Below are 71615 nucleotides of genomic sequence, written 5' to 3' on the forward strand. Positions count from 1 at the left end.
GCCTTCGTCCTGCAGTGGACATAAATATAGGCTGATTATGATGATGATGATGTTTAATGATGATGACGACGATTATGACGATGATGATGATGATTGCATATGTAAAATCGGCCCGACTCTTGGCTAATCCCCGTGAGTGGGTATGTGTCAAAGATGTCAAGGTTCTCATCATCATCAAGTTATCTTTCTAATTCGTCCGATTCTTGGCCAATTTCCCCGTAGTGGGCATGAGCCTTAAATAGAGGCGATCCAGCAATGCCGCCAGACATATTCAACGGGATAAAATTGTAAAATAATTCCTGCGGTATGCGGCTTCGTTGCCGCCATAGGCGAGCCGCTGCTGCTTATGCGTGCACGTCATTAAGAGTGCATTTGGGCCCAGCTCTTTGGCTGACGGATATTGGAGAACATGCGTCGCGCTGGGTTTGAAGTAGATGCACGCGTAGATTTAGAGCCTAGATCTTAGTGGCACATGCCTACATTAGGGGCGGGCAACACAATATTTGTGGCAGTGGGCATCAGTATTGTGCGACAGTCGCTAATAAGCTACACGAAACTATTATTCAATCAATCAATAAATTATTCAGTCAGTCAATTAACCCGTCACTCAATGAATGATTCAATCAATCATTAAATGAAATAATCAAATTATTAATTAATTTTGTTCATCTGTATAGAGCACGACAGGCATATAAAACAGAACCCCCGAACCTTAATGTTGTAGGAGGTGTCGCTGTAGTAAACATAAAAATATATATTTTATGAGCTCAAATTTTAAAAAGCACATCGTTCAGGAAAAATGCAAGATAACGCTTGCGTAGAACACGTTGTCGGAAACATACAGCGGTTAATAAAAGTGAAAAAAGTGAACATGGCCCGCGTTGATTGATTTTTGTGCACCAGGCACATCTTAAGATGAGTTATATGATTTTAAAGGCCTAATTTCTAGAGTTAAGCTATTCCAGAGTGGCGTGGTAATAGGTATGTGACTATGAAAGCCAATCGTAACTTTTTTTATATATTTGAGGCTGCTAATGATGAAGATTATATGGATCCTATAGAGTAAGCTTTAATTTGATGCGGTATTTGTATCGATAGATATTCTGTAATGCGGCGGATAAATGGTAAAAGTAGCCATATTACGAGGTAAATGTTACAAAGGACTAGTTGACGTATATTAAACAAGTAACAGGTGTATCTTGCAGACTCTTCTTTGTGAAGAAAAAGTATGCAGTTGAGGCGCAGTGTTTTGGGCAACTTCAAGGGGGAAAATTAAGTCAAAGCAGGTAGATTACCAAGTCAAAGCTTTTGTTAAGCAAGTAGACAAACCATCGTGAGTAATGTTTGTTCTATGCTGTGCTTTGTATAGAGTTTCATAGAGTAATTATTGTGGAAACTATGTGGTTTAACAAGGCAAAGGCTTTTGTTAAGTTAGTAAACGCTCCATCATGAGTAATGTTTGTTCTATGTTTTGCTTTGTCGTTTCAACGATATTCAGCAGATCTAGTTCAGTCAACTTACTTCTCAAGTAATCTGTTTTTGTTTTTGTTTTTGTTTTTTTTCGCTAACCGCACATACTATTTTCTTTTACAATAATTGCAACTTTCCCACGTTTTATGCATTATTTATTGCAGTAGATGGGCGGAATCTGCAACTAACATGCAAATGATAACCAGGGAGGTTGAAGAGGAGGAGGAATAAACTTTTATTGCGAAACCAGCACTTTAAGATAGCCGGGCCTAAGCCTCCCGTGAGGGGACGTCAAGGGCTTGCCTCGCCGTCGCCTCACGGGCGTGCTGGGTCGCCCAGGTTTGGTCGTCGAGGGCGAAGCTCCGCAGAGCCTCACGCAACCTCGACGAGAGGGTCGTGGTGTTAATGTGTGTGTACTGTGCTGGGCACTCCCACAGCATATGCGGAAGCGTAGCCGGGTGAGTGCCACAGCACCGGAAGTTGGGGGTATTTTAAACTTCAGGGAATATAAGGTGGAGGCGGGCGGGTGAAGGGTACGTGTTTGTTTGTAGCAGACGCAGGGTGGTAGCCTGCGCCCGGCTGAACTTGGGGTGAGGTGGGGGAAGGTTCGGCGACTAAGGTAAAATGCCTTAACGAGATCGTTATAAGAAGTCAGATTGTCCCTGGTGTCCAACTCGTCTCCAGTGTCTCCGGCGTGGTTGACTAGGCCTCGCGCAATGGAGTGGGTGACCTCGTTGAGGTTGGGGAGGTGTGGGTGGACAGTGCCCGCGTGGGCTGGGATCCATGTCAGGGAGATCATGCTTTCTTTAGAGTGTGGTGCCTGGCGGAGGATACGAAGAGCTTGAGGAGAAATACGGCCTTTGCTGAAGTTAGTGACGGCTGAGCGAGAGTCACACACGATGGTTGTGACAGGTGGGATCTAGAGTGGCTAGGGCGATGGCCACTTCTTCAACCGTTTCGGCAGTGGGGGTAGTGACGCTGGAGGCGTGGTGTAGGACTCCATCGCGTGTGGCATCAGCCGCAAATCGTGTGCCATGGGAATATTGGGCTGCATCAACAAATGCAACGCCAGGTACATGAGCAAGGGCTTTTATGATAGCTCCGGCCCGAGCTTGGCGCCGGGCCCTGTTATATTCAGGGTGCAAATTTTTAGGAATAGGGTCTATGTGGTTCCAGCTACGGATGTCAGTCGGGATCGATTGTTTGGGGTCATGTTGCTGATGGTAAGTAAAGCCAAGCGTAGATAGAATGAAGCGTCCCGTTTCAGTAGGGTGAGCCGTTCAAGCTGAGAGCGTTGTTGTGCTTCAATGAGTTCGGCAAGGGTGTTGTGAACTCCTAGTTGGTTGAAGAGTTCAGTACTGGTCTAATGCGGGAGGCCAAGTGCTTGCTTGTAGACCCCTTGTATGAGGGTGTCGAGCTTGTTTTGCTCAGCCCGGTACCAGCTGAAGTACGCAGCAACGTAGGTGATGTGGCATATGACAAAGGACTGCACGAGGCGGAGAAGGCTTTCTTCTTTGAGTCCCCCTCGTCGGTTGGAGATGCGTTTAAGAAGGCGTAGTGTGTTTTGAGATTGGGCGCAGATCTTGTTGAGAGCCAAGGCATTGGAGCCGTTGGTAGAGATGGTGAGACCGAGGACCCGGATACTAGGGACGTGTGGTATAGGACTGCCATCTTGAAGCCGTAAGGTGATAGAGTCACAGGGTCCGTGCTCTGATTTGTGTTTTGGAGGGCGTCCCCGCTGAATTGGCTTGTAGAGAAGAAGCTCCGATTTAGCCGGCGAACAGCGCAGTCCGGTCCCTTGGAGATAGGCTTCAACCGTGTCAATCGCCGTTTGGAGGGCTGACTCCACTTGACCATCGCTGCCTCGGTACGCCCAGATGGTGATGTCATCGGCGTAGATGGTATCATTGATATTGTCGACTCGTTGTAGTTGCTGGGCAAGGCCAATCATTACTAAGTTAAAAAAATTTGCCGCGTATCTGCGTGCTTCGCTGCAAATGTCGTCGAAAGACGATAGTCTTCTGCCGGCCGTACTACATGAGTGCTGGTCTGATCCGCGGCCACCCGTGATGCTGTTCTCGTACCATTTCCGTCCTGGCATGAAGGTTTGTTTGAAGAGATTTCATTTTACCGCATTATTTCATCAAGCGGCCATTTATGTTTTGCCCTGCCTCAGACAGCGCTTCCTTTATGTTGAATCGGCCGCATCTGGCTGGCATTGATAAAATTGAGGAGGCGCTGCGTGAGACATGGATGCCATCTGGCAATACATCGAGAAACATGAGCTTGTGCAGAGGGTTTCCTTCCTCCATGGCAGAGGGCGCTAGTCGGCGCGCAGTCGGGGAACGTCGTTCGTCAGCGCGCATAGCATGGCATTTTCAGCGCAGCTTAAGAAACTAGGGTCTTTAGAGTTACGTATCTATGTATTTTCTATTAAAGGAACACACGTACTAATACTTACCTAGTGATGTTGCGCCTCAGATATGCGTAATATTTACTTTGTGATCGATAACGTACACAAGTATGAACAGCCGTACCAGTTTAAGTAGTGTGGGCGGTAAGCAAGTGGTCCAACTTTGGCCGGATGGCTGAATTGGGTGACAGACAGACAAACAAACAAACAAACAGACAGACAGACAGACAGACAGACAGACAGACAGACAGACAGACAGACAGACAGACCAAATTTTCAGCGTTTAAGTTCCCCAAGAAAGACTATCGTCTTTAAAAGCATGGGAGAGATAACTGAACCTTGCGGGGTGCCTTTGCTGCCAAGGGGAAGCTGGTCTGATCGTAAATCCCCGGCCGAGAGGGTGGCCGTGCGATTGCAGAGGAAGTCACGGATGTAATTGTAGGATCCCTCTCCCAGATGGAGGTGGGAGACCTGGTCAAGGATAACTTCATGGGAGATGCTGTCAAAGGCTTGAGTGAGGTCGAGTCCGAGGATGGCTTTCGTGTTACGGGAACGGTCGTTTAGTACTTGATGTTTGAGCTGCAACATAGCGTCTTGAGTAGAAAGGTGAGGGCGAAATCCAGTGATGGTGTGGGGATAGATAGAGTTGTCTTCGAGGTGTGTGTTGATGCGTGCTAAGAAGGCGTGTTCCATCACTTTGCCTACGCATGAAGTGAGGGAGATGGGCCTTAGGTTGTTGAGGCTAGATGGTTTGCCAGGCTTTGGGATCAGGATAACGTTGGCAGTCTTCCAGGCAGCTGGGATAGCGCCATTGCACCAGCAATCGTTGATGTAGTCAGTTAGATAGGATACGGACTCGTCATCGAGATTACGAAGGGCTTTGTTAGTGACCCCGCCTGGGCCTGGAGCAGAACGACCGTTAAGCTTGCGAAGAGCAGCATGTATTTCAGATGCGCTGAAATCGGCGTCTAGTGTAGGGTTGGGATTACCGTTGTAATTTCTGTGTGGACTGACTTGTCTCCTGGAGATATATCTGGTGCAGAGGTAGTCAAGCACTCGTTGTGGACCTTGCTTAAGTGTCTCCGTATAAAGGAGTTTCTGCAGCCAATCCAGTTGGGCAGTTCGGGTGGTAGTATTGTCAAGCAGGTGTCTGAGGAGTTTCCATGGAGATGGGCGATGAAGTCGTCCATCCACCGTGTTACACAGCTCAGTCCACGGTTGCCGGCTGAGGGTTTGACAGTGCTCCTCGATGGCTGTATTGACTTTAGAGATCTTACTTCTGAGGCGATTTAGGTGCTGCCCCTTCCAGCGAGCTAGGATGGACGCCTTAGCCTCCAGAAGATGGGCGAGGCGGCTATCCATGCGTTCAACTGGAGCATCTGTAGTTACCACCCGAGTAGCCGTTTGAACGTCAGTGCGTAGCGCTTGCATCCAGGTGTCGATGTCGGCAATGCCTTCTGCTGAGGCAGCACCAATGCGTATCTTACGAAAAGCATCCCAGTCGGTAATGGCGAATTCTTTAGTGGGGGCAGGGATGGCAGCGAGTTGGGGTAAAAATATAGCAAGGATATAATGGTCGCTGCCCAGGTCTTGTTGTATATTGGTCCATTGTGCATTGTTGATACGTTTGATGAAGGTGAGGTCGGGGGTAGAGTCCCGGGTAGTGGAGGTACCGAGGCGTGTGGGAAAGGAGAGATCCGTGATAAGGGTGAGGCCTAAGTCGTGGTAATCTTGCCAGAGATTGCGAGCTGCAGCTTCCGTGCGAACGTAACCCCAGCTTGCATGGGCGAGGTTGAAATCGCCGCCGATGAGGAGGAGGTGCGTTCCAGCTACGTGAAGAGCCTTCTTAAAGAGGGTGAGGAAGCGACACTTTGCTTTGTCCTTCGGGCTATTGTAAATGTTCAGAAGGAAGATGCATTCTTTCCGTTTACGATTGGGAATTTATTCGAGGTATAGGTGTTCGATGTGAGGACTATGCAGATTATGTTGAATAACAGGGATACGACGCCGTACTAAGGTGGAGACCCGGCGAAGATGGTGGGTGGTATGAAAGGTTTGATAACCAGGGAGCGTGGTGGGGGCGTTATTGGTTTCTTGAAGTAGGATAGCATCCGGGCTCGGGTATGTTGGCGTAGGTATTGATTAAGTACCGGTTGTTTCTGGTGAAAGCCTCGGCAGTTCCACGGCCAAATGAGGGTGTCTTGATTAGTGTGAGCCATGATGAGAGATGGTGGATGTCTCCATCGGCGTCCCGGAAGGGTCGCAGACGGGGGCGGATTGGATAGGAGACGCGAGAATATGATTTTCCAGGTTTGTAACTCGTTGGACAATACCAATGAGTGCGTGCTGGATGGCGTCCAGTGCATGTTGGAAAGTGCTCACAGTTGTTTGAAGTGAGGTGAGCATGTCTTTAACTTCAGAGCGGACCTGGCCCGTGGCTCCATCTTGCAGGGCTCTCTTCTCGGGGGCGGGAGTTGTAGGGGCCTCTTGACTAGGGGCAGGGGCGTTCTGAGCGATAGGTGTAGGGGCTGGTGTTTGGGGTTGTTTGAGGTCTCTAAGCCTCCTGCGTGAGTTTAGTTAGGAGATCACGTAGGATGGCGTTCTCGCGCTTAAGGTGAGCTATTTCTGGGTTATCTGGTGAGGGAGGAGGGGATGGGGCATGTGTGTTGGTGATTTTACTACCCTCTCGTGAGGTGCCCTTGAGGGCCTCTGCGAAGCTCACCTTGTTCTTGTTGGTAGATGCGATGCGTGATGCCGATGCAGACCGAGATCTTGAGCGTTGTTGCCAGGATCGAGATGGAGTGCTCGAGCGGGAACGGCTCCCCCTTGACGGTGTTCTGGAGCGTGACCTGGTTCTGGTGTTGAGGGTGGAGGGGCCGGCTTGTTGATAGGTGACTGGGCTAGTTGCTCGTCGTTCCCTGATACGCTTGCGAATGACATACGGGGTTTTATAACGAGAGGTTTTATAACGGGAGGTTGAAAGAATTATATTTTTCCTGCGCTACCCACGTTTCAGACAATCTAACGAAGGGAATATGGTTATTTAAATGTCGGTCAAAAGTTAAGCTATGCATCTTAGAGAATGAAAAACGTCTTGTGTTAGGCGCAACAGCGACTGCTGTGATACAGCATGAGTTGATTAAAGTGGCACAATTCCTGAGGTTCAATCGACAGAACAAAAATAGGCGCTTTTTTTATGACGAGCATAGGCACGTGTCAATTTACAGGATGACGTGAAGGTCATCACTCATCGTTGTCTTGTTAACTAGATTGGTAGTTATCTTTTTAAAGTTAATTACACACTGTTCTGTTGTCCACAAAAAGTACCCCTGCTTGGCTTTTTATTTTAGTTTTACACCCATCGAGAAGGGCCACTTGTTACGTTGGCTTAGATGATAATTGAAGGACGCCTGGCTGGTATTCGCTGCCTCCTGCCGAGATATTTTGCAATTAGGCGTGCTTTTCTTTCTTGAAACTCGTGATTATTGTACCTCGAAGCGAAGCGACAATGTTACGGGCCCTTTAATTATTTAGGTTTGCTACCCTGTGTGCGGTATTAATATGTTTTCGCCCGTCGTCGCAGCCGGTCAGAGGCACCATTAGGCATTCCTTAAATTTCGACGCTATTCAAGCGGGAGTACTGTTCTAGCTGGGCAAGCTCTTTTGTTACATCAGACCTCGCAATGGGGTTCCCTCATTAGCAGTTTTCAAAGCCATGCTCCCTCTGAGTACACTGTTGGGCTCACCTTTGAGTCTGTCGTACTCCTGGCTTGGAAACACTAAGCTGGGCTTCACGCCTTCGAGACCACTTTTACATGAACACGTCCTGTTTTTGATGAGAGGTCAGCTCGGTTCGGAGTTCATCAGGTAATACAGATAATTGTTCCGTCATAGATGTTTGTTAGCAATTTAGTTTTTCTCTCAGCTTCACAAACGCAAAACGAGCATTCCGCAACAATTCGGAAGCAATGAAGCAAAAGTCAAGTGAAAAAGTAAATTCTCTGCGCACCTGGTAATAAACTAAATAACCTGTGAGTCTCTGGAGATAGTGGCAGCAGGCATAGGGAATGGTTCAAATGCTAGCTTCGGCTTCGGCGTTTCTTCTTTAATAATATATCCGGGACCGGATGGGACATAATACTCCTCCAGCAGCCCAGTTCCATTCGTCACCATTCGTTAGAAGTTCATTCCTTGCACGGCGTATTCCATGATAAGACCTCCGTTCGGCACGGCGATCGGTGAATAGGCGAAAGAGCGTATGAGCCCTTTGTGAAAAGGGGCAGCAGGCAGATCGCTCAAATGGTGAAACGATTGCTCAAATGATCGCTCAAATGCACATTAAATTCTTAATTAAGGACTGTTACGCACGTACGCAACGTAAACTGTTGAATTGAAGCCATTGAGTGATGAATGCGTGTTGACCTAGTAAGACTCCTGAGATATACCGCCAGATTTCAGGTATTTGCCTCCAAAATCGGCTACAATGCACACTGTTGTTCCACAAGCTGTTGTCCCGCATTGCGTCAGGCGGGCATTGTGGGAGAAGGTTGAACAGCAATGCCCTTGCGCCACATTTTCACTGGAGACAGGTGTATTACACATGTTCGTTCTGTCTCTCCATTTTAATGGGTATGCCGTACTGATATTTCAGTATTCTGTACAAACACCCACGCCCGCACACACAGACACAAAGGTTTGCAAGGCGCATCCACTTGAAATGAATTTCCAGGATGACACCAGTTTCGAGATATTATTTCCCAACGTGTGGGTCAAAATATATGGGCGTACCAGTTACTTTCGTGCTTCAATGTATAAAACAGCATTTTGGTAAAAAAGTAAGTGGAACAACAGTGCATTTTTACGGCGAGTTTGATGACGCATATATCCAAACTGGTGTCATTCTGGAAGTTCATTCCAAGTGGATACGCCTGAGAAGCTCACCGGTTACAATTCATAAATTGCAATATGTGTCGTAAAGTAATTAACTAAGAAGTTGGTCATTTTTTCTTAGTTAGTTGAATATGTGTTTCCATTTCTCGTGCTAGTGATGTGCGCCTCTTGGAATAACACAGCTCATCGATAAGAATTATGATACGTGCCACACGTGATTTTTTTTAAATTCCGTAAAGCTCAATTTTGAACACCCGGTATAATATCCACCGATAAAACACAAAAAACTTACGCCGAGTCTCAAAAAAAAAAAAGGGGGGAAGAACCCGGAACGCTTAATCGTAGTTATATAAGCAACCGCGATTTGCTATTGCCTCTTATTTTTTTCTTTTACAATCGGTCACTGAATGTGTTCCGCTCAAACCTTCAAGCAAGCCCACATATATGGTGGCTTTCTTTCTCAACAGTAACCTATAACGCTCGTTGTGACATCATAACACAGACAGATTCAGACACGCACCGACTGACACGCACCGTGTTGAGATAAATGTGTGTAGAAATGCTGCAGAGCTTACAACATTGAATATTTAGAGCAATGTAGGCACCAAGACTTTCCGTCTCAAACGGCAATCTGAGGTAGCAAGCGCAGGTCGAAGCAAATGAACTAGTAACGTGCTACGCAAAAAGCAAGAAGGCCGGATAACTAGTATAGGCGCCCTTGAATTTCGCGCGGTGCGTTACTTGTTCAGTAAGAACCAACTAGTACGCAAAAAAGTATAGATAGACCCATCTGCAGAACAAACGCTTAATGCGCTGAAGTCTACGACGTCTCAGGAATGTGGAAAACACCAACTGGTCCCGAGAGACAATAATAATGTCACTTGCTGGGGTATGCGTTTTATTAAATACGTATGTTTTATTTTATTCTTGCGGTGTGAATTATTTCCCGTCCGGCAAAACACACGGAGAAAAGCAACGCATAAACCTACACGTCTGTGGCCCTGGTTTCTAGTAACTGCACACATCTTATTATTTATTTATTTATTTTTCTCGAGAAGACTAGCGCTGACGAAGACATTTTGTTGTCTTCGCCATATATTAGTGACTAACTATGGGGTTGTTCGGTCCCAATTGGTTGGGTGGAACGTCACCATTTTTAACGCTTTTTTTCGGGCTGTATTCATAAAAGCAGCAGGTCGTGCTGGACGAGGCGTTGAGTCGTTCGAACTTGTTCCGTAGCTCCCTCTTCTCCTCCGGTGAAAGAAACGATGCCTCGATGGCGGCCCGGTTCTTGAAAGAAAAGAAAATGGCAACGAATAGGTCAAAGAGTATATGTCATTTGCACATCTCATTCTATCTTGAGCTACCCGATTCTTAGCCAATACCATGAACTGTGGCATGTGCCACTGTCTCGTAAGGGATCTACATCTACATCGACATGTGTCAACAGCGCGCAGCACTGTTTGCCTCGTCGGCACATCCCTGCAACGAGCAGATTTGAACACCTCAGCACAGAAGGAACCAAAACAGTCAGAGGCGCAGCTCCGCCCTTATATTTTGTGGGGTATCACAAGTGTCTTGGGACAAAGGAATGACACAGTAGTGCAAACAATCAAAAGGGCATTTATTGATCCTTTCATACACCAATGCACGCTAGTCGAATTACTACCCATAGAACATTCACATGTGCGCGCGAGAAAACGAGGAAGTCCGACTCACCGCGACCAGATAGCGAGCGAATATGTTCTCCCGCATGATAAACGCCAACGCCTAGTCGTTCACGTGCACGCAAACGGTGCCGTGTTCGAACGATCCGTGTTCATCCATATCCGCTGTCGTGCTCCTAAGCCTTCTCGGGACGGTCCCGCGAAGCGGGTCGGCGCACGCGCGAAGCGTTCGCGCTGCTCGCCGACCCCACGCCAAAGAAGGAAGACCCTGCTCCCTCGTGCGCCCGAGTAACCCCGTCGTTAGGTGGCGTTAGCAGCGCAACACCTCTCGTAACATCTACGCCGACGCTTAGCTATACGCGTGGAAGCCAGATTACAGGAGACGAGAGAGCCATGCGGGGAAAGCAACATCAGGGAACGCGTGAGAGTCGCGTATCGCCCCAATTTGAAAATTAAGACAATGGCAAAGTACCGCGAATAGCTTTTCATTTTATCTCGAACAACCCGTCATTGGTCCCCTTGTAGAGTGCGGCACGCGACACTGATTCAAAAGTATCTACCCATACAGAAGCATACGTCAGCAGCGTACTCGGTTTGACTGGTTTGTACAGAGGTCAAGACAGTGGCATAGCCAGGAGGAGGGGGGTAGTGCCCCCCCCCCCCCCCCCTGAAAGAAAATTCTGACTACACCACTGGAGTCAAAGAACTTCTCTAGAACGCGGGAAAAACGTGCTCCATACTACGGTGGCTAGAATTCTAGTTGCCCTATCCGTACAGCGCTGGCGACATCTATAGCGATAACACCTTTTGTGGATCCAGATGTATGCGAACATGTGCGGCTACATTAAACAAATGCCTTGTCTCCTCTCGCCCTGCTGGTCACCCTCTCGCCCTGCTGGTCACCCCATGCTCTGGTCGCTGCTTTGGCCGTCAGGAACGCGTTCTAGACAAGTGCCTTGACCTTTGTACATAATTCTAACGAGCAGCTTTTAACGGAGCGGCACAGAAGAAACAAAAGTCAGAGCTGCAACTGCACTATTATATTCGAAAACTGTAAAATAATAAGACAGCCCCACGAACAGCGCCCTTGTGAGGTATTTGAATCGTTCAACACCTTGCCACGTGGAGACGCATGCGTCAGGTCCCAGTCTCTTGGCAAAATAAATAAATTGTGTTTAATGCTGATCGATTAGCCTTTGTGTGTGACTCCCCCTTATGTTTATGTTCCATTTTCACAAATAAGGTATCTCGTTGGAGCGTTCTGTCGTTTCTGTTCCTTTTGTGTCACGTGTCGCGCTGTCGCCGTATTCACAAAGCGAGACTCGTTCGTTATCTTTGCGTTTGGCTGGTCGCCTCCACTGATAATATATCCAGCATCAAAACTGATTGGAATTAGTTCTTACGAACAATTTTAGCATGTGAACGTTTCGATAATACGGAAGGTCAAGTAATGAGTTTTACGAGTTTGTCGTTCATTATCCTATCTTATTGAAATGTGCACTATCGTATCCCCTCGCAGTAGTAATACCTATTAGGTATTCCCGCATTGATAGAAGCTTATATATGAAATGAAGGCCTTCAGATGAATCTTTGGTGAACATTTCTTGACTACAAAGTTGAAGAAATGCTGTTTTATCTCGTTATTTTTCTGTACTCGTATGTTTTTCTTCGTAATTTTGTTTCCGCTTTTGCTTCGTCGTTGTGTTTCTCGGCTAAATTTGCGAGATAACTGGCTTTTTCAGTGGCAAATATTCACATTGATCCGCAGCTAAAAAAGAAAAGGAAGGAATGTTGGTTATATAAGCATGAATACTAATTACTCAGCGATAAAGAGAGAGAGAGAGAGAGACCAATAGCCAAATTTAGTACGGTTAACGATTAGCCTATTGCGTGTAAGCCGTGTTCTCACTCTACTCAGAGTTCACAGTGTTCGCAGTCACCTTGACACACATTCTTGGGGTCACTGTTTGTTTAACTTACGTATGTATTGTTCCGGCCCAACAGTACGCCGCCATAAGTATAGTGTTAAAACCAATGCGACAAGTGGAACATAACATCTCATTTCTAGTGCATCGCATTTTTGTAAAAGGCGCTAATGCGCCAGAAAGTCAAATCGCATTAATGCGACAGGGGATCGTAGTTCCAAACGCGTGGAGTCATGTCCCACGGTGCATAAAAAGGGGGGCGTATCGCATCGAAGGATAAAGAAAAAAAGTGGCATGGCTGCCGGCGTGTGTCCTCCTCCCTTAGTGGCTAAATTCACTCGCCTTAAAAGGGTAATCACTTGTTTCGGGCGGAGGGAAAAGCGCCACATGATAACGTTGCCATATAGGATTACAGTGATGCACTAACAAATGCGATGCGCTATTCCGTCGAATTCATGTAAATGCAGCTATAATCAGCGCTCGTATTCACGATAAAGCGCAGGTGAAAGGGTGCATGAGAGCAGGCCCCGCTAATCGTCATGTTGGGCTTATTATTAGCGAAAATGGCCGTTCAATGGCAGTGGAAACCGAAGCGCTTTGTAAAATCGTCCCTCGGTTCTCATACTAAGCGGCTGTTTGCTTCAAGGTCGGAATACCCGGTACACACTTGCTACTGTGGTTCAACGGCCATGTTTTTTTACTGCTGAGCACGAGTTCGTTGCCAAGGCGACCGCAAGTTTGATCTCGGGACAAAGAACTGAATGCAAAAGCGCCCGCGTATTGATATCGTGGTAGGCGTAATACCGCTATATTGTTTGTTTTATAACTGAGCAGTATGTTTCTCGATTATTGATGTATACACCACACTGCGCGTCAAGAAAGCGCTGATTACTCCGACTGACATACACAAAAACCACAACTGCTACTCGTTCGCGTTCACCATTGGAAATCAGACCAGAGTAAAGTGTCATGCACCATTTCTTAACGGCGTAACACGGGAATGTAACCTGTGAGACCTTGGAGCCGTACCCTGTAAGCATTCTTTTCGTTCGTATATATTGAATTTCTTATCACTCGTCCAGCCGAGTGGCCGATCGCGTTGATAAAGCAGGCGCGACTTCGTGCGTTCCAATGACGAAAAGGGAAAAACAAAATGGAACAAGAAGCAGATCCAATGCACTTGGTAGAACCTATGTTAAGCGAATCTTTCTTGCAACGATTCAACTGAATACTGCAAAAAGAGGCGCGTGAAGCGTGTTATTTTTGTTTTATTTCCAACTACACGAAAGGCACTGTTCATCTTGATCTCCCATCGCATAAGTTTTGCTTTGTTAGGCTTCGGCTTTGGCATTTCTGGGGAAAACAGAAGAAAACGATGCACTCTCACCGACTCCAGGATGTCATCGGGCCGGAATCCCAGCTTCAACGCCAGTTGGTATTCGTCCGAGATTCTCGTGTGCGTGATGGTTGGGTCGTCCGTGTTCAGCGAGTAGCTAGCGCAGTGGTCCCGTAGACTGCACAGAATTAACAAGACAGACACAGGCGCATAAGCTTAAGTCGTTCGTGACGGGACCGCATGTAGAGAGAGGGGGCCGGTATATAATGTAGCGATTCATTTGGTATGATTCTATTCCTTTCTTGTCACTCACGGGTTGATTCCAGCGACGATGACGAAGCGCCATTCGGTGCACTGACGAAGGGTGAGAAGGAATCGAATTGGAATAGAATCGTTACAGTATCTCGGCCGTGGTCGCCGAAGCACTCAGCCCAATCGCAGATACAGGTGTTCGAGAAAGGCATGAAGCACGCACTGGGAAAGTTTCTGCTTCGACATTGCTAGACAATTCAAGAGCTTTTAAGGAACGAATAAGGTAGGATCATCCATCGCTCACGACCGGCTTGTCCTGATTATGAACGTAGGCGGAGCACCGCTCCGACGACTGACGAAGCGTAAAAAGGGAAAAAAATGGAAGAAAGTAATTATATTACCCCAGCCTTGTTCTCTCGGCCTCTTGAATAAACAGCACTGAGCACGTATACGCTTGAAGATGACAGCACGCGCGCTGTGTTGTCGTTTTGCCGTAGTCCCGTTGTCTGCGCTGTTTGTCCAGTATGTCGACGTTCAACCGACTATCCCCACTTACCAGCTCTTGCGCTGTTCTTTCTTTCATTTTCTTAAAAGCGCTGGAATTATACAATAATGCCAACTTCCCAACTAGCCCACCCTTATGCGTTAATAATACCTCGTTTTCTCAGTAACGTCCACTGTTTACTTCTACCTAAGTTCCTTAACCATTCTAAAGATGTGCAGCTCAACAGACACCGCCACCTGTTGCTGCGTATGTGAAATGAATATGGGGAAAAAAGTCTTGAGGCGTTCTACGTCTGCACGCGAATAACGCGGGACTGCGAAGACGTGACGAATGGCTGTACTAACGTGGTACAGGACTTCTACAACAACTCTCCCGTGCACGCACCAGAGCATGGGATGCCTCTCTCCGGGGCTCACGGCTCCAGTGAGGTAGCTGCTGTTGGGGCAGACCTCGAAGTGGATGCCCCTATCGAGCGCCAGCTGCAAGGGGGCGCCTCCGTCGCGCATGGCGGCGTAGCCGTGCCCGATGCGCTCCGTACGCAGTTCTTCGATGGCCCTGGAGACATTGGTGGCCGGACCTGCCTCGCCCGCGTGAGCCGTCCGGTGCACGCCCAGGGTGGCTGCTCTCTGGATAACGAGAGAGAGAGAGTGATCATTAACGAAACTCGGAGAATTCTGCCTAGTGTATACGGAGGCACCTACGTGCTACTCTAGATAGGGAAGGGATCGGGACCGAAAAAAAAATAAAGCAAGGAAATTAAAAAAATATATATATATTGTCTCTACCGGCGAGACAGAGATGATGGTGTTGATGTAGATACGCTAGAGAGAGAGAGAGAGAGAGAAAGCAACGAGTGGAAAGGCAGGAAGGTCAACCAGACGAGCGTCCAGTTTGCTACCCTACACAGGCGGTAAGAAAAATGAAGAATAGAAAAAGGAAAAGAGAAAGAGAGTGAATCCACGTGGCCTTCTGTGCATTCTCCAGCATGCCCATAGATACGCCAGAGCTTGTAATTTAAGCCAATGTCTTGTGGGAATGAGAACTGAAGATTCAAGCTTGACATTGTCTTAAAGAAGGCACAGGACCTAGTATGCTTCCTAGATATACTGGTTCTTGAGAAGCGGACTCCATTTTACTGAAATGGCATGTCCTTTTATCTGTCTAGCCTGAACAAAAAAATGCGTTCTAAATAACGGGAACGTCTGCTTCTAATCTCTTCTCTCCTGCTTGGAATCTCTGTCCCACTTTACGGTGAATCAGTATTTTTTTTAATCCTTTCTAGTGTTTTACCAATATAGTCCATACATCGGGTAATTATCAGCTCTGCCTTCCGACTCATTCAGCAGGAAATTATTATTATTATTATTATTATTATTATTATTATTATTATTATTATTATTATTATTATTATTATTATTATTATTATTATTATTATTATTATTATTATTATTATTATTATTATTATTATTTGATTTGAAAACATATATGCATTTGACAGGAAAGGAAAAGCGAGGGGCAGGTTGGCAACTGCCACCGGAAGGGGCACAACGCCTGCCTACTCTTCAGAAAGGAGGAGTCAGAAACCCAGAAATGGAACATAGGAAAAAGGGGAGGAAAGTAGAAAGAAAAAGTAAGATGACAAAGTAGAACACAAAGTACAGGTCACACACTGTACAGGTCACACACTGTATAGGGCCCGTCACTGCAGGTCACGCGACTAAATCATGTTAAATAGAAGAAGTAGTCTCTGGAGTACAAATGTGACCCTAAGTTCGTTACTTCTAGAAAAGCAAGGAGAGCGCGATGAGCCTGATCGCGTCGAGACGCACAACCACTGGGGTACAAACATTCGTCTAGTGTCGTACACCGCAGACCAAGGAGATGATATATCGTCCCTCACTAGTGACACGCGCTATGCACTGAAAGCGGTACACTCCAATATCAGGTTGCTGAAGTGCTTTACCAATATAGTCGGTATATCGGGTAATTATCTGATTTGCCTTCCGACTCATTCAGCAGGAAACGGACTAGCACGCGAAAAATACATAGCCTATCGAATAGCAGTTCGGCGGTCTCGTAACCACCATTTCAAAAACAGCAGTTTCAAATACGAGCACAAGTGAAAGAGGTAGTTAGCACGTTAAAGTACGAAAAATATGTATGATTAACCGTATACTATTGAATCAATATAGCAATATATTGGCCCCCCTAACGATCTCCTCACGCCTATGAGAAGAGATAACCGATATTGAGTGGCGTGCATGCAAACAAACTCATCCCATGCAGCCCGAGCTTGTTTTTATTTGCATCGCACTAGTATATATTTAGATTATCGCGAACTGACGTTCAGATAAGTGCAACTGCGGTGGACTTCTAGAATCGTTACTACTCTGTGACACCAACTCGTCTTTGCAGCCTTACTTTGAGGTGGATAACTTTTCTTTCTCCCATCCACGCGTCTGGCGCTGCAATGTTCTACAGTCATATATGTATATATGTGCACATGCATAAGTTATGACGTTTCACAAACACATATAAGCTTTGCGTCGAAGCCTCAAGTTGAGGGTATCGGCAGCTGCGTGGTGCTTAAAGCCTGGTGAGGCGTCCACTACGGTGGCCTAAAGACCGGAAAATGTGCAGTTTCTAGTCGTTAAACCTCACAATTTATTAAGGCGAGTAAGGAACGTTATTATAACCTATTTGCGAAGATGGTTTTAGCACGTGCAACAAGGGTTTCTACACGTAGTCCTACACTTTCATCTGCTCAAATATTCACCCAAACAGTTGCAGTTAAGCAGAGAAGTCGAATAAGACGCATTATTGCGCGAGCCCTCTATCGAAAGACTGTTCTTTCGATAGTCTTTTGATAGAGCTCAAGATGAGAACAGTCGTTCTACATCGAAGGACGGTTCCCATACTTGATGTGAAAATCAGCGCACACTGGGCTAGCGAACCTTCGCACCTGAAATGCCTTGATGACGTCAGGGTGCAGGATCTCCTCTCCCTCCGTCTCAGTCCTCTTGGGCGCGAACACTCCGCACACGTCCATTCCGACGACGCCTTTTTCGCGGTATTCGTGGCACAGGCTGACCACTTCCTCCGCCCACTCTGAAGGACAAAGATCGTATCCGGCTGTTACGGTTTAATCACTGATTCAGGTTTGAGGAGAAAGGCAGAAAGGGGAGCGAGCTGGTAAGTATATACTCATGGCTTGAAAACATTGGGTAAAAAACGCGTACGCGAGAGCAAACAAGTGAATAACGAAACAGCACGGCTCCGACATAGTCCTCTTTCGTTCCTCCTGTTTGCTTTGCCTAACCTTTCAAACCATGAGGGTTAGAAGGAAATGCTGGCGCCTTGAAATAGTGACTACTCATTTTCCCTCGAACACAAGATAACACAATGTACTGAACGCATTTATATGCACATAGTTGTTCACTAAGCACCGAGTAAGTCCCACCACCGTAAATCACGAGGGATGCGTATCACGCAAATGGTCGAAGCAACAACGCAAAAACGGCACACAGGTACACATGGGTGAGATATGAATGGAAAGGAAAGCGGGGGAAGCACAAACGCGAATGCAAGCGGGGGAGTGTTACGGTCGTTTAAATCACTTGAACACGGAAAGCTCAGTAGCGGCTTCATCGCCTTCTGGTGTGACGACCATATAGGCCAGCATTCCAGGGTCGGCGGCTTTTAGATGTGCTACCATGGTCGTGAGCGACCGCCTCAGTGTACTGTAGCGAGGACGATGACACACAACTAGCCTCGACCACGACGCTGAGCTAATCACGAGGGAAACAGTGTGCAGTCCAATATCTTTCCTCGTGGGCCTCTACCCTGGCTTGCGTGAATACACGGTGACAGGTAGTGTGAACATGACCGACGCCACCTCAATAGCGCAAGGCCTGTTCAATCCGATCCATGACGTCAGGCTATCTGGCCCGACTGTCACAGAATCTAATGGGGATGCTCCCGAGTAAGCAGCGGGGATTTTGACGTCACCGCTTTCGTCACGCCAAGCTTGGCAATGAAAATTTCGGGCCAGGTAGCATGACGTCATGGATCGGAGTGAACAGGCCTTATGCTATCTATAGGTGGTGTTGACATGACACGGACACTTGCTCCTATATCGCTATCAAATGTCCTTATATCAACCACGGGACCGTACCAACCAGTCTCATCGCGCTGCTTGCGTGATTACGTTGTGCGCATGCATCGGTGCTAGAGCACTGCTATACAAGTTAAGGGTTGGGTCTGTGTTGGTGCGCGAACGCCTATACCGACAAGGACGTGTGGACAGCCCGTCGTCTACGTTTTGTGGCTCCTGTGAGACACTTGAACATCTAGTTTTAGAGTGTCCCGCATTCGTTGCGCAGCGCACATTACTAATTAAAGAGTATAGACTTATGAGGCTGCAATGTGCGACCCTTGACGATTGCCTTTTTCCAAGGGGGAGCGCTGCAAGACGTGACCAGGCCCATCGAGCCCTGCTAAGTTTTCTGAAGGACACTGACTTGGCCTCCCGTTTATAGACATTATTTTATTTTGTTTTGTTTTTTTTTTCTTTTGTTTTGTTTTGTTCTGTCTGTGTCTCCGTCATTTCTTGATTTCCTCTTTTCTTTTCTCATATTTTCATTTCCTCTATTCCCTCCTCCTATAGGAGTAGGCAGGCGTTGTGCCCCTCTCGGTGGCAGTTGTCAGCTTGCTCCCTCCTTAATTCCTTTGTGTCCTTGTGTGTATATGTGTACAAATCAAATAATAATAATAATAATGCATCCATGCGTACCGGGCTTGTCCCTGAAGCAGGCCAGCACGAGCCTCAGCATGATGCCGTGCTCCTTCTCGGCTCGGCTGAATCCCTCGAGCACCGCCTCGACCGCCTCGGCGGCTGTGCGGACAGTGGTGGGTCCCGCGGCCAGCTGTAGCGTCGTGTGCTGGCTGGCCATCAGGTGGGGGAAGAGCCGCATCTCGCTGTACAGAATGCCCTGGTTCGCCTGGTCCTCGCCCACCTCGAAGGCGACCCGCTCCAGCGCGACGCGGTCGCCCCTGCACGTGTGGCCATCCCGGCATGTCGTGGTGATGTTGTGCTGCCAGTCCCCCACCAATCACCATTTCCAGAAAACATGCCTCCCTACTTTTCTACGGGGGACGCTTAGGCAGTAACCTGGGAGGTTGAAAGAGAAAAGGAAACTTGAAAGGAACAGACACCTTCGGGACCCTGTTGCCGCCGCTATAGAGGGCATTCGGCAACACGGCGCACAAACCTTCTGTACCGTCCGCGTCACTTTTTCTACACGGAAGGGCTCATATATAGATTGTTTTTCTTTCTTTTTTCCTTCTCTCTCTCTTTCGCGCAGGCACAAGAAGAAGTTTAAGAGAATGGGAAACACATTAGATATTCCGCAGCCACATCACTGCAACTCAAGTTCATAAAGAAACGTGCGCGATCTACGCTCCTCGCAATGTACTATATGGCACAGCATTCTTAATACGCACTTGCAACCTCTTTACGATCCAATGGAGCATCCTAATGACCGCACTAAATGTACTTATCACATAGTTTTCTCATTGAGTTACATGTACTTGGGCCGTGGACTAGCGCCACATGTGCGTCCCGGGCTACAGAGACTCTGTTAACTTTCCTGCGAGACTCTGGTCTCAACGAGAAACTTTCATTTTGCATGTTGTGTTATGTGTGTGTTTAGTGTCGTATGTTTTACATGTGTGCATGAGCTCATTTATCATCGAATTCAGCTGGAGCAGCTTGATTGGCCTGCCGCCAGACAAAACTCTCCCTCTCCGGTCTTCAATAAAGAGCTAGTGTCTATTTATCTATCTATTTATCTATCTATCTATCTATCTATCTATCTATCTATATATATATATATATATATATATATATATATATATATATATCTACGCTTCTCGTTTATCTTTTCCGTAGATGTCGTCGAACTTTCTGCTCTCCAACGCTTGAAGAGTGGTACCAAATAAAACTCACGGTTGCGAGGCCTCGGAATAGCGAGACGTGTTTTTTTTTACGTTGAATCAAAATCTTTTGTTCGCGCAAGATCGTTTTGCCCGTCGGAGGTGCTTGTGTTGCAACCTTCTGTATCCTATAGGAATGTATTTGCGTGGGCTAGTAGATGACGTATATAGTCGTTGTTCACGTGGATCGCTTGACTGACACAATACAGGACGAAGAGAATAAATGCGTGTCCTTTCTTCTAAGCAGTGCTCGCAACATCGACTCTGTCTGTTACCGCGTTTGCGACATGCTCATGACCAGCGCTAGTCACCGTTGCCATTACTACGCAGTTCTACTCAAAGAAAACAATTTCGCACATTGTTTCGCGAAAAATCTTGCATGCATCGTACGGTTGTTCTTACCGAGCTCGTTATCCCACCATAATTCGTTTCCACGAGCACAGTGTCACCGATTAGTTGTGCGTGGATATAGAAGACATGCACACCGTCCCGTGGAACTGGCGATAAATCTACGTGTTTGCGGGGTGAACCTAGCTTCGTTCACTGCATAAAAATTATACAAACGCACAAAACGAAGCCAATGAACAAATACCAACAAAGAGTTGACAGTTGACAAGAACTTTATTGAAAGGTCCTGAGGAAAAAGATTGGGGGGGAGCTGAAGGCACCCCAATCAAGTTGGTGGCTCCGCCCATTACGGAACCGGGAGGTGGTAAAGTGAATAAAATATTATTTGTCAAATTATTCAAAGTGGATAGCGGAAACATTTTTGTCCATCAAGTGAATCCGTTGACTGCGACGCAATAGCACAGCTACAGCTAGTATTAGCAAGTGGTGACGGCGTGCGCAGGCTTCGAACCAGCGCACACGACTCTTGCTGTAAGTATGGACGGGGAAGTAAAATGGGTCCCAACTTCTAAAACGAAATCAGCTCAATCTAACAAGACTTCTCGTTATTTTGCGTTGATTGATTTTTGTACCTTAGATACGTACCCTTGACACAGGGCCAGTGTTTTGAGCAGAGAAAGTACGTAGGCTGTACCGAGTGATGGCACGTGTCATCGGCCCCTCGTTTTAATCTGGCTAATCATAGATCAATGACAGTACTCACAAAGATTTTCATTCTTAAGTGTTCACCATGGGTCGGCCACGTTCGCTAATAATATGTCCGACACAACAAATGGTTATCTGCCCTTGGGAACAGACTCGGCATAACAACTTGCGATTATAGCAGTGTTTGCCTAATTCAGGCATTTTGAGCCTATCTATCTATCTATCTATCTATCTATCTATCTATCTATCTATCTATCTATCTATCTATCTATCTATCTATCTATCTATCTATCTATCTAGTCTCTCACGCCGACCCAGAAGCCCAAGTTATCTACAAGCTTGGGCTACTAGGTATATGTTAGTAGAAATGATGCCATCCTGGTCATTCCAGCTTTGTCATCCGACTCACGTCATGCTGTCCTCGTCATGTCATCGTCGTCCTTGCGTCGTCGCCATACACTCGTCGTCACGTATTCGTTGTCATATCGCCGTCCAGATGCCGCTGTGGCCGTTCCATTATAGTCATTCTAATTTCGTCATCCGACTTTCCTCATGCCGTCGTCCTCACAGAGTCATCGTCATACCACTGTTGTGACGTCATCGTCCTCACGTCGTCGTCGCCATGCACCCATCCTCATTCCATTGTCCTCGTGCCATTGTGGTCAAAGTGCCTTCGTCTTTCCATTGACGTCATTCCTTCGTCGTCGTTCTATCGTTGTCACTGCTTCGTCGTCGTGCAATCGCGGTCATGCCGTCAACTTCATGGCCGCCATTGGCAAGCGAGTGCCATATACGAGCGTGGCCAGACACTGGAGAACGGTGTATGCGTATATATAGCCGAAACGAAAGAAGTCTCAGATTGACCACTGCAGATTTTCAATAAACGTGTCTTCAGCAATATAGTGTATCGCTAAATTACACGAATGCTAATCGAATTACCGTCGACAGTCACCGTGAGATGGGTTCCACCGGTATCTTTCGTGAACACGGGCCCAGAGCCCAAATAAACCGGAAAATTCTTTTTTTGTGAATACTAGCCCATGGCTCATATTCACACAAATGTTCTTACAATAGAAATGTTCGTAAGAGCCAATCCTGATGCAAGATATATTATTCACCGAGGTGGCCGGCCAATGGCAAACAACACGTCGAACGAAAAGCTTTGTGAATTCGGCCCCGGGAGCCAGCCAATCCTGATGTCTTACGAACGAAAGTCTTCGTGAATTTGGCCAAAGAAGCCTCAGTTTTCTCCACACTATTACCTCGGTGCAGACGCCGTGCATTAAAACACTGTTCCCTAAAACGTAACTTTCTGCATTTATTACCAATCATTCCATGCGACATTTTTTGCCGTTTTCCGCAAGTAAACATTACCGTTTCCATAGGACACGTCGTGTTGTTGAGTGCTTACACATAAGTGTACTTACGCCACAACCCTGAGAAAATTCGGCATCTCCTTGAGGTAGTTCTGAAGGGTGCTCCCTCGCTCCGGTTGGGTTTTCAGGATGATGTCTTGAAGACTTCCGTAACCTAGGTCGATATTCTTTGCCCTACAAACAGAAGTTTTCAACCACGCACTTCAGATGTGCGCCCTGTGCGACGGACACTTAATTTATTTCGTTTTAGGTAAAAAAGTAAATGCCTTTTCTCGGTTAGTGGTTAATGAAATTCATACTTAGACTTTTTTATCGCGCTGTAAACATCTAACAGGCACACACACACAAAACATTAAATAGCGCATCAGCGGTATTAAATAGCTGAGGATCTGATCTTGGGCACTTTCTTGAACGCATGTTCTATGCATTTTTATAATGTTAATAGTACTGCCAGTTTTTTTTTTTTTTTTTTTTTTTGCAACTTCCGCACGGGAAGGTCCGAATGTTCATGCTAGGTTTATTGAACACAACACGTTTGTGTGTTTAGCAGAACAAGTGCTTGCGCACTTGTCATGCTATACCAAAGGCACCCAAAACCAGATTTTGATGGCAACTAGTACACCCTAGTGTTTTGTATTGTTCTTGTTTTCTATTTATATACATTTGTCATTTCGCGCATCATATCTTGTCGTCTACAATAGAGGGATAAGTATAAGCCGAAACAAACCTCTCCATTGATTCTTAAAGAAAATCGAGACAAGGCAGAACCACGACATTATCGATCTCGCAAAAAACATTATTTCACATCTGGCGTCAAAATCCCTCCTGTGTCAATCACGCGTTATGTGTGCCATGTCGTTGTGACTCAGTACATTCACCGCTGATGTCGACACGATCTAGCGAGAGAAAACTGCGACACCAAAACGAAGTGACGATGACAGTTGCCAAAGGGGGCATTTATTGCACGCTTCTTTATTTAGTGAAAAAACGAAGGGTACTCAACTGAGCCAGCTCCCAGATGGTGGTGTGCCGCAAATGTCCTTCCAGGTGACTGTGGAGCATGATCTGGAAAGGTCATAGATTGGCACACTACGTTCAGGGTTTCGTTTGACTGGCTAATAACACAAGATTCGATGCACAGTCACTTAATGACATTCTGGGGGGAAAATGCCAGTGAGGATGTTGTCAGACAGAGTATCACGCAGGTGAGATTAAGGTGATACGGTGGAGCTTAGCCGGTCATGTAACGCGGTTATAACGGAGATTTTTTTTACACTGGCAAAATACGTGCCAGACGCAGTCGTAGGCCACAGATGCGGAAATCTACTGGCGTCGCGTTGTTGTTGTTGTTGTTGTTGTTGTTGTTGTTGTTGTTGTTGTTGTTGTTGTTGTTGTTGTTGTTGTTGTTGTTGTTGTTGTTGTTGTTGTTGTTGTTGTTGTTGTTGTTGTTGTTGTTGTTGTTGTTGTTGTTGTTGTTGTTGTTGTTGTTGTTGTTGTTGTTGTTGTTGTTGTTGTATTCCCTTGGTAATCCCGCCGTTTTGGGAATCATTGATAAGCGAAAGTTAGTAAAGTGGTGCGTAATAAACCTTGTACAACTAAGGGCCATGCTTACAATGCTGTGTTTATGTTTATCCCCCAAGAAAGGTCCCAACTTTAATCTCATGCAATTTTGTTTTTATTGCGATAGCAATTATATGGACACTCAAAAGCAGATTTCTGCCGTCGGCGTCGCCGTCGCCGTCGGCGTCGCCGTCGCCGTGAGGTTCCGTATGACGTCATTTGGAGATGAAATCGTCGCCGCGCGCCGAACGCTGTATGTGCGAGTGAAAGGGCGCGAGGGGCGCGTCTTTCACTGGGAGTGAACGCACGGCGGAGAACAAACGCGCGTTCTGCGCCGTGCTCGCTTAAGGGCTGCAGAAGTAGGCGTCTCTTTTCTCCTTTACAATCACCATATATGTAGAGCAAACGCGCCTTCTTCGGACGCGCGAGAGGCCGTGGGGGAGGGGGAGGGAAGGGAGGCGACGTTTAGCTGCGGCACCAAGTGCCTATTTATATCAGAGGCTCCAGCAACAGTCACCAACGCCGCACGCATTTTGAGCTAACGCGCGCAAAACGCCGATGGCGTCGACAACAGTTCTGCGTGTTGTTGCTACCAAAGCCGCTCACCTTACTTCGTATGACATTGCTGTGTTGCTATCGCATTCATTGCTTCGCCCTTAGGGCGAAACTGTGACATTTTTTTATGTTACTGCACTCACGCCACTGACAACGTATCCCATAATACAAGCAGCTGTATGCACAGTGTAAGACGTCTACGCAGCGATGCCACGAGGAAGCAATGCGGTGTATGATACGAGGGAAGAATGGCGAGGATGACAGGGGTATGCGCAGACGACAGGTATCCAGCTACGTTTCGGGATTCCGTAACTGTTGGGTCACAGTGAAACATACCCATGCATTACGGAGCATTGGCCAAGAATTGGTGCACACCTTGTAGCACATACCGAACGGCTATGTCAACAAAAATAATGTACATCAAAGAATTTGCCGATAATAATGTACCGTAGTATTAACAGGTCGGTATGCTTTAGAGATTAGAGTCAACATAACATATTCCTGTTCTATGTGGCATTTTTTTTTTCTTTTTTCGTGACGCAGTGAACAGGAGCGTTTACATGCACTACTTTGTGGGTCAGCCATGCAAGTGCTATATAAGCCGTTGGCTGGTACTTGCCTTCGGCACACATGTAACATTCGTACGTATATCCACAAATATATTCACCGACATACCGACCGTCCTACCAGTTGACAGCAGACAGCAGCGGCCACGCCCAACCAGGGACGGTAGGCAGAGCGAAATTAATACAGTGCACCCACTAACATCTGCGATATAATGTTCAGGCCCTCCTCGCCCGCTCGAGTTTCGCAAAATCAACAGACGCACAAAAACACGTACCTTGAACTTAGGTAGTCCCATGTTTTCTTTTACTGAAGTAGTAACACTCCAAAAAGCTTCAGGAACCGTAGATGTCCGATTTCCGTCGTTATGTCCTATATTAGATGTCAAATGTACACCTGAATACGTCAAAGATCAATCTTGGTTCAAATCTGGAATGAGAAGAAAATATTGCGGACTGTTCTTTATTTTCTGTGACTGCATCAAATATTTTGGTGGGCTCAGATTGGTTCACTCGAGAGTAACCAGATCTGTGCAAAACATGACGCAGCAATAATGGTGACTGTGACTTTATTTTCAAGAAAAGTGTCAGTGTGATAAAGAACGAGCGAACCGCAAGAAACTTTAAAGTATAGCAACAAGTGGACAACGTTGAGAAAAACACTGGACCTTCAAGGTTAAACTAATAAAAACTCGATGCTAGCTGCAAAAAAATATGCTTGTACAGGCGGTTTTGGCGGACACCATCTTTGCAAACAATTATAATTACCAAATTCATAATTACCAAAAGCTTGTTAATTAACTTTTCTTGCCTTCAAGATTATGGTAAATATTTATATTTGAAACTTCAAGACAATGGCATTTGAAGACAACGTCCCTTTGATTCTCCTAGAGTGCGTCTGTTTGGAGATAATCATCATCAGAGTTGACATTCACTCAGCTGATTTCGCATTCGGGTGCGCGAATTTCGACACATCGTCAAGCCGTGAGGGAACGTCATCGTGAAGGAAAGCGAAAAAATCAGTTGCCGCTGAATTTCGCCAGTCGATAGCAAGAGCGCAGTTGTTATCATTTTCGCCCAGCTTGCAAACAATATGCCACACGCAGTAAGTTATGTCACATTTGAGTCTTAACGTTGTGTCGAGATCCTTTGTGTGGCGGCCCTTATACCTTCTGTAACGTGGGCCTGAGGCCCAGCACCTGAAGGCCCTGTGAAGTGCCGAAAGTGCTCTGACTTCACGTGAACATAGGTTGTTCGCCATCTGCCATGGATGTATCCAGGGACAAAGGCCACGAGAGAGAAAGTGCATAAAGGTACCGAAATGGGCGCAGACAGGCCCACAGACTACGAACGATCAATTCTGGACAATACGTTAGACAGCCCACTTATGCAGCTTGTTCACGAAGAAGGCCTGAACGCATTCACGTAACTATATTGTGCCGAATGGCAGCACGATCTGCCAAAAAAAATAAAGTCTGAAGCCAACCTAAAAACAACGAATCTCTATTCCGATGGCTGAAAGTGCAAAAGGCAGAGAAGGCCGGTGCCCTCCGTCTAGCAACAATGCCTCCTGCAGAAGTATAATTCTGAAAAGGCGTGGCCGGAATTTCTATGTACGTTGAGGTGAGATCAAATGAGAGCGAGCATTCGGAGCACCTGGAATACGGCCACCCCGCGTACAACCTACGTCTTTCTTAGTTCAAATTTCAAGCGTCGGCTATCCCGTACTCGGTTGAAGCCATTCATAACTTTCTCCGTATTACATATCGACTGCAATGTTAAATTCACGAAAGTCTCCATTGCTTCTTCTATGAAATATTTACTCATGAAATCAATTGCTTCTCGAAATCCTTTTAACGGCCTGTAATTTTTTTAAAGGCATAGTTTCTAAATGTGCGTACTTTACTTTAATAATCTAATATGCATATCATTTTATAGTTTTATTTATTTCTCCTTCATTAAACAATTTTTGTTCTTTAGATATCGCCCTATCTTGGCCCCTTAGTCCTGGCCAACCCCACGTAGCAGGTATAATTTCCACTGATCGAGAACGCATAAACAAGAGCGAGAAATGTTGCCTCCTAGTTTGCACTCTGCCAATGCCTCCTCGTCTTCTCCCCGTAGCAACATCGGAATGTACGAGACAATCACAATATCCATCGAAAACAACCACGAACGGTTCAGATGCATGAATTCCGAGCCCCATCAATAAATGAAGCACTGAGTACACCACATGTACACCTTGTTTCAATATCGAGCAGGTAGGCGATAGATACCATGACATAGTTTATACTTTCTTTTTTTTCATCTCCCTGCTGCTGTCGGCATAGTCGTTGCAGTGCAGCTGCACACTTGCCACAAGCAACAGCATCGTGCACGATTCACTTGTGTCACTACACAGGCGGCGCTCACACGCACCTGCCACCGCGTATAAATATTAACAGCTGACTCCATTTCGCCATTGCTGTATTATGCACATGTCGCAAGCCCGTGAACGGTATCCAGGGGTCGTGCAGCCTTCGTGAAAAACACACACACACAAAAAAAAGATATTGGTTTCGTGTACCTGCATTGCTGAAGCCGCGTATGGTATGGCGTTAATGCGTGCGTAGGGAGGGAACCGAACGCTCATTCGTTATAGTGCGTGCTTCCTGCTGGGGACCCATAACGAGCGGCACTATTGTATTCAATTCCCATACCCTACGTCACGACTTTTCGTTAGTGCGCCGTAATCGCATGTCACGGAGGAAACTTGTTGATGGCGCGCCACAGAATTCAGCGTGCACAGCGATATAAGTCCTTGCTCAGAGCCAACATTTTCATCCAAATGCTATATATTGCCTGTCGAAAAAAAAAAGAATTAAAAAAAAGAAAGGAGGGAGGGTGTATGATTGAGCGGCTAAGAGAGCATGAACAAGACGAAAAGCGTTACAAAGACGGCCACTTGTCAGTGCATTGTAGTGACTGTAGATTTTAGGCACGCGTATTCACAATAAAACATTTTGCACTTGAATTGTTCGGTAGAAGCAATGCTAGCCAATCCTGATGCTGAACATATTATTAACGAATAGCGGCTGGTCAATGGCAAAGAACACGTAAGAACGAAAAGCTTCGTGAATACGGCCCCTGTTCCGCATTTTCGAAGTGTGTCATACGCAGAACCCACAAATATAGTGTCGAGACAAAATCTGCATTATCAGTGAAGGTTCCACGTGCGTCGGTACAGCATATGTTTTTTTTTTCGCATAAAGAAACATGCTTCCTAAATTCAGCAGTAACATAGGCAGTGAGCGTTATGTCACTGTGTGATGAGGTCCTTGTATGAACACGCGAAATGCAGTAAACATCACTGGCGAGTTGCGCTTCGGTGAGTGTCTTTTGGTGAGTCCCTGTGTAGTGTGTGAAGGACCAAGTGTGAAGTACAAAAAGCAGCGCTCTTAGAGGAAAACGAGCCCCAATCAGATAATTGGTTAAGTGAGTCTAAAGAGAGAGTTGGAGAGATGAAGTAAGTAGAGGAAAGGTAGGAAGGTCAACCAGACGAGCGTCCTGTTTGCTACCCTACACTGAGGGTAAGGGCAAGGAGGAATAGAAAAGGGAAAAGAGTTAGTACTGTGCGCACACAGTAGGACGCACTGCAGGACTACTAAACGGTTACTGAGGCCGATATTCTTTAAAAATTCTAATAGTACACGAATAGCTTTCTGTCCCATCGATAGATGCACGAATAGCTTTCTGCCCCATCGAAAGATGTGGCCAGGGTCCAAGAATTTTATAGAGAGAGAGAGAGAGACGAACAGAAGAAATTAAAGGCAAGGAGGTTAACCAAACAGACGTCCGGTTTACTAACCTGCACCAAGCAGTAATTTTAACGTCCTAAAGAAACATAAGCGCAGGGACTGTGGAAGACGCTATAGTAAAGATCTAACTTTGATTACGTGGGGTTTCGTAACGTGTACTCAAAGGTCGTAACAAGAGCGTCCCTGCGCTCCGTCGCCGTCAAAACGCGGTCGCTGCATGCGGGAATCGAAAATGTCACCTTGTTCTCATCGGCAGAACGTCTTTGCATGCCTTGAGAGCACACCTGGCTCTCAAGGCATGCAAAGTAAACAGAAGTGAACGATGTCACGTTGATTGCCTAAGGCCCCGTAGCTGTGTGCTTCGACATTTTATTTCCTTTCTATTTTTTAATGTCATCCTGCGCAATCAGCATTGCAATGTCCACTTAACGTAACGATCGGGCTTTTTGCCAGCGTTCTAAGGAGTGCCTCAGGAAAGTGTACTGGGCTCCCTGCTATTCAACGTTTACATAAATGATATCGTTCACATAGACAGGACAGCAAAATTTATTACATTCGCGGAGTTCTGGCCCTGATGCGAACGACGGAGAAATAAGACATGTGCTTCTTCAGAAACCCGTCTTACGGCCAACGTCAAATTGTATCAAGATCAATACGAAGAAACCGAAAGTAACTTTATTTTAAAGCAAGGAACAAGGTGTCTAGACCACAGCATGTCCTCAAGTATGGCGATCAATGCATCTAGATTGTCAACAAGCACAAAATTCTTGGAGTGATATTTTCCGTGACACCGTATGCGGAACGTACAGGTAGATAGCGTGCACAAAAAAAAGAAAAAGAAAACCTTTCAATGGTCACCGGTGCGCTTTCTAGTTGTCGACATCTTCCCGTTTTCAGGGTCAACATACAAATTTACTATTCTTATTTTGCGTATAACATTACTTATTGAACATTGGTATGATTACAACAATAAAAGAAAACATTAAGACACTTCGTATTTTGCAAAATAACATATTGAGGAAGATTGCAAACCTCAATTATTTCGCTTCAACCCGCTTGTTGTTGTTGTTGTTGTTGTTGTTGTTGTTGTTGTTGTTGTTGTTGTTGTTGTTGTTGTTGTTGTTGTTGTTGTTGTTGTTGTTGTTGTTGTTGTTGTTGTTGTTGTTGTTGTTGTTGTTGTTGTTGTTGTTGTTGTTGTTGTTGTTGTTGTTGTTGTTGTTGTTGTTGTTGTTCGATTGTAGTTGTGTAGGACACAACTAGAAAAATATAGCATCTACACAAGAACTAATGGCGTACTTGAAATCTACATAAAAAACTCTATGAATGACAGCATTTCCAAATCTCTCGCACTAGCAATAAAAAAAAAACTTTTTTTTTTTCGAATAGCATCTTCCCTCAAGCGGTTCATTTCTTTATGAGTGTCGCATCTTTGCTGTCAAGACCTGATCGAGTGGTCACGCGTACTTTAGTCGTTTGGACTATTCTGATGTCGCAGTAATAATAAACTGCAGTCCTTGCAGCACGTGCAGCCTATCTATTATTTTGCGCAAACATTAATATATAAATAACATGCCCTTAAAGGAGTTAAAATTTTCTTTTGTAAACATGTAGTAAGCTTCATTTTAATCAGTTTTTTTTTAATATAGCGTTTCGTGGTATACTTACTCTAGTATTATTATGCTGCTACAAAAGTGTGTTACGCTTTTATAAATTGCTGTGCTGTATGTCGTTGCAGTGTCGCGCATATGTGTACACAAAAACATACAGTTAATACTTATTTCGACTTTCTTTATTGCTACAATGTATGCTTTATTGTTTTCTTTTTATCTGCTTAATGTTACTCTCTTGTCACTGCATAGTTCACTGCATCACTCACTGCGTAGTAGGGGATTAGGGGTCTCGTCAAGAAGTTGATTCCGCTTTTTACCCATAATGCCAGGAGGCTTTCCGGGAAATAAACTGCACTGAACTGAATTGAGTTGAATTGAATTAAATTCATTTCAGCATAATTCTTTTTTTTTTCTTCTCCTGAATCCCCGCCAGCCATCTCCGTAAGGCAAGGAATTAACGAGCGCATGTCACTATAGTGAGGGACTATCATCTCCTTGGCCTGCGGTGTACCACACTAGACGAATGTATGTGCCCCAGTGGTTGTGCGTCTCGACGCGATCAGGCTCATTGCGCTCTCCTTACTTTTCTGGAATTAACTAACTTGTGCTCACGTTTGTAACTTAGGGGCTGTTTCTTCTATTTAGCATTCTTTAGAAGCGTGACCTGCAGTGACGGGCCCTACTGTGTGTGACCTGTACTGTGTGTTTTACTTTATTCTTTGAGATTTGTCATCTTGCTCTTTCGTTCCTCTTTCCTCCCCTTCTTCCTATCTTCCATTTCTATGTTTCTGTCTCCTCCTTTCCGAAGAGTAGGCAGGCGTTGTGCCCCTTCCGGTGGCAGTTGCCAGCCTTGCTCCTCACTTTCCCTTTCCTGTGTATATGTTTTGAAATCAAATAATAATAGTAAGCCAAATCACCCTTATTATCAACATTTTGGTAATAAAATTTCAAAAGACGCTCGCACAGCACAGAGATACTCTCGCGTCAAAGCAAACAATCCGTGAATACGCGAGATTACCGTAGCGTTCACATACACTGAGCAAAAAGAAAAAGGAGTAGTAAAAAACTAATGCAAGCACACGGATTCTACGAGGCAGCCTATACACAAAAACTCGTTTTGCCTGATATCGCGTCATCACCTGTCAAGGCGCAAATATTGCGAAACATGCCTCTTAGCCTACTGTGCCGGCATCCCAGCAATGTCAGCAATCGATTTCAATTCTTTTTTTTTTTCGTGCAAGCTCCGGCATTAAAAATATATATTGAAACGGGTGCCTCTTACATCTGTGGTCGCAGTGCGTTTATATTGCGCCATCATTTAAAGAAAACGCGACGGATCAACGGCAAAACAATAAACGTATTTCAGCCACATTACGAAGCAGTCAACTTCTGGGGATGAATTCACGAAGCTTTTCTTTCGTAAGTGATCTTCGCCATTGGTCGGACGCATTCGCTAACATTACCAGCATCAGGATAGGCTGCAATTTGCTCTTACGAACGATTTCATTGGGTACGAGCTACTTGTGAATACGGGTCCTGCCCTGTTCTGTCGACGTGCCCAGAGCGTCGTAATACCACTGGCGCGACGAAGTCCGTGCCTTCTGCGAACTTTCTCTGACACTCGTATCAGCGGAGGAGAATCGCGGAGAAGAAGGGCATAGTTGAGTCGGAGATACCATACATATATACTATACAGTCGGTCCAGTCTTTGATAGGCGTCGCTTTCCGCCGCATGCGGCGTCTGCCCTTCCTGTTTGCTATCCTGTATGCTTGGAGAGTGAAATTTTGTTTCAAATCCTTTTCTACGGCACAAGATAGGATTCATATTCACAGATGTATTCCAATGTTATTTTGTTTGCTTGTTTGCTTGTTTGTTTGTTTGTTTGTTTGTTTGTTTGTTTGTTTGTTTGTTTGTTTGTTTGTTTGTTTGTTTGTTTGTTTGTTTGTTTGTTTGTTTGTTTGTTTGTTTGTTTGTTTGTTTGTTTGTTTGTTTGTTTGTTTGTTTGTTTGTTTGTTTGTTTGTTTGTTTGTTTGTTTGTTTGTTTGTTTGTTTGTAGGAACATTGCTGCTATTCGCGCTTGTTCCAAATGTTCAATGATTTCAAAATGACTGTGATGGCCCCCACCCCCTAATCAATAGCTAATACAGGGCATGTGAGGCGTTTTTTTTTTAATATGTAGATAATTAAACCCCTCTCATAGTTATTTCTTCCAGTAGTTCATCCCCTACATTCGCTCACAAACGAATATTCGAATGTATCTGATACCTCATTTTCTAATCAAATAATTTTTCCCCTTTTCGCAGAACTCTTACATTAATTTAAGTGTGTATAGCATTACTTACTGCGATTTTGGGACCTGGACCTGTGTTCACAAAAAAACTCTTCCGCTAAAATTGTCCCTAAGAGAAAATCCCAACCAACCCTGATGCTATACAACGTAATAATAGTTAGGAATCAAATATTACCTAATATTCTATTTGAGAACACGCTATTCGAAGGTACTTTTTTTTTTTAGGGCGATAGTCTTTCTTGGGCTACCTAAACGCGAAAAACTTTGTCTGTCTGTCGCTTTGTCTGTCTGCCACTCGATTCAACCGCCCGGCCAAAACCGATTCAACCGCCCGGCCAAAACCAACCAAGCTAGTAGCACTGGTAGCACGGGGTCATACACGTCAATATTATACAGCGCAAATGAAAACCTGAGGCCTATTTTAGGCAAAATATATGTATATAACCGTGATCCGCAGCTTTCATTTAATTAAGAATACACATTGGACTGGTTTTTACGTTAGTAAATAAAAAATCAACGCGTTAGAAACGGTGTCGAAGAGACGCTACGCGTTAAAAACAAGACGATTGAAGCCACGGCTCTGTAGCCAGCTTTAAGCCAACAGTAATAAAAGGTCCCAACAGATGGCGCGAGAGCAGGGCGAACGCGCGAAATTTGAATTGAATTCAGCAAACCCTCCATTACATCCATCGTGGGAGGAGTGAGAGGGGAGTGAAGATCGTGAGGGGCGGGATGGGGAGAAGAGAGGTTGTTACGTATCAGGGGCGGCAGAAGACTATCGTCTTTCGACGTCATTTGCTGCGAAGCAGCCATTTTTTTTTTTTTTTCGTATATATAGGAATGAAACACTTTTTTAGTCTCGAAGGAGACAGAATGATAAATGTGAGGGGACTGTTGTGAATGATTCTGCTACATGATAGCGGTGATTTCTGCGTTCTTGAAAATAAAGATTGATTGATTGATTGATTGATTGATTGATTGATTGATTGATTTATTTATTTATTGATTGATTGATTGATTGATTTCATTGATTTAATTGACGCACAACTGTGCCAGCTCGGAAAAGATAACTTCTGCTCGATAATCTTCAATCGTTCAGTGAGAATGGCTCACTTTTAGGCAGCTGATGTGCGAATTTGTTCCGATTCATTACTTGGCTAGTCGCCCCAAGTTTGCATCTCTTTAAAACATTGTGCGGGGCTGTGGTATCCCACAGCTTTACTTCAGCGAACTCGACACTATACGTGCGTCTGATAACATTCTTTTTCTTTGCTTTGTAACCGTCATTACCACGGTGGCCTCCGGTAACTTAAGGCAGTCTTATTTTTCTTTTTCTTTTCATTTACAAGCTTTTCAGTTGTCCAGACATCTAAATATTACACGCATGTGTCAATGTATATAGGCCTGATTATTATTATTATTATTTTATTAATTTATTATTTTGTTTAATGAATATTTTTATTTATTAAATAAATGAAACTTTTATTATTTATTATTATTTTTTATTATTTTTTAACCAAATGGGACTCCGCCCAAAATTCATATTTCATTTTTCTCTAGAAATGACAAAAATATTCGATATTCGTTTCGATATTCGGTTGTCGTACACTTAAACAAGTTGAGGTGAGTGATTCAGTGAGTGTTCATCTCGATGAAGTGAGCGAAGCGGTAGACAGAAAGAACCCAAGACGACCGACAGGAAGAGGGGGGAAAAAAAAACGTTGCATTTTCTGGTAACAGTGGTGGTGGTTGCGGTGCCAAATGCGTGACAGGATCTAGCCTCCCGACATGAGTTTGCCGTCAATTTTCCAGTCCCGGAGACCGCCTGCTCCCGCCCACCAGTGTGCCACTGACTCACGCATGTGCTTGCCACTTATCGCACGCGTAGCCTGTGCGCCTTAAAGGAAACTCTGACCTAACAGGATGCGAACCAAGAACTGCGCCACAATATTTCCTCACGTTGCGTTCTTGAAGTAACGGGTGACATATATGCGAAGGGCACATTTCCGACCACCCTCTCGCGATACGCAACAGCGGCAAGCAAAGTGTACATACAGGGGTGTGTATGTGTGCTTTTTTTTAATCGTACAGATTATATATATATATATATATATATATATATATATATATATATATATATATATATATATATAAAGGTTATAAACCAAGCGAGCGTGGCACTTTTGCAAAGGAGGTCCTAGGCAAGGCGGACATCTCTTGTCCGCTAATAACGTGAGCTTCAGAAGGCTAATTAACAAAAATATATATTACCTCTTTATTAGTGCCTTAGGGGTAGTTGTTTAAATGTCTATTCTGGAGGCAGTCACATTTTAATGCACCCTAACTTTATTTTTTATTTTTTTAATATTAGAAAGTCGCACCTCATTTGAAATATTCATCATCAAATTTCAATGGTGAATCGAGTCAATATAGGAACCGAGCGTGCCAGGAGCGCAGAAAAGGCGGTCCTGCTATATCAAATCAGACGGAAGCGCCCCGCAACAACAAGCGCGAGCAATCATGGAACTGAGCGTCTCGGCCATGTCACGGCCAGTCGTGGCAAGTGCTGATACGTACGGCCCGCTTTGCCTGGTAACTTGCATGTGCGGCTGTGTGCCATGTCAGGATTTGCTGTGACATGCTATCATTCGAACTTCATCCCAGACTTTTTTTACAGGGCGGTGCCGTCTGACGCGCAGCAGCACGCGCTCAGTTTTGATAATGCCTCAATTGAGCTTTGAAATTCGATTATGAATATCGCGAATTAGGTTCGATTTTCAAGGTTAAACAAAATGGGTGTGCAATAAACTGAGACTGCCTCCAAATTTGCCATTTACACAACTGCCCCAAAGGATCTAATAAGAAAGCTAATTAATAAATGCTGGTTAATTAGTATTCTGAAGCTAACGTTATTAGCGGCAAAGCATGTACCTAACATAGGAACTCATCTGTCAAAAGTGCCACATTCGCTGCACTCATAACTTTTTTTTTTTTTGATGAAAATTCTGTATGGTCTGACAAAAAGAACAGCAAGCATATGCCGGCAATATTGTCGGGTTTCCGTTGTATCAGGCAGCTAAAGCGATTTTATTCAAACAACCTCCAAGAAGTAAACGCAGAATTTAGAAACCAAAGAATTGACGCTGAGCCTTGTTTGTCAGATCTAATCACTCGCTTCTTGGTTGAACACCAGAGTTCCACATCTTTACAGAAATGGTATCGCACTATATCGCACAGGCCGTATCAATAAACTTATACTAAAGAGGAAGGTTTATAGCGTAAGCCCAACTCTATTTCTCCGCATTCTAATGTCATCTTCGGGTGATCGTTTCGAGCGCTTTAAAGCAGTCCCAAAAAGGCCGATCTTGTTCGGATGATAGAAAAAAGGGTGATCCGGCTACATTCGGGTGATTCCTTTCCGATCATCCGATTCCAGATGAGAGCAACGAAAGACGCTCCCAGTATTGCAGTCGGAGCAGCCGAAAAATCTGGTCGGTTCCCGGTCACGTGACCCCGCCCGTTACTATGGTTGCGTTGGCATCCCAGTTAATATGGTCCCACACTGTTAAAGGCACATTTTTGGTAAACTGTGAACTGGAACGCCACTGTATTTCGTAGAACAATTTAGGGCCGCATATCTCGAAAGTGGTACTAGTCTAAGTATTTCTCCTAAGCAGGCATGACTTCCCTACTTCTCGGCTTCAAATTCCCAATTACAACATGTGCCCTAAAGGTAGCCATTAAAAAGCTAACTGGCATAATTTAGTTAACTTTCAAAATTATCGCCGATTTTTTATGCTATTGCCCACTTAGCCACTTAGCCTATTGCGAACACGACAGGCGCCTAGAGACATGACAGTTCCTTTGAAAAATAATCATTCCGCATAAAAATACACCGCTAGTAAGCATGTAGCTTTTTTCGCTTTATACGTTCAACAGGTTCTACTTACCAAACTGCGATGTTTTTTTTTTTTTTTTTTTTTTTGCGGAGTTCTGTGCATTCTAGACTTCCCGCATCAATTTATTTGTTTTTTACTATACCGATTCCTTGGAAATATTTATTACTGAGGGTCTAAATCAAAATCTATACTCCAAACAGAGTTGGACTGATACTTTGAAATACAACAAATGTAATTGAAATCAGTTCAACGATTGTAAAACAAAGCACTTCTGTGTATGCCATGGATTTTAACGGAAATACTCCAAGTCAACATTTGATCAAATTATGCATGCTATAGATGGTCTCCATGGTTGCGTTTCAGTATCCTCGATCTCCGCAAAGACGCGGCGTACAATTGTCGTGGACAATGATAGATACATCTGCACTGTTCTCTCTGTTATTAGTGAAATGTCCACAAACGCTGAGATGTGAGCGCGTGTAAAAACATTGCCTCCGCAATGACTGGCCAATATTGCGGCTTCCCTTCGCTTTACAGCGAGATTGTCTGCTTAAGCGCCTCACCTCGCATCCCCCACAATATTTTGCGCGATTGCGCTCGATGTCGCCGGGTCGGCGCGTACGCGACATGCGGTGCATGTCTTTCCGGTTTCCGCACTTTTAACAGCGCGATACCGCACTGAGTCACAGAATGTGCAACGGCGCCAACGGAAATCGCGATGAAAATTTATTTCGCATACGTACGCGCCACGGCGTTGCGACGAAGAATGGTTGGTTGCGCGACGCCGTCTTTTTCGTTTACCGTGAGCCGCGTGTTTGTTTGCGCGGTTTCACATAAGATCGCAACATACGCATGCAACGTCCTGCTTCCACAAGTATAAGCGGGACTAGATCGAAGCGCTCAGAACACGGCGTTACCCATACCCATATTACCCATATGGCACGTTACCCATATTGCATATACATTGACGAGTCATCCGCAAGCAATGTACACGTCGACAAATATAGTAACCAGCTGCTCCGAACGCTATAACTGGTCTGACGCAGCTGCGCGCACTCTCATCTGTGTTTACTCTGTCTGCTCGCCTGTTCTACGAGACCAATGCGCGTATTGTTTCTCGCGGGGTAGAACGAAAAGCGGCTTCTACGTTGACGCTAACTGCTAATGCCCTGGTTATATAAGCTGTGTAACACTTTACTGCTAACACCCAATGCTGTCACACGGGATAACTGCTAACGCCTTATATACTGTTAAGTTGGGCCCGTACTCACAAAGCTTCTTGTTCGTAAGCGCTGTTTGACATCTGCCGTATTCCTTCTGTAATATTATGCCTGACATCTCGGTTGGCTAAGCGACTCCTCTTGCGAACACTTCAAGCGTAACAATATTTTTGTGAATACCGGCACTGAAATTGAGTCAAGGCTTGATCTGGGGAGTTTCACGTATAAATGCGGTTAGGGTTTTCTTGCGACTAGGCATAACCATGCGTTAGACCATATGGTTGAGGTCCACGTTAAACTCTTTCAGTGTGCTATATATATAACCCAAATAGAGAAAACCGAGGGGCCCGATTTTAACAGCGAAGCTGTTTAAGCCAGCCGTAATTTGTGGTGCGTATCAAGAACCTGCCGCGCCGTAGCCATGGAAACCCGGAGGAGGAAGAGGAGGAGGAGACGGCGTGCTCCTCCTCGCCACCTCACTGCCTTCCCGACCCCCGCCTCTCTTCTCTCCGCGGTGCGCTGAGCCAGGAGAGAAAAAAAAAAAAGGCGAAAGCTAGCACTAGGCCACGCAAAGCTCAAGACACAGCGAAGCTGGCCGACTGATATCGAGCGGCTAGCCTCCAACGCGTTCGGCGTCGGCAAGCGACAGCGTTCTTGGCACTGTGCCAAACTTGGTTAGCCTGCCTGCGTTTGTGGCATGCGAGGAGCACTGTCACTCGTAAGCGCCGACGCGTCCAGCGCTAGTCACGCGAAATGTCGCGAAAGGGAAGGTACCTCCGAAAATGATCGCTCGACAATACCTTCCTACATGCGTAGTTAAGTTAAACCAAGTTAAGACCTAGCAGCAACCAAGTTAATACCTAGCAGTAGCAGCCAGTAAACTTCGCTGTGCCTAAGCTTTGCGCGACCGAATGCAAACTTGCCTGATTTTTTTTATTAGTCAAATCATAAGAAGCTAACAAACAATCACGCATAGGGGATATTACTTGTAGTTTTAAAGTGAAATAATTTAAAGAAATGATAAAAAAATAGAAATGAAACTGGATGAAAAAACTACTGACCGCAGGTGGGATACGAACCCACTTGCGGCCAGTTGTTATATATATATATATATATATATATATATATATATATATATATATATATATATATATATATATCCCCGAACCATTTCATGTATTCCTTGACGAAGGCCGGACCCCGGCCGAAACGTAGGAAATAAAGCATAATTGCTTTCGTACGTGCGTCCTCAACCTACAAGTACCTATTCAACTGACACCGGCAGACAGTGATCCGGCAGACTCTCATATATATATATATATATATATATATATATATATATGTGTGTGTGTGTGGTGTGTGTGTGTGTGTGTGTGTGTGTGTGTGTGTGTGTGTGTGTGTGTGTGTGTGTGTGTGTGTGTGTGTGTTGTGTGTGAGTGAGTGCGTGCGTGCGTGCGTGCGTGCGTGAGTGAGTGAGTGAGTGCGTGCGTGCGTGCGTGCGTGCGTGCGTGCGTGCGTGCGTGCGTGCGTGCGTGTGTGTGTGTGTGTGTGTGTGTGTGTGTGTGTGTGTGTGTGTGTGTGTGTGTGTGTGTGTGTGTGTGTGTGTGTGTGTGTGTGTGTGTGTGTGTGTGTGTGTGTGTGTGTGTACATCCGCTAATAATAGCGGGAATTGGCTCTTACGCACAATTCTAGCGCAAGAGCTTTTTGTGAATAAGGACGTAGTTTTCCCACCGCTGAAGTGACACACGCGAGACCTGCACGTACGTGACGTCATCCTACTAACCTGTTAAAACTGACCCGCCGAGGATGATAAGGCCGCCTTTGACGAAGATAGGTCGACCTATCGAAACGTATAGGTCAGCCTCTTTGAGGCACCTTAACCATGTTTGTAACTTTTATACCACTTAAGCTATAATCGTACGACAAGCTTTCAACCAATCCTGATGCTGGACACGTTATATTAGCGAAGGTGATAGGCCAACGACAAACAGCTTTTGCGAATGAGAAGATTTGAGAACGTGGGCCCGAATTCACAGAAAGCTCGTACGCCAGGATTGTTCGTAAGAGAAATTTTCAGCCAATCCCAATGCTGGACATATCATTACCGAAGGCGATTGGCCAATGGCGAAGCGAACTTACGAACGAAGAACTTTGTGAATTCGGCTTGTGTAGATTTGGGCCAGTATTCAAAATTCAAAAACAAGTTCGTATGCTAGGACAGTTTGCAAAAGCAGATGCAACCCAATCGTGGTGTCACACATATTATAAGCGAAGGCGGACGCCAATCGCAAAGAGCAGTTACGAACAAAAAAACTTTGTGAATTCTGACCCTGGGGACGAATCCACAACGACCTTCGTTCGTAAGTGCTTTTCGCCATCGGCCGGCTGCCTTAATACGCTAATAATATGTATGTCCGGTATCAGTATTGGCTGCAGTTTTCTCTTACGAACAATTCTAGCGCAGTAGCTAGCTTTCGTGAATACAGGCAATGGTTCACGCAGACTAATCTCAGTAAGGGCACGTGCCCTCAACTATGCTGATATTTTGTACGGCACATGCAGCTGCGTGCTGGACGAAGTTGGAATCGCAGTCTGCTTAACGATCGCTGTCTCACTGCAACCTCGAATAGCGCCTGGACGCTTCTTTCGACAGCGCATAGCGCTAACGTAATTTCAGCGCTAAACAATCGAACTGCACAGCCTTGACGTTATGATACCTCAATATATTTCTTACTCTCTGTCTTGCTCCCAATGGCGTGACGCTATGGCTTCATGCGTTTCCGCTTACACAGGTCGCCATCGAGCTTTATTTTAGCATGTAGTCTTGAGCACTTGTCACTTGTCCGAAGCGCAGGTGAAAAGAGCATGCTTTTTAGTGTCGGCCTCCTCAGATTCATTCATTCATTCATTCATTCATTCATTCATTCATTCATTCATTCATTCATTCATTCATTAATGATTCAATGTTTTGCGCTTCTTTTTTCTTGCTTTCTTCAGCGAATGGTAAATCTCACTGATCTGCAAGCGTAAACAGCTCGAGCTGAATACAGGCCGAGAAGAATAAAGAAACTGAAAGGAATAGAACGGTTGACATGATCGTCAAAATTTACCTCGTAATCCGATTCTTTACCTGGAAACGCTTTGTAATAGTGCTTACACATGTGGTGCCATCGCCGAAGAATTGGGAACAATATTCGTAAGTGCCCGCTAGTTCTTACTATTTCTCGAGCCGAATGAACAAAGCATATCGGCCCCTATTCACAAAAATTATTTTGCGCTGGAACTTTCGTAAGAGGACGAGCCAGCCAATCCCGATGTTAGACATTATTAGCGATAGGCGCCGGCCAGTGGCCAACGTTAGGATGGAAAACTGGGCGTGTTGATTTAGCATATTCTGAGGTGAAATGCACCTTCTCTGTGTGTCCTCTCTTACGTGTGTCGTTGTCTACGCGCCTTTCACCTCAGAATGACCAACAGTGCTTACAAACAAAAAGCTTTGTGAACTCGACCCCTTATTCGTGAGAGCTCTTGTCATGTGCCGGCCGCTTGCATTTATGTTTCTAACATCAGGATTGGCCGGCGCCGGCACTTACGCGTACGAATAGTTTTATCGTAGGAACTTTTTCGTGAATATGTTCCCCTATTTATTGCCATTTTGCGCACCTCGGACTACGTCTATGTATTACACACGGTTTGGTGCGCGCCATCGTTGTTAAATGTGAATAAACCTGACATGCTGAGTTTGTGTAGCCTGTTTAGCCGTTCCTTGCTCCCTCCTTTCATGTCGTTTGTTTGCTTGCTATCTGAAACAAACAAATCCATGCGGATAACGGACCCAGGCAATGTCACCGTATAACGGTATAACTAATTAATTTTGGTCCACCCAAATGTCTGCGCCTCATAGACAAACGGAACAACCACTTATATCACAGAGATGTTCGTTCATAAAAAACTATCGTTCGCTGTCACCACCAGCCGGCTCCTGCTTTTAAGCACCGCTTTTTCGTTCGAACTTTTTTTACGAATACGGGACCGAAGCCTCAAAGCGTTAGTTCCGCAAGTTTGTTTGTTATAGGCAGCCTGCGTTCGATAATAATATGTCCAATGTCACGTTTGGTTTGACATCATGTCTTACGAACAGTTACAGCGGGACAACTTTTATTGCGCATACTGACCACGGACCACGATTACGTGCAGGTTTCCGTTTGCCAGCGTGGGATTGTTTCGTGCAATCGACAAATTCAAGGCGTAACAGCTGCCATCCGTCACGACTGCGGCCCTCTCCCCTATACACTGAATGCTTCCAGCAATCGTGCTATTTATATGCGGATGCTGATTTATATACGAAGGCATGAGTTATATATATGCCTAGCAACAAGGCACTCGAACGAACCACAGATTCCGCCCCACCTGCCCATTTTCTTTATTTGATTTAACGACCCCTGGCCCCTTGGTCATCCTATAGGTGACTTCAACGCGCATCGCCAGCTATGGAGAAGCACCAATTAAGATCGGCTTCAGACGGCAGATTGACGGCACCCCGTTCTATACCTGCGGGGCACTTGGCTTGGACTTGACTATGGTTTCGCGGCGCTAGGCTGCACGCAGCGCAGCGTGCACACACTCTCTTCCCCTTTCCCTTACCCATTGCAGGGTAGCAAACCGGACGCTCGTCTGGTTCACCGCCATGCCTTTCCTCTTCTTGCTTTCTCTATTCATTTTTCAATTCTTGCATCCCTCTGTCGACCTTCCTTCATTGCTGCCATATCAGATCAGACAGCTCTGCTTTAGTAATAGTCGGCTGTTTCAATATGGCACTCATGAAAGGGAGGAAATAGTCATACTGGCCGCGCTGTCCGGCTATAGTATTATATGGCTGACCGGTGACCAGCGGAGGATGGCAAGATAAATATAAGCAAAGGACAGGGAGTGAGGGTAAGAGAGAGGATAGATCGAGGATAGTATATCCATATATAAAGGTCGGTCCACCGACCGAAACTGTTGGGCAAATAAACCGAAGATAACCGCGAAGTTGTGCCTATCATCCCTCTAAACACGTTTGGCCAATTGAAAGTTCGAGTCACTATAAAGGACTGACATGACATTTTCATGACATGACAAAGGACATGACATTTTCTTTCAATGGCTGCCAAGTCACTGTGGTATCTTTGGAAACGAGCAAGCGGACGCAGCCGCTCGATCTTCACATACCAGTACCGATTGCGTCGCTATCCCTATGTCCAGAACAGACGCAAGCAAGAAAGCTCCGTGAGCTTGCTCGCGAGCTTACGTTAGCCCACTGGAATTCAACGGACTTTAAAAACCAGCGCCTCTGTTCCCTGGATCCTAATCTGAAGCTCCGCCTTCCACGACGGGAGGTAGCTCTCATTTCTCGCCTAAGACTTGGAGTAGCTTTCACCAACGCGTACTCCTACCTGATGGGAATGGCCACAAGTCCAGATTGTGAAACTTGCGGGTGCAAAGAGACTATAGCACATCTTCTGTGTGATTGTCGTCGTTTTAGTGCACAAAGGAAAGTCCTCAGAACCAGTCCCCTTACGGAAGCCAGAATTCTTGGTCCCTGGTCCCAGCCGACGACGGAACGAACTGCTTTAAAAGCGTTAGTTCGGTTTTTAAAGGAAACAGGACTTCATGAAACACTATAGAATTGTGCGGACAGATGTGTTTTTTCTCTTTTTTTTAATCTTCTCTTGTTTTCTAATCTTTTCTGCCCTTATCCCATCCCCCCGTGCAGAGTAGCCAACCGGACACTTCACCTGGTTAACCTCTCTGGCTTTCGCCTCTTATTTTCCTTCCTTCCTTCGAGTCACTATATATATCCTTTTCTTTTTTTCGCCGGACGGTACCACGCGCACTTTGTTGTGTCTGGGGGGCGAAACCCAACTGCTCCATAGGAAAAACTCTGTTTGTTTTTGTTTTTTCAGAATCGCGAGGCACGCGGCTCGATTTAAGTTTGCCCTTTTGCCCCGCATATTTTCTCTGCTCTCATATCTGCCTTACTTATTATATTACTCTTTGATCGCACGCGAAACTCGCGCAGGCGATAAGGAGACGGAAAGCTGATGTGCGACAGCGATGAATGAAAAGCGTGCCGGCCGCCGAACACCGGCGCTAGCGTCGAGCCGTTCGTTGCCGACCGCGGAGCGCGATTGCAATGCGAGCCGTCGGCGGCTCGAAGAAGAAGCGCTTACCTGGCGACTGGGCGAGGCTTCGCTGCGTACGAGTCCGTCGGCGGCGGCGCACTCCGAGCCCTCGACGCCGCAAAGCAGCGCTGTGCGAGATCGGCGAGAAGTCGGACGGAGTGTCGCACGGCGTCGGCACGGAGGACAGAGCTTGCACTGACGGCTTCCCCGCCCGTTTCCATGGTTTTGCTCTGCTTCGCGTGACGTCATCGGCGGCGGCGAGCCGCCAGACGCGCTTCGACCGAGCGGGAGCGCTGCGCCGGTTGGAGGAAACGAACTTCAGCTGGCGGGTTTCCTCACAATACCCACTGCAGTTCGTCCCATTATTATTTTTCTATCTTTCTATGTTTATTGCTGTCCTCTCTTCTTTTTTTTTTTTCCTTGGACACCTTTATCGCTTTTTTTTTTGCGATTTTGTTTCTGTCCCAACCAACCGATACAGCGCCTAGTTCCCCCCTTCCTTTTCTTCGCCCTCCCCCCCCCCCTTTTTTTTTTACACTCCTTTCTTCGGTTTCTTGAAATTTCTTTCAACTCTTTAAACGTGCCCAGTGAGTCATCGTGTTTTCTGTTACTTCTTTAACGAAATTATAAAGGCTTCATATAGTTTCCATATGAATATACAACTATAAACAATAAGGGATTATTGCAAACGCGCTGAACGTTTCGATCAAGTTGTTTTCTTCCTTTCCTGCGTTTTCTTTTCATAAGCATTTTCTTATCGTTCTCCTCCTTTTATATTTTCTCTTCTTTTCTGCATTCGCTATATCTGGTTTCCGTAACCTCCCGCGGTCGACGCGGCACGCTGCGCATCGCAGTGCAGAGCGGCAATGCACTTTGTGCCATCCCATTGTGTGTCTCCTCATATAGCAGTGCGGCGTATATCATACGGCTCGGGGAGGATAGATGCCTCGCTTCCGACTGCGCGGTGCCATTCCATGCCTTTCGAAGCGCTATAAATGGCGGTCTTCGGGCTTGCGTCGTCTGAGATTACCTTTATTATTATTTTTTTTTCTACTTTAATCTCTGCTCTTTCTTCGCGTTCTTTGACGCATCTCACGCAACCTCACGACCTCACTGGAAGGTCCGGATTTTTTTTTTAACTTTTTTTTCCAGAACACGACCGGAAGCATTCACCACGTCATGCCTATAGGCATGCAACCTTAGCAGAGCTAGCCACCATACCAGCGGTGATATTTTGCGTGCCAACACAATCGCGCCTCCAAGATCAATTGCTTCGTTAAATGAAAACAGTTTGACCCGGTTGGTAAAAAATTTTAGATGAATGCACCTCATAGTAAACAAAAGCAAAGTCCAGCGGCAGTCTCTAGGCGACAACCACCACCTAGCCTTTACCTTTATCCTTGATTCTCTCTCTCTCCCTTCTTTCTCTTCCCCTTCTCCTTTCCCTCAGCGTAGGGTAGCCAACCGGACTCTTGACTGGTTAACATCCCTGCCTTCCTTATCTCTCTCTCTCTCTCTCTCTCTCTTGGAATTTGGAAGTACTTGCTATGCTGTCAATATATGTGCGTTGCTATGGCGTAGGTCAACATGCTCACTCGCGAGAACACCGACTCATTTTCGCTCCACACTGATTCCACAGACATGGATCGTGAGTAGCGAAGGGTGAGTAGACCTAAGCATGAACGGCGAGTGAATGCGAGTGAGTTTGAGTGAACGTGAGGATTAACAGAAGTTCCGGTTAATGTGAGTACGAAACTAAAGTCAGTGACGGTGATATTGAATGTATGCGTGAGTATCAACGTGAGTGATTGTCCGCTAGTGTGAGTAGACGTGAGTATGTATGTGAGTGAGCGTTGGTGAGGGAGACTGGACGCGAGTATGAGTCATGAGTGGGTGTCGGTAAATGTGAATGGAAGCTACCATATATGAACGCGAGTGAGTGAGGGTTAGCGTGAGTGGGCGTGAGTGAGTAGTACATAGCCTGCGAAAGTATTGGTGAGTGAGTATGACTAATGGTATCGGCTTAGCATGCCGGCCCATGCTGGCCGGCTTGAGAAACAAATGATTGTGAAGAGCGAAAGCCGCAAGGACGCGCGGCCCGCACATTATTTAGCCCATTATGTATCTCAAGCCTAACCAGTTCGCCGTTATTATATGTATACTCTCTCCTTTGCTCTGCATTGCAGCAATCGAATGCTTTAGCCTAAGGTACCCAAAGTTAAAGTGGGGGCCAACAGATGGAAACACACTGTGGGATAAAAGTTCTATAACCAGGGGTGAAGAGCCTCAGACAGGCTGTCTGACCTTTCGATAGGCGGACCTATCTCTGTGCGACATTTGAATCGATTTATCGATCGGTCACTTTCGGGAATACGATCACTTTTTTCGGGAGATTTCGAAGCTGCTCGGCACTGTGCGAGGAACGCTATCACCGAACACGCCGATACGTCCGGTGCCGAGTCACGCAAGATCTCGCGAAAGGGATAGTATTCCCGAAAGTGAGCGACTGAGTATAACGTTCACGCGTATAATACGCGTGAATTACCTTACTTAGCTAACCCACGTATATATGGAGCTTAGAAACCCCAGCCTTTACGCTTCAGTTCAAAACTACAGAAGAGCCGAACTTAATGCCATAATCCTTTTTGTAGCTCTATCACCAACAGTCCAACAATAGACACACTTCTGTTGTATGTGGAACAAAGGTCCAAATCCTATTTCCGTGGCGCGAAATTATAGTGGATCCGGAAACCCAAAATATGGTGATGTGGAAGCCGCGACGATACCCGACTGGCAACGTGGCAACATGCTATACGCATGCGTCAGGGACTGACGTCACCCAGAGCGGAGCCCATGAAACAGACGTCTATGCAAGTCCACCGCAGAATGTCAGAAGCGTCTCTCAGTATACTTTCATGATCGTGACATTCGCATACCGCCGAAATAAATGCGTCGTGAAAAGCACACCATCACCACATCAGTATGTGCATGTTGTCGTTTTTTTTTTTTGTTGTTTTTTTTCATACCATTATCGTGCGTGTGCCCAATCGCAGAGCGAACGTGCTCCAATAGGGCGTACGAGAATTCTCGAGACTTTCGCTTCAATATGCGGCAACCAGTTACTACCGCAAAAAGGAGTTGCAACCTAGCAACTCATCCGTTATGGGAGCACTTTTAAAAAACTAAATTAGTTGGTCTGACGTCACGAACTTACGGGCTATGACAAAGGCCGTTTGCCGAGATAGGCAGACTGTGATAAACGCCGTTGGTATAAGGAAAGATTCGCCATATAAGAATTATGCAGATCACACGCCCATGTTGAAATCTGTGCAAAGCGAAGGTTTCGTGAAGCGGTTAATTAAACCCACTGATCAGTTCACGGGTCCACGAATCAGTACCGTAAAAGGTTCGCGTCATCTATAAGTCGGGTACAACTTAAGGAGGCAGGAGATGCCCCGCCCAGATGACCGAAGCGCGGCTGCCGATTGCCTCCGCAACTAAAGAAATAGTCCTGATGACGCGACTCGGCCCAGTTCGAAGCGCGGGCGACCACGTTCTCCGTCGGCGGGGTTACCAGACGTCCGGCTCATGACGTCAGTCTAGAGTGCACGCTCATTGGTGTAGGCTCGTGTGTATCCGCCTTTGAGGGGCAAACACCGCACTGCTGCGGGCTGATGACCGACCTCGATGGCACCTATTTTGGCGAGCGTACTCGTTACTAATTTTCTGCAACATGTGTACCAAGATGCAGGGTGTGCGCCTCCGCCCTTGCGGTGTTTATATTTAACAAAATGCGGCGTATGTTTGTCTCTGTTTGTTCAATTTCCCCCCCAAAAAAGTGTATTTCAGTGCGTCGCCCTGTTCCAAGGTCAAAAGTCGGTTGTTACTGTAGACGAAACAAAAATACTTCAATAATGATGCAGATTTTGCAGCCATTCTTCGCCATTATTTTCCCCCTTCTTTAGTGGTACGCAAGCGGCAGTTCTCACAGGTACCAGCCACTTGGCGCGACTGTAATTATGAGAAAGGAATCAAATCGAAGCAAAGAATTGTTACAACATATGACCCCAGCATAGCTTTTCAAGAAGGCTAAAGATACTAAGCGACTGGACCTTAATTGTCTCAAGCACACTGCATTTGCTTTAAGAATGGTTTCTGCGCTGCTGGAGAGGATACTGATATCGCCGTACTCAACAAATTGAATCTTTACTGCCATGAGGCCAGCACTTACACGGGACGGGGGCACAGTATCTACGTACGCTTCTTGCGGCAGTTTTATTTTCCGGAGCCGTTCTGGTAGATTCAGTGTGTTTGCTGCGTACTGTACGTGGTCAGTTTCTTTTCGCGAGTTCGCCATGCTGGAATCCAGCTCAAAATGGTGGGAGCCTTTAGACGTAGTGAATGGTGGCAAAAGACCGACTATAAGTAGATTTCATTCTGCCGTCAGCGCTTTATATTGCACAATTTAAGATGTCCAAATTGTATGCCTGGCATTGTGTCGTTAAAAAAAGAGAAAAAAAATAAAATAAAATGTGAGGCAGGAATAATCACAGTATGCGATAGCTCCATTCTTGGTACACCAGCTGAAGTACGCAGATATGCTAGCTGCGGAGGACGCTCATTATTGGTTAGCTCTATCGGTTATAAGTGGAGTAAAAAACATGGCAACCATGAAGTCTTTCCGGCTCCACAATCATTCCCGGCGCATGCACTCTGCAAAAGCAAAGCCTTCGAGATTTTTTTTTTTTTACTCAGAGCAAGAGCGTTGCTGGGGCGTGGATTTGGACACCACCTATTATTATGTGGTGCGTGTGTATACCCCTGTGACATTGTATTGCCTCGGGGATCGGCTTGCGTCACAAACTACATTAAAACTCTTGCGAGGACACGTATCGAGCAATTGTATCAGGATTGGTCATTGGTCCCTCAAGTCACCACATTCGGTTACATACTGTCTCCGATATCAATCCAGTCTATTCGGCCATACAGCCGTCCACGCATAGGAGGAAGAGCCAAAGAAAACATCGCTTCAATATCACATGATTTGTTTGGAGCATATTGTTCGCGTTCAGTCGCGGGACTACCCACCACTGGAAACGCCATAAAAGCTGGAAGAGTAATTGAGAGTCAAGAGAAGCAAGAAACTTCTATCGATACTTTCCTCGATATACTGTATATAATGAGACTGCAAACTCACACCCGCTTTTGTACCACTACGGTGAAAACTGAGTTAAGGATGTCGCGCTTACTTTGACATGTTGCTGCACAATTTGCCCATCCCTCAGCTCGTGTCGCCTTCGGTGATGACAAGGGCCATCATCTATTTTGCGTGTCGATATACGAGGCGGAAACAAATCTAACTTGACTTGACATCAGCGTATGCGTGAACGTCAGCATATGGGCAAACATTACCAGAACTGTCGTCCGTGCCGTGTTTTAATCCATGGATGCATGAAATGTGTCGTTTCCTGTATGTCACACGATAAGTGATGTATATCGAGGTTGCTGGTCAGAGGTATAAGCAATAGCGATCGAGATGCAGCCCACTACTTGTCATGGAATATATTACACGACCTGGACAAACTAGAAAACGCCCCTCCATGCGCTAATCTATAAAATCAGCTACACTACACACATGCGCTGTCCGAGACCCGCGTTCTGACGACAGCGTTAACAAAATTGTGCGCATAAAGAGAAAAGGCGTCAGGTACATTTACTCCAAGTATTCACTCCAAGTATTCTCGGCAAGAGTATCGAGCCACTGTACTAACACAGAAAGTCTCAGTGGATTCTATTCCTATATCTGCTCCTAATTGACAAACTTGCTGACGACACCAACCAGTACTTGTCACATTTAGCAACGAGACACACGCGACACCGCTAAGCTGCATTCCCTATCACCGTACTTCGCAAGAACCCCCGATACCTTTAGTAGTAGTAGTAATAAACTTTATTTATCAAACAAGCAGGCGACGTCTTCACAATAGGCGGACGGCGTCCTCAGTGCAGGACGCCGTGGTCCCTGGCTGTCCGCCGCGCCCTAATCCATATACATTTAAATACTCGTCCGATACGTTTAAATACTGTTTTTTTTTTTAAGAATGATAGCAGCGTAACGGCATAAAAAAATGAAGCATATTTTCACATTAATTCTGTAAAATTATTTGAAAAGAGCCTGGATTTCTTTTTCTTTTCTCTCTCTCTCTGTTCCCTGTTTAGACCAGCCTAGGGCCTGCAGTTTGCAATAAATCAATGAATAAAGAAATATTAAGTGTGGCATCAGTGTTTCTACTGGCAAAGTGACACCAAGCTCAATTTTACGAGAGCACGTTCTTCATTTCACTTCACTGCGTGTCATTTTTATTGGATAAATTCTGAACTATTGTGTGCCGCAGACAAAAAAAAAAATTTTTTTTCACGCTTCCATCTTTCGCAAGCCACTAAAGAAACGTCTCAAGCGCAGGAGTCCAAGAAAAGCAGTAATCGATTCGGCGAAAGCAGAAAAGCTGACAACAACACGCCGTTAATAAATTCTAGTCTCGCGCAAGCTCAATGGAAATTTTCATTGAATATAAAAGCCTAAACAGTATGAATGATTTGGTCTTCTCAAATATACATTTATGTAAACTCGCATGCTCTTTTAGCTTTCCTTGAACCACGGGCAGTAGGTTGCGAACTGCGCGGGAAAAAGAAAACGAATCTTTTAAACAATCCCTTGCTCAGCATTTTTTCGGGTGAATATGTCATTAAATGTACCGCGCATTTCACAAGCTTTGCAATACTCATTCGCATAAAGTACCAATTTGCCATCGGAATGAATAGATTTGATAGTTCGTTAGTTGCTTTTCTTTGTATATGTATGGCATCATAGGCGCCGACTACGGGGGGGGGGGGGGGGGGGGGGGGAAGGGGCTGGAGGACTCGAGAACCCCCCTTGGAGATTAGCGATGAGGTCAGGGGGCACCATGTCTTCTTTTGTATGGATTTGGACAAATCGACTACAGTTGCCTAAACGTTCCGTCTGTCTTTAGATTTATGTTGTTAGCTTACTCTAGAAATGTTTGTACTGCCCAGTGTTTCTTAGACACGAAGAGCTTAAAATGTCTTTTTTTTTTTGGAATTGTTAGCTTATTGTGGAAATGTTTGTATCGTCCAGTGGTTCTTACAAACGAAGGGTTTGTAATGAGTTTGTGATATTTTAATTGTTAGCTCGTTGAGGAAATGTTCGTATTGCCCAGTGTTTTCTCTCACTATAACTAAGGGCGCTATGAAGGTCTACTGAGAGTTTACGTGTTTATCAGTTACTTTTTTTTTTTTCATTTATTTATTTAGTATCTTAAGAACCATGCGGTCATTCTTTTTAGCATATTCGCTCGGCTTTAGAAACAAATAAAACTGATGTTTAAATATATTGCCTCTCCGCCTGTGTATATCTCTTGTCAAGGAGCTAGAGATATAAATGTGTTTTCCGATCGTGAAAGAAGCCCGCGAATACACGCAAAATTGCGGCGCGACTGGCCGCTCGAGGCACTTCGCGTGCGTGATCTTGGTGCCTGATAGTCGGGACACCCTTACATAGTCTTCTAGATCAGTTTTTAGTACCCGTGGGGACAAGCGGGTCGCTGGGGCGTACGATAACGCAAGGGGCAGTATCCTTGATATTTTGGGCTCGAGCTGGTTGCCTAAGGACAAAAACATATCGGAGCAAATATTCGCAACAAGCTGAGGCATGTGTCTGCTGCAGCAAAAATCCGGAGATCAATCAGCACATCCTAATGGAATGCGAAGGTATTCACCCAATGAGACTCGTGGGTGACGTACACCTTCCGGAAGCGTTTGGACTAAAAGTGGACGGAAGCATCAACAGGGCAGCAGTCGAGATAAGCAAAAGACGTTTAGAGTATTGATGGAAGAGGAAAAAAGGCATGGAAGAGATTGATACGACCCACTGAAAACATAGTACAAGTAAGTGATACGGCCGGATCCGTTACAGGCATAGGTAGCGGTATTAGGTAGAGAAGTTCTGAGGACAAGAAAAAAGATTAAGAAGATTATACAAAAATGCTAGAATGAAATGCAAGTATAGCATATATCTGATTAACTCAAGCAGGCTAGGTGATTATTTCTCACCGCTCCGTTTCAAAGGGCATGTCAATAGATTATCGTCAGCAGCAGCAGCAGCAGCGGGGATTTAGAAATCACCTAATTGGACAACCTCTAATAAAAATGAGTGCATATCACTTCATGACCTGTTTAAATACTACTAGAAAGCCATGGCACAAGAAAAAGCAGTTCCTATTTTTTTTTTCTTTGATCTGCTAACATTACTATGAACAAGCGACGTCCCAAACCTCATGTCTCTGACGTGTTCCCGGCTACCGAAATCAATTCCTCCGCTTGCAGCCGGTAAAATTATAGCCTTCGAGATACGCGTTTGTTATTCAGAGGGGGCCGTCGCTGATATCTCCTCCGTGGGGGAAGGCACGGAGTTCTTTCCTCCATGGTGGAGAGCTTACAAAGCAGACAAGTGTAGTGATTTGGGCTAGTTGGCAATGCATAATTTTGTATGTGTAGTGCACGATAAACGAAGAGAAAAGAAAAAGGGACACACTTAGCGCTACGCGTGTCCGCTTTTCTCCTTTTTTTCTCCTCGTTTATCGTGGGCTACGTACGTACAATAAGTGATGCAAATTGGAGGTGGTGTCCGAACCCCACCGTGTTTCGATCTTCCTCATCATGCGCGTACCCATGACACGTGGAATAAAAAGCAAAGGCTGTAGTTGCGGCTCGATGTGTGCACTGTGAAACGTGTTAAGAAGCAGTGTACGTGCTATGTTTTTTAACAAGCGCGTTACAACTCCGTAACACCCTCATAAAACACTGCATGTGCAATGACTCCGCATCACTTCAGAGAATACGCCTGTTGTCCGTACAAAACGCGAACAGCGCTGCCGCAAAGCGACGTAGTCTCGGAGGCCATAATTTGGGCGTACTGCGTTAATTTTTACTTGCTGCCAGAGAAGGGTAACATCTTGATCACGAGCCAAAATGCATCGCAGTGCAAACTATGTGCTAACCCTTATTCTGCAGCCTAATATTTTTGGCGTAGAATAGGTGCTATTCAAAACTCGACACCTATGACGTTTTCTGGCTCCCAAAATTGCTTCCGCCACATGCAACCAGCAGACGCATAGCCTTTAAGATTCGTGATTGTTTTTGTAGAGAGTGCTACTATTGGGGCGTCGCCACATGCGGGGACACCGCCTCAAACTTGGAGCCCCCTTCTCAAGAAATTCTCCTCAGGGCAAGCAGACGTAGAGAGGCTGGATCTTGAACAGTGGGCCGGATAGTTCAAAGAAAGCACCAAAGGTGTTTTGCCTTTCCTTGCGCGCTTTAGCCAGCATACAATACACATGTTGGCAACACTGTTATCAATTTCTCTGATTTATTTCTCTGGTTCCCGTCGAAATAACTACACTCACCGAGTCACCGTGCCGACGACTTGAGTCTCGCGTCCGTGTTATGCACGTTGTAATGCGGTGATCGATTCTCTTGCGGTTGTATGTGCTTAATTTGCCTTCAATGAAGGGCAGTACGTGCCAGATGCTTTCCAGACTTCTTTTAGCCAGTTTAGTTGCTATCTCAACAGTGCGGCTTGGCGAATTTGGCGCATATGCTCTGTACGAAGACCAAGCAGGAAAGTTGGACTGGCGGCAACGATTCATCGGGAAGCCTCTGTACGTGTATGCCGATCACGGCTCGGTCGGCCCTAATCAACGCATCGTGGTTGCGACCGAAAAGAATGTGCTCGCCTCCCTTAACACCCGGAACGGAGCCCTGACGTGGAGGCAGGTGTTGGAACATGATGGCAGCATGCTCGCAGTCTCCTCTTCCGGCGATCTCATTACTGTCTCGGGCAACGCACCCTACGTTCGGGCCTGGGACGTCCATACTGGAGTGCTTCAGTGGGAGAAGACCCTTCCGCACAGCTCCGCCCCCCTGGTCAGGTACGACGTCAATTCTCACGCAAGCGAGCTCACCGCGGTCGAAGTATATCCGGGTTCCCACGTCGTCGCAACCGTCTACAACCTCCGAAATGGTGAAATGAAAACATCTCCCGTAGTTTCGGCCCCGTGGATTACTGATCGGACTGACTGCCGGCTTGTGGAGCACAAGTATTTGGCATGTCTCGACAACATAGTTTCTACGATTCGAGTGATGGCTCTGGGCGAGTCGGCAGCTTTTCGCGACGTTCCGTTGTCCTCTCTCGGCATCCAGCTTGACGATCCAACCGCAGTTCCGGTCTTACAGCCAATCGAGGGTCCAACACAGGCAAATGAAGATTCGTACCTCGCGTTGCGCATGCCAGATCGTGGTTTCGCTTTGTTGCGAATTACGAAGACAGGGGTGAGGCTTGCGCAAATGTTCCCGAATGCTACGCACCTTATCAGTATGGGTGACGGTTGGCAAGGTGCTCGAAAGTCGCTGGGAAACGCGGCTGGCAACACACGGGATGAACTCCCTTACATAGGTGTAGTTGAACAACTACAAAACGGCATCAGCAAAGTTTTCATATACGAATTGGGCGGCAACTGGCATCAGAAAGAAGACTGTGAGGGTCAGTTTGCGATACCACCGACTATGGCGCAAGCAACTAGCATTCATTTACTGCCCTTTCTACTCAAGGATCTGAAACCTGCTTATAAAACACTTGTGATTACTGAAGACGATGCTGTGCTCCTTTTCCACCAACAGGGCCGTCTGTTATGGACGAGGGAAGAGGCCTTGGCATCAGTTCTTGGAGCACAGTTTATCGACCTGCCTCTTTCAGAGACAGATGCCAAGATTGAACAAGAATTTGGAGATGGCAATGCAAATGTACTGGCCATGTTTCTTACACGAATCACAATGCAGCTCTGCCAGTTACAGAGCTTGCTGCTAGGTTTATTCGCCAGCCTCAGTGGAACTATAGGCCAACCAGAAACAGGTGTGGCTTCACGGGATCTCACACGTGACAAGTTTGGCTTCAACAAAGTTATATTGCTGAGCACTGCCGCTCAAAAGTTGTTTGCTTTGAACAACAGAAATGGTCAGATTGTTTGGAGCCAGCATTTTCCACAGTTGCACCCACTGAACAGCGCCGGCACTAAGAAGCTCCCAATCTTTGTTCAGAGGACAACTGCCCATTATCCACACCCACCTCGCTGCACAGTAGTCGGGAAGCACAGTTCTGGCAATGGTTACTTGGTTTCAGTGAATCCCATAACAGGAGTTATCTTGGACACGAAAGAACTTCCTTACCACATTCAACAGGCATCATCGCTACCTTTTCTTGATGATGAGTACACCAGGGGCCTCCTTTTCTTAGATAGCGAACTTGGTGTGCACACCTACCCAAGCTCAGCTGCAAAGCTTGTTTATGAACACCGTGACACACAGTATCTCTTCACTGCTGATCCTGTCACTGGAGATCTTGTTGGGTATAGTCTGAGGCCATCAACTCCCACAAGGCTCGCAGTAGAAACTGTATGGGCAGCGTCTCTTCAAAGTGAAGGACAGAAGATTACACACATTGTGATGCGCAATCCATTAGAGCATGTTCATTCGCAAGGCCGGGTGATGGGTGACCGCAGTGTTCTGTATAAATATCTGAACCCGAATTTGGTTGCGGTTGTGACTGAGGGCACTGACAATGTCCACAAGGTGACCAGTGTGACTGTGCACCTGATTGACGTCATCACTGGAGCGTTCATTTACTCGGGAAGCCACAAGAGAGCTAGGGGTCCTGTCCACTTAGTGCACACTGAGAACTGGATTGTCTACTGTTACCACAACGAAAAGTCTCGTCGGGCCGAAATATCCGTGATTGAACTTTACGAAGGTGCAGTGCAGAGCAACACTTCTGCGTTTTCGTCATTCAACTCACCACCAGGAGCTATTGTAGAACATCAGAGTTATGTTTTTCCGAGCTCAATAGATGCCATGGTTGACACTGTAACAGAAAAGGGAATCACAAGCAAACATGTCCTTCTAGCCCTTCCAACGGGAGCTATTTTGGAACTACCAAAGGCACTTCTGGATCCACGAAGACCTATCACACCAACAGCCCAGCACCGGGAAGAAGGACTCATCCCATACATGCCTGAACTACCCATCAATGCCGAGCACATAGTAAATTACAACCAGTCTGTTGCTAGAGTAGCAGGATTTGCAACTGCTGCTTCGGGACTAGAATCTACCTGCCTCGTAGTTGCTTATGGACTTGACATTTTCTATACTAGAGTTGCACCGTCTAAAACATTTGACATCCTGAAGGATGATTTTGACCATGTGTTGATATCGGTTGTGCTTACAATACTTATCCTGGTTTCGTACGTCAGCAAGCGGTTTTCTGCAAGAAAAGCATTAAGAGCAGCCTGGAAGTAGTATTTCATTACTTGGAAGACAACTGCTTGGTATTGCAGGGATACTGCATGAACAAGATGGACTTGCCTCCATTTCCGTCACTTTGTGCTGCAAGCCTCATTCTGCACAGCTGTTTGCACCTGTGTGTTTGTTTCACCATCATGGACACTTGTGCATTGAACATTTGTGTTGTTACAAGGATATGCTGGTTTTTCAGGGGCTTAGGCTGGTGTGATAGGTGTGTTTCAAAAAAGTATGCTGGAATGGAGCCTTGCAGTGATGTCTTTATTAGTGTCCCATTTGAAGAGGCCGGTAGATGTTCTGAAAATTAAGGAGAAGCAGATCATGAGCAGAATATTTCATTATGTCTCATAATCTAGCTCCCTCATTGTAATTAAATTTGTTGCTGATGCTAATATATTTTCCTTCTCCTTGCCTTTTCAGTTCTTTTAATTTTACCGAAGATGGCATGTTTCTTTGCCTCTGGTACTAAAAGCACTTGTAAATACCAACATAAATGTACTACCATTGCTTAGAACCAGGTTGTTATGCGATTAATTTAGCTGAGCAGAGTACAGCTTCTGTGCCTTTATTTTTGTAAGTGGGGCATTAGAATGAGGCAGTTCTGTATACTGTTGATTGCACTTCATTTTCAGCACATGCAATCCTACTTTTGCTACAGATCAAAGATGTACCAACAGCACTGTTTTTTGCTTGGGCTGTGCCCAGCTTTATTTGATATGATATTTTTTTCCATTCCTCTTAAGCCTTAGCACATAACCTATGAGGAACATATCAAACAGTGCAATACACTAGCACAGCATGTGCATTTTGTCATGTTCATTGACTTTCAAGCATGTGCTTTCATGTTAATACTACTTCAGTTTAATGTAGGCACAGAGAAACATGCCTTCACGGGGGAGAAATTTGTGCTCCTTGTATGTAAAGATTTATGTGCAATTATACTTAATTATCAGACCTTTTTTGTGCATTTACTTCAGCATTATGCTGTTTATTTTTGCCCTTGTCATAGATCACTCTCCGAATCATCAGACCCAAGATCTATGCTTCTTGATCTTAGAGTTAGTGACAACCTATCGCTGCCTCATAGATTGATCTGTCTATTTCTGCGACATTTCGGCTTTCACATAACACAAGATTCAGAATGATGCCATACTCTGGTAATGGGCATTCGTCTACAGTACAGCATTACTGCTGCCCATTTTGCGTTAGAGGACACATCCGGAAAGTGCTTACCCAAATGTTTTTTCATGATATTCAGTTCAATGGTTTAGCTAATTAGTACAAAGTGAAGGCAATGCTCTTGAAAACAACCAATTGAATCTACCACTCCAGCAGTGCATGGAAGGTGCAAAGCATTCCACGAACACTTACATGGGAGGAAGGCAGGCCTGTCGCTTGCAAGAGTGCTCAGGAGAGCTTGACATAGGCAGCATAGCCTAAGATCACCAGGGCCCCAGCCAGAATGAGCAGTGTCAGGGTTCCAAACGTGTAGACGGCTCTGTCGGGGATCACAGGCTCCGCAGCCCACATTGCCCTGCATGGCAGAGAGTCGGTCATTTAAGGGTTCTGCTGTATGCATGCTGACGCAAGGACCCAATTTTATAAAGTGTGCGGCTCTTCAGTCAGTGGTACGGAAAATTGTCTGTGGTTCAATCAACTTACAATATTCATGAAACCCCCAAAAAAAAAATCTTCTTTATAACTGGTTACTTTGATACCTGAGTCACACAGCGCACTTGAGATTGTGATAGAGCCCAATTTCGATTGAATTTCGTGATCGCAATCAGTCCCCTTCCTCGGTCTGCACAAAGGAGCCAATCCCTGTGAAGAAAGTTGATTTGATTGAACTCGATTGCGATCAATAGTCTCCCACATGAGTCTGGTATTATAAGGGGTGATGTATCATTAACAGAATTTTTTTAAATCACCCGTGACATATAGCACAATTCTACTTCTTCAGCTAGATTACCCTCAGTGGCAGACATTATTTGCACAAGAAATAAAAGTGAAGACATTCTGATAAAGTGGAACAAGAGTGCATTTTTATAGCACCTTTGACTGCGCTTATCTCAAGATTGGTTCCAAGTGGATGTGCCTTGTGGGATCACTGGCTTCAATTCTTGTATTGCTAAATGTGCACGAAAGTAATTAGTAGAAAAGTTACTTAGCCAGCTATGCATATTGATTTCCAGTGAACGTAATACTCTTAGAGTATTCCACCTCAATAAGTATATTTGTGCTAAACGCCACAGCCGAATTTTATAAATTCTGTTAATGTTAAAATGAAACACCAGGTATATGGATTTACCATAAAACTGCCACACATGAATATTTATACACCTACAAAAGTGCTACTCCTCTCCCTCTCTTTCTCTCTCTCTGTTTTGCTGTGTTGGCATGGCCAATATTTTAAGTAGTTCCCCTTCAACGCAAGCTCAGTATATATGAAGAATCCAGTGACAGAAAAGAATGAAAAATGTATTCAAGGTTTTTTTTCTTTTTCTTTAATACTTATACAGGGTGTCCCAACTATCATCCACCAAGATTTAAAGATATACAAATGCCACGTAGCTGGACGGAACTAAGATAATGTTGTTTGCCGTCGCTTGGAGATACTCGGATTTTTTGCATTCCGCCTAATTACATTAAGTAGTCTTAATATCAGCTTTTCAAATATTATAATTAGATGAAAAGTGTCAATGAGAAAATGGTAGAGCAACATGAAAAACTCCCGATACAGCTTTCTGTTGCTCAATACGTGCTACATGAAAGTGTTTTCCCGAGCGTGAAAGAAGCCCGCGAATACACGCAAAGTGCCTCGAGCGGCCGTACGGTAAACGGGAGTGCCATTTTAAACCATGCTAATGCGTGTCTCCATGCGCCAAAATTATCTTTATAACGTTGTAGACTGCAATACAAAGGGCAGTAATATGTCATTAAAAACTTTGAAATGACGAAGATTAGGGCCCACGTCGTTCAATGAGCTAGAGGAGCAGCACCATGACTTCATTGCAACGCGTATTCACTCAGTGTTTCCCTCTCGACAATCGCCGGTTACATGGCCCTTGCGGAGCAAATAAACCAGACGCCAAGTCGAGGTTTCCAGCAGTCGTGGAACGCGAGTCAACCTACAGTACAAATGCAACCATTTAACTCGCAGCTGCAGTTGAATGAACACGTCAGCATCCGGCCTCCCACCTCCCCATGCGGCAAATACTCGGTGTCTAATAGAGACCGCACATGTGTGTATGGTGTCGCCGGAGCCTACGACATCGCTGGCAGAGAGCGTTGTTGCCTGCTGCGGATAGGCCGGCAAGCTTTCCGCGACACAGAGGCCGCTGGACGGGCTCTCTCTTGTCACGACGCGCATTATGCACCACACGCACAGGCTTTCGGGGAAGTATCAACACAGAGCATCATCTGTGTACTTTCGTCCCTGCTTCAACCATTCGTCCATCAATACAGGGCGTTGAAGCGAATAAACTGCTCCCAGACACTCCACCGACACAGAAGTGTCGGCAACTCCATCTGCGGGAGCAGCCTCCCGTTTCTTTTCGAGATAACGTAAAGCTGTGCACTTCACTAGGATGAGTGAAGAAGGTAAAAATAGTTATTTAAATATAGGAACCTGAATCCGTGAGAGTGCCTCCGTGTCGTTGTCTGGTTCACACAAACACTGTGTACCTCACTGTATGGCCGCAAAGACCTTTCACCATTGCCTAACTCATCAGCAAGGAGGTGAAAAAAGAATTCGAATGCCAACATTGCCTATACATGCGTCTGACGCAAACGCTGAGGAGGAAGAACTCACCTGCGGATGGGCACTTGTGGCTTGGGCTCCGTCAGGCGGGCCGTCGAGCTCTCGTACATTGCTGGATGCTGCATCGGGAGTCGTGTCAAAAGACTCAGCAAGCCTCGGAGGGCGGAAGAGAGAGCGCCACCTCACCTGTTCTGGGCGGCGACAGACCGAGTCCACGACGCTTTGGCCGGATCGCAAGGGAATGCTGCACCAACTCGGCGGCGGCGACAGTTCCAGCCCTCGTCTTTGTCGTCTTTGATGCAGCCAAGCAAAGCTCCGACGGGTGCCACTACTTGCCCTTGGATTGAGCTCATGCGAAATCGCTGGCCTCTTGCGCGGGCGCGAAATCCAAGGTTACAGCACAAAGGGGAGGGGGGGGGGGGGGGGAGCTGCATAGGAGTGCCCTCACGATGTCCTATCGTAAATTTTGGTTATGCACAAGAGATTGGAAAGCACCGTAGAGACAGCATTCTACACAACATTATTTTAAAAGGCTTCAGTAGTAGCCGAGATTATTGGGAGGTCATGGGTAGCGACGAGGTGATGCTACCCTCCCGCCCTATTCCCTCTACCGTAATCACCACCCATCATTTCCCTCATTCCCCCAGAGCAGAGTAGCTGACTAGAGAAATGTGCATCAGGCCGACCTCTCCGTCTTTGTTATCGCTAAGCTTTCCACTCTCTCTACCCTCCCTCAGCAGAGACTCTCTTCCGTTGCCGAGACCAGTGCCTTCACGCAAAGTAGATTATATGCTTGAAGCGACATTCATTTCCCCCAAGCGACGTTCGATCCTTTCCTGCCTTCTCCCATATCAGATACGAGGACACAGCTCCTTTTTGTCGCAACCCCTCCCGCTGTCTCCCGCCTTCTTTGGTCTCCATTCTTTTCTTACTGCGCGGCGCATCTTCAGAAGCGGTTTTACTGTTACCTACTAGCTATTTGGGCGCTGCCAGCGCATTGTGTGTGACTCGGAAGCGCCACGCGTTTGACGTCATCTCGCAGGCGAACCGAGGCGCTCCTTTGAGAAGGAGGGCGCACGGACATTTCTTTGAAATTTTCCGCTGTTTTCATGGCGTACATTGATCCAATAACTTCAAGACACAGTCGTCACTACGTGATCTATGCACCGCGCATGTTTGTTGCCAATGTCCAAAGCCTGTATAGACACCCTATAAGGAAAGAATTCAAATCCGAACTGTAAGATCAGCAGCTAGCTATGGAGTACCTTGATGCGCGCGCTCTCGCGTATCGAGGCATGCACCTATCAGCAACTCTCTCCCTCCCATCTGGTGGTGCGAAGCTGACGTATAGCAAACCACAAATAGCAGGATTGGGTGTCTTTCTTGGGACGGGGGATTAATGGATAGAGGGGTAGAAGCAAGCGAACAGAGTTCCCACCCATGGCAGGAGGTAAGCTCTTGTCTGTATATAAGGGGTTACTCAAGCTTGTGTTTAGAAAAGTGTGATACGTTTGGGCTGCGTACTTCGGGGAGCCATATTTCGACGTTCGCTTAGTTGGGTGGTGCGGCTTCTCCTGCCTTTCTTTTTTGCATCGAAGCTGTATGTGGCTAGGCGAAACCAAAATCTTTTCGTCCGGCGTGCGCAGAAACTATCATCATCAGCAATGGCTCGAGCGTCGTCGTCGTCTTCCGCAGCTGGCTCGGCGCCCCTCGGCGCAACCGCGCGAACGCGCTCGTGCCACTGCACCCGCGTTCGTCGTCGTTGTTTTCTGCTACAGCTGGCTCCGTTGCCGCTCATTATTCCAGCGTGGAATTTCACATCTCGTCTGCCGTCGTAATGGGGAGGCCGCGTTTACGGGGGTATGAGCCGTTGCTTAAGGGGGTATGAGCCATTCATTGTCTTACGTAACGGACAGATTTAATTTTGAAGCAATGTAAGTTCGAAGAATCGCAAGCGGCAATGGGCGGGCGAATGCTGCTAACCACGCCGCCGAGCAAACTCGAGATGATCGAACGCCAAGAGACAATGGCGGACTGCGGGCGTAACGTCAGTGACGTCGTTCTCTCCGTCGCAGCCGAACGTGTGTGTAACCTCATTAGGAAACAAAGATGTTACCACTAATTGAGAAAGACTGTAATGAACCGTCGGGATTAACCCAGTGATAAACGTTTCAGCTTCGCTGTTTAACCATCTGTACGGAGTGCTTGGGCGGTGATGTTTTTCTCTCCCTCTCTCATGCGCAATGGCCTCCATTACGTGCTCAATTTCTTCTTTCAATAAAATCACTACTACTCAAATTGAGTACTCGACAGATAAACCCAGTCCAGAAGGCGCCCATTGATTTTTTTTTTTTTTTGATATGTGGTGTACGTAAAACGATCGCGCACCTCCATATCGCGGCCCACGTAAACAATTCATTATAAATTTGCTACAATATCCCGCATTCACTCTAGGAGTACTATAGAGGGAGGGGGAGAGGGGGGTTGTATTTTTGATTTTTTTAGATCAACAACTTAGTATACACGGTGGCACGCAAAGCAAACACGGATACTCTAAAAAAAAAAAAGGGGGGGGGGGGGGGGGGGGAGTGGCAGTACAATAAAGTCACTCTTGTAGGAAACGCAGCATATTGAAACACAGTGATACAGAGTCGCAGATCAAAACATAAAGAGAAAGTCCGAGAAAATCAGAAAACAAACAAACATTGCAACGCATTTCCATACTCACATGAAATTCGATTGCAGAATACTGACTTCGATCCAATACTCATACCCTCTTTAGAAAGAAATTTTCACTGAGAAATCGTGTGCAGAAAAAAAAGTATTTTAGTAAATTGCTTCTCGATTTTATTTCGCGAACTTTGATGCCGTGCTCTCGTCGTTGGGAGATGTATAGTGTGGATATAACATATGTCTTGCTTTGTTGATGCTAGCGCGCTCGTAGTATACAAATATTCTTAAAAAAGCTTTAGATGGAGGCAGCGCCTTACAGTGGTTTAACAAAAGCAGCTGAAAATTTGTCTTCCTCGCTGTGACGCTGCTGAGACAATCATAATCACTGACGATTAATCTTGCAGATCGACTTTGTATGCTTCCCAGAGAGTCGATTAGGCTCTGCTGATTAGTATCTCAAAAGCACGCAGTCGTATTCGAGAATAGGCCTTACATATGTTACATATACAATATATGTTTTTTTTTTTAATCCTCGCACTGCTTTCGTGTAAAGTACGGACCAAGAACATGAGTTTTATTTGTCTTATTTGATTTTTTTTTTTTTTGTATGCTCGTGCCAGGAATGAATACTTGTGAAATGTATGCCATGGTACTTTGCCTCCGTCATTCACGGAAGTATATAATGTTGTTAATACAATAGTATGTATAAGTGTATCTAACTTCTTCCTTGTGAAAACGAATCTAATTACATTTAGGTAATATTTAGAGTCATATACAGTCCAACTATCACGCCACGCGGAAATTTTGTTCAAATCCGACTGGATAATTTTTAAGTCTCTGGCAATGTTAATTTCGCGAAGACACCGATCAGAGCCCGATCAGACACCGATCTGTCATCTGCTCCGGCGTCTCCTCTTGCTGGCCAGGATTCGGCGTGGTCGCGGCGCCACGGGGGACGGCGACCGCGGCTGGGTTCGACCTTTGGCTCGACTGCCGGCGATGAGGAGCCTCAGCGCGATTTGCACCGCAGTGTCCGAGCGCTGGTGGTCATCCTGGAAGAGCATGAAGGCGAACAGCGCGAAGGACACGTCCGCCACGCCCAGCATCAGCAGGAACACGTGGTAGGGCGTCGCCTCCTGCCAGGACTGGGACAGCAGCATCATGGTGGCGGTGAAGCTCAGGTGCAGGAAGCACGAGGACAGCTGGGAGATGCGCACCGGATCGAACTGCACCAGTCCCTGCACGTCGTGTGTGGAAGGGCAGCAGACGGCCAAGGTCGATTCACATATCTACCTTGAGACGGCCGTCAAAGCGCGTGGCAATCGTGGCTACGTGTAGGTGGTCTGTGTATAACCTTAGCAGGAACAGTCGATTTCAGTTACTTTTGGCCGAACCAGAACTGGGGCCGAATTCACAAACCTTTTTGTTCGTAAGTGCTATTTACTACGGGCCAGCCGCCTTCGCTAATGATATGCCCGGCGTCAGGATCGATTGAAATTTTCTCTTACGAAGAAGTCTATCGTATGGCTTCATAGCGTAATAGCTTTTCGTGAATGCGGGTCCTGTAATTTGATCTAGTTGGTAAAGGTTCTTCGTGGCGTAATGGGCGCCAAACTGAACACACAAAAGTTCCTCTGTGTTCGCTTCCTTCTCTTGTTCATTCTGTTTAGTGCTTATATATTACACCACGACACTCTTGATGAGGTGCGAGCGAGTGATGAGTGAGTGAGTTGTGAAAGCGGGGTTGCCGTTGCAAGATAGTGCCAGAATTGCTCCCACCGGTGCTCTTCGTGACATGTTTGTGCGACAGTCCCTGAACTTACAATGATGATTAACAAACGCGCCACTTAAGGAAAACGCTTCCTTTTTTACACTCAAGGAAAAGGGAAAGTTTGCGTACAGCGAAGAACACATGGAGATTACAATTGATCAGCTTTTTTGTTATCGTACTCATACATAAAGCGGAAACACTGCGGTACGTGGGTATTGCGCGCTGCGTGGGATACACTGTGTGTGTTTCTTTTTAGTTCGAACACTTAAATAAGAAAGCCCACGAAGCTTACTTGAAAGTTGAATCTCGTCACTACGTAATAATTATATGACTACGCCGACATCAGTTTGCAAGAAAAACAAAGCAATAAATGCAATAATTAAACCAATAAAATTAATTAACTACTTAGTTGGAAATTTACGGCACATGCTTATAAAATGTTGAAGGCAAATGTCATGAAAGACTAGTTTCATGTTTCAGCATTTTAAAACGACCATGCTAACCGAAATAATTGTCTGTCCGCGATAAAGTCAAGCGAGAGGCAAGCACGAAGTGCCGCGACGTATACACGCGTGTATACCTTATTGAGGAAGATGACGTGCGCGAAGAAGGAGACGACGACCACCACGAACCAGGCGGCAGTGCGCACGGACACAAGCTCTCCGAGCTCGGAGACGGTCATCACGATGGCCTTGACGGCGATCGTGTAAGGCACGGAGGCAAGCGCGCTGATGCAGATGTTCACCAGGATGCACTGGTCCCCGCGGGCGTGCAACAACAGGCCCGCGCACAACGCCAGCAGCCCGGCCATCAGCAACGCGTACACCAAGAAGCCTGTAGCGCGCGCCGGAACCGCGCGATTCCTTCAAATTAAGACAGCCCTACAAGATTTCTTTCAGGGGGAGTGGGTCTGGCTATGAGATGACGATTGATGATGACGATGATTATTATTATTCATTTTTTATGTGCAAGCGGGTTCTCTTCAATAATCATAAACATTTCTCGTCTCTCCTGAGCAAAATAGCAGTAACAGCTGGGAAGGAGGACTTCATGAGTTTGTCGGCGGCTGCGCACACAAAGTTAAGGGGAAAGCGAGGGGGGCTATAGGTCAGGACATCCGGACATCCCCCCTGGATCCACGCCTGTTCGCGATATCGTACAGCGTACAAAGCCGGACGAACAGTCGAACACGCAACTTAGTAAGCGTCAACGGGATAGTCCGCCGCATAGCTTGCTGTGAGATACCTACCGGTCTGCGCGAGGTACAGCTCGAGCTCCATGGCTGTCATGGGCTCCATCTCAGCCGGCACGCCAAGCACCATGAGCACGGTACCCACGATCGTCAAAATGCACGAACTCACCACCAGCAGCGATGTTGGTTCGCGAAGGAGCGTAGCTGTCAGGACAGCCCTGTGGGGAGGAGGGGGGGGGGGGGGGCAGTGCTTGTAGCCTTTCACACTGTCAGGCTTCAGTGCCCTTCTTCAAAGTACGCGGCATAATGAGCTTTCAAGAGTGCTATACTTCTGCTATATGCAATGAACCCGGCGAATCTCGGCGATATTTACCGTGTCAGACAAGTCAGCAAACGCCCGTTGTCTCATCCTGAGTGCGCCGTCACGGATGGACAGTTCTTTTCCTTCGCCCTATGGTGATACTAAAGCTCAACATATGAGCTTCATAAAAAAAAAAAAAAAAACGTCTTCATAAGGTAAAAGTTCGTAGTGATTCTACGCCTTCAACGCACGTGCTTATAACAGGGCTCGCCGGACACCACTTTGTCAACTTTGTACATCTAATGGAGAAAATAGAAAGCCCGTCGAATGTAAGCACGTAACAGGCAACGTAGCTGGACAACTCACGTGACGAGCCCGTTTCCCATGCCGATGGCCACAACTAGCGTCGACGAGGTGAACTGCAGTGCCAAGCCCTGCGCCACGTCCCCGGAGCTGCCTGCCATGGACACGCGTGTCAGTACTCTGTTCTGCGCATGCTTTTTGTAAGGCTTAGCCTCTAGAAAATACACCGTCCTAACTTTACCAGCAAGGCTACTGCGTTAGCTACACAAGCTTCACCTTGCCTTAATCCCTGTGAGCATGCATGACTAAAAGCCGCCTCGACGCAGTTTGGAGCACTTGTTGCTCCCCGAACGAGCAGGACCTGACAAGACATTTAAAGATAATGATTACATTTGACGTTGCCGTGCAGGATCGTACAGATCTCGTCGAGTCTGTTTCTATTCGTCGGCGGTCTCACTATAATTGTGGCGTAAAAGTGGGACAAGCTGATCTAGTAGGTATTGATTCATTCTATACAGGCCACAGCGAAAAATAAATGAACACGCGGGGGGAAAAAATGCTACTGTTGTTGTTGTCTCGTGCCTTTTCTGCAGGTGCGATTGTTTGGTTCTGTGTTCGAGAATGTATGAATATATATTCAACCTTTAACGTAGAAGCAAACTTACTTGAATACCATGCTATTCAGTGGAATGCTTCACGCGTGCGCGATGTGTTAATTTTACTGAATAGCAGATATTTACGTCCTTTATTGACAGCAACATACTATTTCAGCGCAAATGTCATTAAAAAAATTGAATTATGGGGTTTTGCGTGCCAAAACCATGACCTGATTATGAGGCACGCCGTAGTGGGAGACTCCGGAATAACTTGGTCCACCTGAGGTTCATTAACGTGCATCTAAATCAAAGTATACGGGTGTTTTCGCATTTCGCCCCCGCCAAAATGCGGCGCGGCCACCGTGGCCGGGATTCGATCCCGCGACCTCGTGCTTAGCAGCCCAACACCCTATAGTCACTAAGCAACCACGGTGGGTCGCGCAAACGCCATGTGGGACGGCGTGCGCCAGACAGTATATGCCATTTCTGTGCCAACCATACCGTACCCATAAACAAAAAAGCACGCAAGTCATGATTGCTTTACGACAAAACGGCGCCAGTCAGCCGCGATGTTAAATGCGAGTGTTATTTCTAATTCTCACTGTCTTCGGACACAAAGGATTACAGGGAACGCGACTCGCGGTGTAGACCTACCGAGCATTGCTCCCACGAGCCACACCGGGTCGAGCAGGAACCGCAGCTGGAGGCCGCCATGAGGACTGATGACGTCACTTTCATCGCCTGCACATGTGTTCGCAGAAGAGTTGCAGCACATTATGCGCAAACAGTTCTATACTTGACTGTGGTTGACTGCAAGTACTACCCACACGGCGGCACGTGACAAGAAATGCTTCGTACGTGATAATATAGTTTCACAGTTCATTTTTGAATATCTTTTCATTAGCCACCTGTAGACTTTGCTGTTTGTCGCGCAGGTATACAACATCTGCCCTCCTCAGGTATATAAAATCCACCTGAGCAGGCCGAATTACGTTATATGGTATACGCGAATTAAGAGAAGCTGTACGAATTAAGAGAGAGAGAGAAAGAAAGAGAACGCGCGTCATATATATAGACAAAGAATTCGCATGCGCATGATTTCAACGTTTCATTTGCGTGCGTGCGTGCGCGTGGTCTGGACGCAAAATTCTTAGGAGAACTTTGGTCGTCACTTTCTCTTTGATCTGCTATACATGTTATTTTGTTCTAGAAATGCGGAAGGTGTTTTGAAACGGTATATTTTACTAATGTAGACCGCTTTCCTATATAGAGAGCGTTTCAGCGAACACTTTCAAAATTTTTAAAGGTTGCCTGTGGCACAATTCTATTTCATAGGCTGGTCTACTCGAAGAGGCGGACATTGTACTTGCACAAAAAATTGAAATGCATAATTGACCAATTAAAAAAATTCACTAATTAAGTTTTTAACATGTTACCTAATGCCCCATATTACAATTTACAAATTCTAGCGGTGGAGTTTGCAGGGCGGATCCACTTAGAACGAATTGTCTGGATGACACCAGTTTCGAGATATTAATTCCCGAACTTTGCGGAAAAAATGCATTGGCGTTACAGTTACTTTCTTAACAAAACTCCCGATACAGCTTTCTGTTGCTCAACACGTGCTAGATGTGCTCAACACATGCAACACGTGTTTTTCTGAGCATGAAAAAATCGCGCGAATACACGCAACATTGCCGCGTGACTGGGCGGTCGAGGCACTTTGCGTGTATTCGCGGGTATCTTTCACGCTCGGAAAAACACTTTTATGTAGCACGCATTGAGCAACAGAAAGCTGTGTCGGAAGTTTCTCATGTTGCTCTACAATTTTTTTAATTGACACATTTCATCTGATTATAATATTTGAGAAGTTGGTTAATTGATTAAGACTAATTATGTAATTAGGCGCAATGCAAAAGATATTCTGAGTATCTTCAAGCGACGGCAAACAACATTACCTTGGTTCTGTCCAGCTACGTAGCACTTGCATATTTTTAATGTTTGGCCCAAGTTAAGTGAAACACCCTGTAGAGCAACAGAAAGATGGATGGGTTTTACATTTCGAAGCTATACAGGCGATGAGAGGCGCCATACGTATAGTGAAGGGCTCCGCTGTTTAATTTCGACCCATTTGGGCTCTTAACGCGGAGTCACAGCTATATATATATATATATATATATATATATATATATATATATATATATATATATATTAGACGAGCGGTTTTGCATTTCACCCCGATCGGAATGCGGCCCCCGCGGCAGGGAGTCGAACTCGAAGCCCTCGTGATCAACAGAACGTGAGCCAGCGCTGTGCGTGTTTGTATCTTTAGTGCTTGCCAGGACGGAACGCTTTTCTTTTTTTCTTTCTCTCTTTCAGTTTTTAACGTATTGTTATATTTCCGGATTCAAGCTGTTGCTTTCGTTTGTACAGTCAAACTCGGATATAGCGAACCCAGCCGGATAAATTGAAATACTTTCTATACTGAACACCCTTGTAAAATAACTATCCCATGAAAAACTGGACATTGGCTATATCGAACTCGAGGCGTCCGCTGCCAGCACAATAAAGCTATAAAGGGAAGAGGACTCGAACAGGTGTACGCAATCAGGTGCGCGCATTGAGAACTTCATTTTTAGTGGCGCTGAGAAACATTTCGAGGCAGAGGCAAAAAATAGTGCCTACGCCTCGTATAGCTTTGCCTTCTGTTGATAAATTTTTTTCTTGCTTATTTTCTTCACTGTAGGTAACAAATTCTTATATAACGGTCACACCATGACAATTCATTTAGGTTCGTTAGGCCTTGTGTCCCAAGATATTCAAGGAAAAAAAATTAAAAGGTTAAAAGAACACGGTGCAAGATGCAATTATAAAATATGTGGCGTTCGGTCGTCAAAGGTGTGAAGATTGGTCTTAAGATCGTATCGTAGGACTGTTCTTAAGGTTGTATCTTAAGGACTTGAGATTGTATCTTGCCCCGTGTTTTTTTTTTTTTTTTTTTCTTTGAACAGTTTGGCTAACGCTAGCTGGGACACCCTAAATATGAGCGCGTTTGAGTATATCGAACTACGCGACATATCGAATCATTTTCGCGCACAAGTCTGTTCGTTATAATCGGGTTCGAGTCAATTTGTTATCCACGTCTGACTGACATTGGAGTGTGTCTATACTTTTCTTCATCGTTGGTGTTCTGTTTGCAACACTGACTGTTTTCGCCTTCTTGGCTACTCTGTCTATACCAGCGTTCTTTGATTTGTTTTCGTTTTATTTACAATGCTGTAAATATTTTACATTCCGTTGCATACGTGAAAATTCCTCCGTTTCCATTCATTTCTTGCTGTGATACTTCCCCTCACCCACTGCCTCATTCCAGGCCTGCAAGAAATATTTTAAAACTTACTAGGGGTCCCTTTCCTTATGCTACAACTAATACCTCTGTCATACGAGCACGCAAAAACTCTTTTACGCAAGCGGTCGTTTACCAAGTTGAAAGACTTTTGAATGAAGAGGTGTTGCGCAGCAGACACACGGCGCCGACGATCTCCTTTTATTGTTTCCTTCTATACACGCTACCGAAAGCATGGCGCTAGCGTTCGAAACAATATCGGCCAAAAATAACTTATGTATCTCGAAATATAAAGTGAAAGCTTATTGTTTACACGTTTTTCAAATAAATTTAATATAAGAAACGTTAATATAAAGATTTATTGGAGTAGTTTAAAGAGCGTCATCACGTGACATCCCCAGCCCGTTCGACCTGCTTACGAGAGTACAGAAGAAAATGAGCATTACTGGATTTACTACACCTTCTGCGCGACATAAAATAATTTTTTATGATGAGCCTAGGCAACAGAAAATTACGCATTCGCTTGCTTTCTTTAATATATGATAATTGCTGGTGCCCACTGGTTTCGAGGCTACTCCTTTTCGGCCGTAAAGGAGATCGGCGAACTCCTCTTCCAGAAAGGACCGCTTCTGAAAAAGAAATCGCTCCCTGTCGTGTGTCTGCGGGCGAAACTCTTTTTCGGGAGAAGTCTTTTTGCTCAAAAG

General features: G+C 45.7%; 3 protein-coding genes across 5 annotated transcripts; 1 reads left to right on the forward strand and 2 right to left on the reverse strand.

The window, feature by feature from the left end:
• Positions 1 to 9654: 9654 nt before the first annotated feature.
• LOC119450217 (adenosine deaminase-like) lies at positions 9655 to 44826 on the reverse strand. 3 transcript variants are annotated; one of them, XM_049665722.1, is made up of 10 exons: positions 44589 to 44826; positions 26343 to 26457; positions 25838 to 25989; positions 23885 to 23946; positions 22933 to 23055; positions 19251 to 19510; positions 17421 to 17566; positions 14843 to 15084; positions 13753 to 13879; positions 9655 to 10063 (listed from the first exon to the last, which is right to left on the reverse strand). In XM_049665722.1, exons 3-10 carry the CDS (start codon positions 25856 to 25858, stop codon positions 9872 to 9874), a joined length of 1173 nt encoding a protein of 390 aa, XP_049521679.1. In that variant the 5' UTR covers positions 25859 to 25989; positions 26343 to 26457; positions 44589 to 44826; the 3' UTR covers positions 9655 to 9871. The 3 variants fall into 3 exon arrangements, with proteins under 3 accessions (XP_049521679.1, XP_037569529.1, XP_049521680.1); XM_037713601.2 differs by lacking the exon at positions 26343 to 26457 and having other exon boundaries at positions 44589 to 44825; XM_049665723.1 differs by lacking the exons at positions 22933 to 23055; positions 26343 to 26457.
• Positions 44827 to 54003: 9177 nt separating this feature from the next.
• LOC119450218 (ER membrane protein complex subunit 1) lies at positions 54004 to 57927 on the forward strand. The gene has a single exon (XM_037713602.2). The coding sequence runs from the start codon at positions 54123 to 54125 to the stop codon at positions 56964 to 56966; it is 2844 nt and encodes a 947-aa protein (XP_037569530.1). The 5' UTR covers positions 54004 to 54122; the 3' UTR covers positions 56967 to 57927.
• Positions 57928 to 63641: 5714 nt separating this feature from the next.
• On the reverse strand, positions 63642 to 68345 carry LOC119448698 (magnesium transporter NIPA2). The gene is made up of 5 exons (XM_037711922.2): positions 68220 to 68345; positions 67033 to 67123; positions 66423 to 66583; positions 65754 to 66007; positions 63642 to 64640 (listed from the first exon to the last, which is right to left on the reverse strand). Exons 1-5 carry the CDS (start codon positions 68338 to 68340, stop codon positions 64296 to 64298), a joined length of 972 nt encoding a protein of 323 aa, XP_037567850.1. The 5' UTR covers positions 68341 to 68345; the 3' UTR covers positions 63642 to 64295.
• Positions 68346 to 71615: the final 3270 nt, after the last annotated feature.

The sequence above is a fragment of the Dermacentor silvarum genome, chromosome 4, assembly GCF_013339745.2.
Source record: "Dermacentor silvarum isolate Dsil-2018 chromosome 4, BIME_Dsil_1.4, whole genome shotgun sequence".
In the NCBI taxonomy this organism is placed as follows: domain Eukaryota; kingdom Metazoa; phylum Arthropoda; class Arachnida; order Ixodida; family Ixodidae; genus Dermacentor; species Dermacentor silvarum.

What these genes read in the sequence shown, in the direction of transcription:
- LOC119448698 (XM_037711922.2), bottom strand. Translation starts at nt 68,340, where the DNA reads ATGTGCTGCAACTCTTCTGCGAACACATGTGCAGGCGATGAAAGTGAC. An exon ending in GCTCGTGGGAGCAATGCTCG is followed by an intron (nt 67,124 to 68,219) that starts GTAGGTCTACAC and finishes TGTCCATGGCAG; the next exon opens with GCAGCTCCGGGGACGTGGCG. An exon ending in ATGGGAAACGGGCTCGTCAC is followed by an intron (nt 66,584 to 67,032) that starts GTGAGTTGTCCA and finishes TCCTCCCCACAG; the next exon opens with GGCTGTCCTGACAGCTACGC.
- LOC119450217 (XM_049665722.1), bottom strand. Translation starts at nt 25,858, where the DNA reads ATGGGACTACCTAAGTTCAAG. An exon ending in CTGCTTCAGGGACAAGCCCG is followed by an intron (nt 17,567 to 19,250) that starts GTACGCATGGAT and finishes TTTGTCCTTCAG; the next exon opens with AGTGGGCGGAGGAAGTGGTC. An exon ending in CCGATGACATCCTGGAGTCG is followed by an intron (nt 10,064 to 13,752) that starts GTGAGAGTGCAT and finishes TTTTCTTTCAAG; the next exon opens with AACCGGGCCGCCATCGAGGC.
- LOC119450218 (XM_037713602.2), top strand. Translation starts at nt 54,123, where the DNA reads ATGAAGGGCAGTACGTGCCAGATGCTTTCCAGACTTCTTTTAGCCAGT.